General features: G+C 38.4%; 2 protein-coding genes across 9 annotated transcripts in view; both read left to right on the forward strand.

Annotated features, from left to right (window-relative positions):
• LOC134840384 (calcineurin subunit B type 2-like) overlaps positions 1 to 6,966 on the forward strand; it is a 61,421-nt gene extending 54,455 nt beyond the window's left edge. For 5 of the 8 annotated variants that reach the window (XM_063856162.1, XM_063856163.1, XM_063856161.1 and 2 more), the window contains exons 3-7: positions 5,235 to 5,283; positions 5,481 to 5,657; positions 5,894 to 5,953; positions 6,307 to 6,491; positions 6,743 to 6,966. In XM_063856162.1, the coding sequence (XP_063712232.1) occupies positions 5,235 to 5,283; positions 5,481 to 5,657; positions 5,894 to 5,953; positions 6,307 to 6,491; positions 6,743 to 6,790 (519 nt within the window). In that variant the 3' untranslated portion in view covers positions 6,791 to 6,966. The remainder of the gene's footprint in view (positions 1 to 5,234; positions 5,284 to 5,480; positions 5,658 to 5,893; positions 5,954 to 6,306; positions 6,492 to 6,742) is intronic. The other 3 variants (XM_063856157.1, XM_063856156.1, XM_063856158.1) reach the window with 3 other exon arrangements.
• Positions 6,967 to 17,885: 10,919 nt separating this feature from the next.
• Positions 17,886 to 42,527, forward strand: LOC134839218 (WD repeat-containing protein 88-like). The gene is made up of 5 exons (XM_063854695.1): positions 17,886 to 18,145; positions 18,608 to 18,740; positions 29,784 to 29,989; positions 41,363 to 41,494; positions 41,814 to 42,527. The coding sequence occupies exons 1-5, from the start codon at positions 18,059 to 18,061 to the stop codon at positions 42,462 to 42,464; spliced, it is 1,209 nt and encodes a 402-aa protein (XP_063710765.1). The 5' UTR covers positions 17,886 to 18,058; the 3' UTR covers positions 42,465 to 42,527.
• Positions 42,528 to 72,089: the final 29,562 nt, after the last annotated feature.

Genomic DNA, 72,089 nt, shown 5'->3' on the forward strand with positions numbered 1-72,089 from the left:
GCAGTGATCAAAAACAAGCTGCGATAGATAAAGGAAAGAGATTTTTGAAGAAAAACAGTTGCATATCTGGTACAAACTTGTGCAGGCTCTAGATAAGAAATCAGTTTTGTTTTAAGACCCTATAAAGGCAATGGTAGCAAAGCTTGGGATGTTTTACGGAAAAGGTTTAAAATTTTTGAAAGACCCAGGCTGCAAAAACTAATCTCCGAACTTACAAATTTGAAAAAGAATGGCAATGAAACAGTGATAGATTATTTGACTAGAGCAGAAGAGATTCAGTATAACTTAGAACAAGTGAACGAAGCGAAGGAGTGATTGAAAAAAGGTTAATTTCAACTATTTTGAAAAAACTTCCAAAACAATTTGAAACTTTTTCTACTATAGCTGAGTTTAGTAGAGATAAGAAAAGTTTAGATGAGTTGAATAGAGGTTTAGTGAATTTTGATAGCGAGAGACAAGTAATTGAAAAAAAGCATGCTTTTAATAGCGAGAATAGAGTTTGTTTCGAGTGTCATAAAAGAGGACATGTGTCGAAACAGTGCAGAGAAAACTTAAGCAGCAGACAAGATAGTTAAGACAGAGCTCGAAAAAATTAGTGCTATGAGTGCAAGGAGTTTGGACATATTGCAAAATATTGCCAGGCAAAGAAAAGGTTCATTAGTAAGACTAAACGAGAACAGCAGAACCGAATAGCTGAAATAGAGGCTCATTTTAGTTTCCTGAGTGGAGTGTCTCCGGGCAAGGACTAAGTTGTAGACTCTGGAGCTACCAGTAATATGATTAAGGATCGAGACATATTTGTTAGTTTAGATGAGAACTTCAATGGATCGGTTAGCAATGCACATTTCTCCGAATCAAAAATTTCAGGGAAAGGTGAACTAGATTCAGAGTGAAAGATGAGAAAGGCGAGTTTAAGATGATTTTGCTGAAGGATACTTTGTACGTTCCTGAAAACTCAAGAAATTTGCTGAGTGTATCAAAAATAAAGAAAGCAGGAGCAGAAGTTGTTTTTGGTGCGAGCTCGTTTGTTTGCCAGGGAAATGGATCAGTTTACCCATTAAGAGAGGAAAGTGGTCTCTTATTATGGGACACTTTTGTAGGAAAAGACGAGTGTTATCTAGTAAGCACTTTGAAACAGTGGCATTGCAGGATGGGTAATAATAACTACAAAGATTTAAGTCATTTGGAGCAACATGTTGAAGGCATGAAGATAAAAGATTTTAAAATTGAGAATTGTGAAACTTGTGAGTTGAATAAAGCAAAAAAGAAGCCAGTCCCGAAAGATTCTTATACCAGGGCAACCAGGACAATAGATATTGTTCACACAAGTGTTTTAAGTCCTATCGACCCGATAGCAGAGGATGGACATAGATATGCTATAGGTTTTTTGGGCAGTTTTTCTAGATATCTGAAAATTTATTTCATGAAGACGAGAGATGAGGCAACGGAAAAGTTGGAAAGGTTCATAGCAGACATAGGAGTCCCTCAGACTTTAGTTTCAGACGGCGCAGGAGATTACATTGGTCAGGATTTTAGGCGAGTTTGTAGGAAACAAAAAATAAGACTGCAAACATCGGCTCCTTATACCCCTCAAGAGAAAGAAAAGATAGAAATGGTGTGGGGAACAATTACTCCCCTAGCTCGCTGCATAAATTTTGATGCGAATTTATTGAAAACTTATTGGCCTTATGCTCCTAATATGGCTACTAATCTCAAAAATATGTGCTTTCATTCTGCTATAGGCAAAACACCCTACGAGTCTATGTATGGAGAAAAACCCAACCTTAACTTTGTTAAAACTTTTGGGTGTGTAGCGTATAGTTTTTATGGAAAAACAGTTTCTCAAAAAACTAGGCAAAAACTCTAAAAGGGGAATTTTCCTGGGGACATTGAAAAATAGTAATGCTTATTTGATAGGAATTGAGACTGAAGGAAAACTCAAAGTGCAAAAGTCTAGAAACGTTAGTTTTGACGAATCTAAGTTCTACTTTGAGAAAAAGATAGAAAGTGACGTAGGAGAAAAAGTAGGTGATGTAGTGTTTTTTGGAGAAGTTCTCGAAAATATACCGAAAAGTGCTAAAGAAGCTTTAGCAGACCCTGACTGGCAAGAAGCAATGAAAAAAAAGTTTGATTCATTAGAGAAAAACAAAGTTTGGGAACTAGTTAGAAATAGAGGAGAGAAGCCCATAGGCAGCAGATGGCATTTTGCTTTGAAGTATGGACCTAACGGTGAAATTTCCAGGTTCAAGGCTAGGTTTGTTGCTAAAGGTTTTAGCCAAGTTGAGGGAAGAAATTTTCACGAAACGTATTCGCCTACAGCCAAGATGTCGACAATAAGAACAGTCCTGAGCTTAGCAGTTCAAAATAGGTATCAGTTGAGACAGTTAGACATTAAAACTGCATACTTGAATGCCAAAATAAATCAATGAGTTTAACAGACGAAATGAAGTCGATGGAAGATGGAAACCGTTAATTAAAGATACGATTAGAAGAATTGGAAGCTTCAAATGCAAAGCTCGAGGGGTTGCATAGTGAGTTGAAAGTCTGAAACATGAGCTGTTGTTGATACAGAAAAAAAAACAATCAGCTAAAGAAAAGTCTTTATGAACTGAAGCAGTCCGGTAGAAGTTGGCATAGGACTCTAAAAAGCTATCTCGAAGAATTAGGTTTTGAAATTTCAGTTTTTGATGAATGCTTGTTTGTTAGGAGGATTGAGGGAGAGATAGAAGGTTTAATTTGCTTGTGGGTCGATGATATAGTGGTTTGTGGAGCAGACAAAAATTTCTGTAGCTGGTTTGAAAACAATATCTCTGAAAAATTTGAGATAAGCGAGATAAGTGATCTTAAATGGTTCTTAGGAATGAAAATTGATTACTCATGAAACGAAATTAGGATAAACCAGGAGAAATATGGTGAAAAATTGATATTAAGATTTAAGATGACCGAAGCAAAGCCGATAACAACCCCTCTTGGTGAAAACGAAAAACTATCAAAAAAAGATTGTCCTTTAGAAGGTAGCATAGAACAAGAAAATATGAAAAATTGTGACAATCGAGGACTTGTTGGTTGTCTAAATTACCTAGCTTTATCAAATAGACCCGACATTTGCTTTGCAGCAAATCTTTTAAGTTCTTTTGAGGAAAACCCAGGTGAAAAGCATTGGAAAGCCGGAAAAAATTGTTTTACATATCTGCTAGGAACAAAAAGTTTACCTTTAGTATATAGGAGGGATGAGGTCTTGAATCTTGTTAGCTATTCGGATGCGGACTGGGCTGGAAATATAAACAATAGGAGAAGTACATCAGGATATTGTTTTTAACTCAGTGACAACTCAGGTGTGATAAGTTGGTCTAGCAGACTTCAGCGTTGTGTATCAACTTCAACAGCCGAAGCAGAACACAATGCTGTGGTCGAAACAGTAAAAGAAGGAATTCATTTACAGGGCATACTTGGCGACTTAGGCATAATTTGTAATAGGCTTTTGGAAGTTTTCATTGATAACTAAGCTTGTATAGCCCTTAGTAAACACTCAGTAAACCACGGAAAGACGAAGCATTTTGCCATAAAACTACACTTCCTTCGAGAGATAGTTGAACGGAAGAAAGTGACATTAACTTTTTTACCAACTTCAAACATGCCTGCAGACGCATTGACGAATAATTTGCGAAGATGCAAAACAGCATTTTTCCGAGAGATTCTACTAAGAACCACCTAATTTGAAAGGCGGGGTATTGGTGATTTTTCCTAACTGAACTGGAATTGATCTTTCTTATTCGGTTCAAACTGAAATATGACTTCCCGATTTTTGTTAAAATTCGCTGGTGAAACATAGCTTTTAGTCATTGGTTCGAGCAACTTTGTGCGGGTGATTTACCATATATATTTGATCTGAATTGCTACTGGAACTATCACTCAAATCTCATTAATTCACTCCTTATTAATTAACGTTTGTCGCTGCAATAACCTTGATAACCTTGAGTTGCAAAAAAAGTTAAATATTGTTTCAATGACGAGATAAAAATTGTCTACGTTTTTATAATCGAGACTTATTTCGCAAAATAATGTGGTCACTGATTAATTACAGACGTATTAAACCTTAAATTAAGCAAGAAAGATAATCTAAAAAATATCGTTTCGATTACCATGTATAAATTATTTTTGTTTTCAGGTGTAATTTGTCAGCTCAATTTCAGAAACTACAGTCGCGGGACAAAAAAAACTAAAACTTTTTAGTATCGATCGATTAATGAACGAATTTTTAATTCAATTTTTTTAAAAATTTTTGCAGATGTCTGATGAAACTATATAAAATGAACTGTTTGATACAAAAAAAACTGTGGAGTTTGCTTACAATGATTTTTTGGGCTATTCGATTGAAGCTCATCAAAGAGGCTTTCTGGGTGTCCACATTCACTCCTATAAAAGTAAGGGATTTTAATCAAATAAACGAAAAAATTTTACAGTATTTTTCATTTAATTGCAGCTATTCAATATACAATGCTGAAGTTTTGAGCCAAGATTGATGGACCAGTGTAGAATAATCTGGGTGAATAGAGTAGAACAATGTTTTTATTGAAGAATTTGTTTGGTCATTTGATTAAAGCTTGTCAAAAAAACTTTCTGGGTGCCTAAGAAATCCCCACAAAGAGCACATTAATTCTGAGTTTTCGGGTTCAAAACAACTACGCTAGCCTCTTCAGTTTTTAATTGAGCCACATCCTATAGTATATATTAACACTATTTTGCCAAAACAATCAAGATTTGGTGATTTTCACTATAAAACCCAGATTAAACAAAAATCTTTGTGTTAGATGAGGTGACACCAATACGTCCTTTCGGCCAGTTTTTGAACGCCCCAGCTATTTCTTTATTGCCAAAATTTAAACTCTATTATAAATGAAAATTATTCATTTTTGCTTTGAGATGAAGTCAAAAACTTCAAAAGGGAAACAGTCAAAAAATTGTGTCGACTGAAAAAAAATGAAATTATCAACTGATTGGTGTTTGATGATATCATCGTTATGCGTGCACTCCCATGATTGCAATTTTCTGTCTTTATTGATGATTTCTGGGAAAATAAGAAACCAATTTCAAGCTTCTGGTTTGTGCATCTTTGTTTGTTTGAGGTTTCTGCATATTTATAAGATGAAAAACAAAAGCATAATTGAACACGAGAAAACATTAAAACCAGTTTGGAGATTTCAGCAACTAGAAAAAAAGTGTTTTTGCTCTAGGTGAAACCAGAAACTCGAAGGCCTGTGAGGATGGAACTTTGCTCAACTTGTAAGTTTAATATTGATGTTCAGCAAACTTGTTTGAAACCGTTAATTAATGCGAAAAAAAAAACAACTTAGTGTGAAAGATGAGTTTTTCACTCTTACGTTTTCTTCGAGACAATTTTTGAGAATTTTTCTGGTGTTTGAACAGTAAATTGAGTTGTATTGTAGCTTGAAATTTACTCTTTGTTTTTTTCCCACCAGTCGATTCGGAGGAGATTAAGCGCCTTGGCAAGCGGTTCCAGAAGTTGGATCTAGACAACTCCGGCACCCTCTCTCTGGACGAGTTCATGTCTCTGCCTGAGTTGAGGCAGAACCCACTGGTTCAGAGAGTGCTCGACATATTCGACAGTGACGAGAGTGGCGAAATCGACTTCAAAGGTCACTTCTTCACACTCATCTATCTCATCATTTTCGTCTTGTTTGGAACTTTTTTGAAACTCAAAAGCGCGTTTAGTACAAATGGCAAACATTTGTACCGGTTTTACAGAGAGAATATGTTCGTGAAAAACATGTGATATTGCTATTTTGAGCAATTTCCTTTGGCCTTTTCTGGCGATAAACATCACAGATGTTAAGATGAACTTTACACGTCTAAGAAGGTTTCGATGTTTTAGAATTCATCCAAGGCATGTCTCAATTCAGTGTCAAAGGAGACAAGACATCCAAACTTAAATGTAAGAATCAAATGACATTATTTATATGCCTTTAAACGTCAACATGCTTAACTAGTTTTCATGATACTCAGGCAAAAAAAAATACTCCTGAAAATCTTGTAGTTTGAAACATAGCGTTTTGACACTGCAGTTTTTGGTGAAAAAAAAAGGTTTTTTGTTAGAAAATTTAGATGACACCAAATCTTTTTAAAGAGATTCAGTCATGTTTTTTTTTGGTTAATTGTAGATCTATATAGTTTAATTCATTATCATTCGGCCAATTAATGATTCAAAATTACAACACTTGGTTTAGTTGCTGTGTAATAAACACTGAAAGCTTGTGTTTCATTTGTCAGTATTATTCATTGTTTCAGTTGCATTCAAGATCTACGACATAGACAAGGACGGGTTTATCTCCAATGGGGAATTGTTCCAGGTTCTCAAGATAATGGTGGGCAGTAATCTGAATGATGTGCAGCTGCAGCAAATAGTAGACAAAACCATCTTCTTCGCCGACCAGGACGGAGACGGAAAAATCAACTTCGACGAATTCTGCGCTGTAACTACTTAGCTTTTTATAAAAAAAATATATAAAATGCAAAATTTGCCGAGCGAACCAAAATTGGCCGAAAAAACGTTTTGGGGTCACCTCATCTAACACAAAGACTGTTTTTTGAACTGGTTTTCATTGTAGAAATCACTAAACCTTGATTTTTTAAAAATCAGTTCAGATAAATTTTGTCATTTTTCTCAACACCCGCGTTTCTCTAAGAAATTTGATTCATTTGTTAATAAATTTGTTTTTTTTAGGTCGTGGGATCTCTAGACGTTCACAAAAAGATGGTTATTGACGTCTAAATGTCAAAATAATCTACCACCAACTTATATTAGTGAATAAATTATCTATGTAACTTTCTTCAAATTATTATAGATTACTGTAGACTTGTACTTCTTTGTAGTATATATAATGTGTAAATGCAATTTCCAATTAAATATCCTATTTAAACTTAAAATTTAATTACATTAATTTCAATCCGAAGAGTGCAGAGTTGAATTAATTATTTGGAAAAAATTTGAAAGTGGAGACATTTTGAGTGATGAATCGTTTTTTTTTAGTCAGTTCAGCTCAAAATAACAAGACATTTTAGAACAAAAAATTAGAAAAAGAACCAAACAAATTACATTGTTCTGACCATTTTAAGATTGAGTAGTAACTATTGTGCTGGTATTTTTTTAAGAAGCGGTACCTCAAAAAAGTTCAGTTGTCGGAATCTGGTTGATGTTCTAAAACTAAAGCCAGACACGTTCACACAACATTAGAAAAGTTTGTGCGATAAATTAGTTCTGAAAAAAAACAGTTCAAACAGAGTCAATTATTTCAAAAAAATCAGAGAAAAAAAAGCCGTCTGTTGAAACTAAAATTCAGACCACCCGAGCTAAAAAAGTGACGTGACGTTATTTTGCTAATTGACACCTAAAAATGTTTATTTGAACTTATACTCAATTATTGTGGTCATACCATTCTGTCAGATTGTGGCTGGACTATATTGTCAGGTGTTTTTTGCCTGGTTTCAAATTTTTGTTTGGCATTCAAAATAAAAAAATTAATCTCAAATCACGAGACGATTAACAATCATAATAAAAAATCAAAGAGCGAAAAGTCGAACAGAATAGATTGACCACAATCATTTAGATAAGTCAATTCGCAGAATTGAAGAAAAACTTTTGATCAACATTTTTTTGAAATATCAAGAAGCAAAGTCAAGTCACTTATTTAGCTCGAATGGTTATTTTGCTCGCGTGATTGCGGTCCGACTAGTCAAACTGCAAAAAAAATCGAAACGATAAAAAGCGAGCAAAGCGAATGAGCAAAACGAAGTCAATGAGCAAAACCAGTTATTTCAGTTATTTAGTCGCAAGGTTATTCAGCTCGCGTGATTGTGGTTGTTTTTGAATGGATTTACGTGAGTCATTGTTGTTGGACTTTACTGTCGGATTATGATCGATCTATCAATTGTTTAGTGATTTATTCTGCAAACGCGCAATTTTTTTTGTGGCTATGTTTAATTTTCGGAATAGTTTTTGAATGGTTGTGGTTGAACTCTTTTGCCAGATTGTGGTAGAATCATCAATATTTGATTGTTTTTTTTCTGCCAGAGTTCAATTTTTTGTTTGGCAATCAGAGGCAAAAAAAACCTCGAATCACAAGACAAATAATCAAAATTGACAACCATAACAAAAAATCGAAGCACAAAAAATCAAACTGACTAGATTGATCAGAATCATTTCCGTAAATTAATTCGCAAAATGAAAAAAAAATTTTGAATAAAATTTTTGTTATTAAAAAAAAAACGAAATGAGCTAAGCGAGTGAGAAAAAAAAATCAATGTGCGAAGTGAAGTCAGTTATTTAGCTCGCGCGGTTATTCAGCTCGCGTGATTGTATTCGGAGTAGTTGAACCGCAAAAACGTAGAAGTTTTTTCCTCGAGCATCTTTTGTGTTTTTGAAATGATTTTCTTGGGTCGTTCAATTGACTGTTTGGTGATTGTTTTTGCCTGCGAACAAAAGTTTTTTGGCTATCAACCATGAAAATTTAAGGTAGTTGCAAAAGACGCAAAATCAAAAAAGAAAAATTGAAACGCTGAAAAACGAACAAAAAATTTCCAGCGCAATAATTCAAGTGAACTAATTAGATAAGCTAAAAGTATACATTTATTCTTAGAATGAATCATAATTAATAAAAAAATTTCGAAAAATTTACCATTTGAAACAATTCAGCAACAACAAACTAATCAGATGAAAAAATATTTTGAAATTTTTGACGAAAACTATCTGAGCATTACTGCCAACATGTTTTTTGGAACCACTTGTTTTTGAAATCACTTATTAATTTTTCTAATTTGTACTCGGGTTTATTTTACTTTTTTCTTTTATTTGTTTTCCACGCAAATTCAGCTGCAACAAATAATCATTGGAGAGAGTTCAGTGATATATCACAATATAACCCTTGCATTCGTGATTCGAACACTATTTTAAAATTTCTAAAAAAAAAATCGTCACTGCCAAGAAAATCCATAAAACCTTGCTCCAAGCAAGCGAGCAAGCTTAGACTAGCTTATTTTAATTGCTTCAAAGCCTGCAAAAGCTTAATTCAAAACATAAATAAAAAAATTCGTAAACTCCAAAAAACTGCAAACAAATTTGAACTATTTATTTTTTGATTGTTTTTTTTTTGATTTTTCTAGTCATTTTTACAAGAAAATTGTGTATCATTTTGATTTTTTACTTTTACTGTCGAACATGCATAATCAATTTTTTTTCGTTCAGCTCCTTTTATCTTACCACGCCAAAAATTTTACACTATTTTGACAGCTCAGTGAAAACAACGGCTATGCTTGTTTACACTAGTTTTTCGTTTGCTATTGCGTAGTTTAAAAACAAATTTAAAGCTGGTTACGTTTTTGAACCTTTTCGGTAAAAGAAACCCTAAAAATTATATGAGCTGGAGACTTAAGTATACGACAATAACACTCTCTGAATCAGGAGAAAATGATGCTGTTCAAAGCAGCCGTTTTTAAGCAAACTAAATCGATAGATATTTTTCATTTTTCTGGAAATCAGAACTTTAAAAGCCAAAGTAAAGTACAAGGTATGGTATTTAGCGTCTAGCAACGTAATAATGAGCCCAAATAGCGTGTCTCAACACAATTTGGAAAAATGTTTGCTTCGACTTAAATCGTCACTAATGCGTCAATAGCACAAAAATGAAGCGCGATAAATTAAGCACAAAAGCGCGATTCGATTGTCTGAAAGAATTCGAATTACCAATTTTTTAGCCACCACAACATTTCAAAAAAAAAATGATCGAACAAGTAATTTTTTTTGATATTCGTACTATTCACATTACTATTTGATATACAATTTGATATACAAAAATCTCTGTTCAAAGTGGATAGTTAAAGCGATAAGGAATTGTCTGACGAAAAAAAAGACCGCAACTCATTTTGATCAATACAGAGTTGAATTGACACCTTAAAACTTGGAATCTTTCCACCAAACTTCATAAAGAAAAGTTTACATCAAAAATACAGAAAAGGTATGGCTTAGGAGGAGCTAACTGATACCGAAACAGAATTTTAATTACTAAAAAAATATATTACTTCGCTGATTTTCATCCTAAAAGGCGATAATTCTGTTCTGTAATATCTGCCTCAAAAAGTTGTATTCTGCGATTTTTGGGTGAATTACAAAGGTTCCAAATTCCTTTGTAACTTGTAAAAAAAACTTGATGTGACTAATATGTGTAATTTTGTTTTCAATCTGTGCATTTAGCCTTAAAAAAACCAAACGTCCAATGTCCAAAACCAAACGTCCAAAAACCAAAACCAAACCAGACGTTCTTATTCCATACTGTAACACTGTACAAAAATTGAGCGTTGTGGGTTGCTTATAGCAAACATTTTTTGACCGCAAAGTCTAATTTGCAATAAATCAGTGTTAATTAAAAATATGAGCATTGGAACCATGGCATGACAACTGTAAGAAATCTTCTGATTTTTTTTTTGTGCGCAAAACGAGAACATTTGACCATTTCTTCTCAAATAGACATAATATGGTCAGTTTTGACCTTAACTGAACAATATTATTTTACTTAAGAGTTCAAATATGTGAAACCATATCAAAACTAAACTGGATTTATACTGAGACCCAAAAAACTAAATTAGCAAAAATATATTTAAAACACAATTATGTTGCAAGGAAAAAATTACAATTAATTGCACAAAAAAAAAATTTTACAGCAATAATTCCAGAAAGTAACAAGTTCAGCATGTTTTTTCGTGAAAACGAATCTTATGTGTAGGATAAAACTAGCTCATTTAGCTAACATAACAGTTTTGAACGCTTCTGTGTTTCCATGAAAATCTGTCACATGTAAATACTTAGCAAGATAATTAATTGATTTAAATGATAAGTGATGAAAAATCAATTTTAGCAATTTTGCATTTTTTAACTATCTACTTGATCTTTTGTTATATATGACTTTTTATCACAACTAAAACAAAATCCGAGATATTTTGTGTTTTAAGTTAGGAGAGGGGGGGGAGGGTTCTCATGCTTGAAGGACCGAATGCTTGAAAAATTTCAACCAATCAAAATCGCCAAGCGTTCTTATTGGCTAAATGCTTTTCTCACAAAATCGAAGTCAATATTAACAGAAAATGTATTAAATCAGTTAAAAATAATCAAAAATATTACAAATTGAGGGTTACAACCGCAATACTATTCAGATAATAATCAAGATTAATGAGGTAAAAATCATAAGAATTTCTCAGTCTTGAAAACTCATCTGCTTATAATCTAATTGGTCAATATTAACACTAATGGCCTGGATTTATTTTCTTACTTTTAGATTTTCGAGATTTACTTTGAGATTTTGAATACTCAATTTTGATTGGCTGAAAGTAAGCTTAAATTAATTTCAAGCATTCGGTCTTTCAAGCATGAGGGACGCCACCTCTTAAGTTGACCACTAATTCACTTTTTTGTTAGGATTTCAAGGAATTGGTCAAAGAGCCCAAACTTTGAAAAACAAGAATAAAGAATCTGAAAAATAATCGCTCATAATCTAGAATTTAAAAAATTTTAAATTTGCTTTGCGAGTTAAATAAAAAAAATTTATTAGGAATGAATTGTTGGTTTTTTTTTCATAATAATTTTGAAACATCATCTTTGCTTTAACAATTCAATTATTTTTAATTATTTTATCCAGCAAATACAAGTTTAAGTTTAAATCTCTCATAAGTTGGGCCCTTTGTTGGGCTCACCAAATCCTGTCTGACCTAATCATTTAACTTTCAAGCGTTTATCAGCCTTTTCTTGTTAGATTCGATCCGTATTGTAGAAAAACTTGTTGACATTATATTTTGTAACTGTCCCTCAGTGTCTCCGCCAATTGTAAAGCGCTTTTTTATACACTTTATTTCAAGTGCCAAGCTCCAGCTCTAAGATTGTCCAGACTTGGAAATCTGTTCAAAAACAACATCAATAGTTTCAGCATCGTAAAAAAAAAATCTGATTTTTGAGATTGCTTCACCTTCTTTTTTTTACAAAGACTGACCTTTTGGGTGCTTCTCCTTTTGCCCGCACTCCATTTTACTGAATAGTTCAAAGCTTTACTGCAATTTCTATTTAGTTAAATTAGGAACAGCTCATGGCAAAATTATGCCGAGTTAAATAAAAATCGTACCATATATCAAGAAAATGACTGTATTTTCTATGTGGTATAGCACAGAAACAAAGTTTGCTACATTCGTTCAAGTTAGTCGACAAGCTGCAACAAAGCTGATTTGGAGAAAGTTGCAAAAAGTATCTAGTAAAACACGCAAATGACTGTTTTGTGATAAATCCATAAGATATCAAGTAAGGTTTAACCAGAAAGCTGCAACCGCCCAAAGCCTCTGCTCAACATTATAAAACAAATTGTAAAAAGTTCAAAAAACCAAATGAAAATCTGATTTAATAACAATCGTTGGCCGTTTTTTTCATGATCTTGGTAATGTACATATTGGTTATTTCAACAATGCATTGAATCACATGGGTGATCTGAAGTTTTACTTTCAAATAACCGTAGTTTGAACAAAAAAACTTCAATAACCACGATTTGTAGAAATAATTAAAAAGCACCCATCCTCAAAATCAAACAAAAAAATGAACACAACAGCGAGATATCGTTAGACATTATAAAATTATTTAAACCTCAACACCATTTTTGGTCCGACTTTCGATACGAAATTAACGGAAAACTTGTGCTCGGGGTGGGTTTTTATTTTCGTCAGACAAATTTCGACTTTTTAACTAGCCATTTTTGACGGAATTTTTTCTATATCATTGAAAAGATATTGTTGTCCTGAGCTTAAATTTGAAAAAAATAATTCACCTGTGATCATTTTTCTGAGTCAAAGCAATCCGTTGTCGAGGATTTTTGGTTTGAAATTTTCAAATAATTTTCTGTTCGCTTTTTGCATATTGCATAATGGTAAAGAAAAAAAAGAATTTTAAATTCTAGTGTTGGATGCAAATTGAAGCGTCTGAAGCAGCTGTACATTACAAACTACAAAATATTTGAGAGATTTTTCCAAAATTTGACCTACGGTAATTAAATCTGTTGAATCCAAGAACGTTTAGTATTTTTCAATATTTTGCTTTGCAAGGGAAGTGAAATGGTCCATTTGAGAAGGTTATCAAAACAAATCATTTTTGCCGAAGCTGTCACTGGCGTCTCAAATGGATCAGAAGCCACTTAGTCCAATAGAAAAAGAAACAGACTTTTCTTCCATTGACTTCATCTGATTTGTTCATTTGTTTGTGATATAATCACTGATGAGTGTTGTATAGTTAGAAACAAAAATCATTGTAATATTGCCAGTCAATTATTCCAGAAAAAATCAAAAAGAAAGTTTTGCATAGACTATAAAACAAATTGATCATTCAATTTCATCTCGAAACATTTTTGTTCCGACTTTTGATACGAAAGTAACGGAATATTTGTGCTCGGGGTGGGTTTTTTTTTTCTTCAGACAAATTTCGACTTTTTAACTAGCCATTTTTGACGGAAATTTTTTATATCATTCGAAAGCTATTGTTGTCCTGAGCTCAAATTTGAAAAGATATTTCACCTGTGATTATTTTTCGTAAAATTATGAGGGTTTATAGATTGCCATTTTGGCCATTTTGACCAAATTGGGACAATTAACGCGCGATATAATTCGCGCTATTAACGCGTAAGCGGAGATTTAATCCGTCTTATAAATCGTTCCAAATTGGTTGAACGAAGCTTATGTGCCATAATTGATTTGTTACAAGGAACGAAATCTATCTTTTTGTAATTAATATGGCGTGTGGGGGGATGATTTTCTCAAAAAAATTCAACTTTTAGAAAAAAAAATTTTCATTTCATTTTATTTCTTTTAATTTTTTATGTTATTACTGCTGCTCCATAAACCTTAAATGCAGTCAGTCGGATTATTCAGGGCTTCGCCCTGATACGAGCAGTCTTGTTGTACTTTATATGGAGTGTGGGGGGATGTTTTTCTTAAAAAATTTCAAATTTTAGAAAAAAAATTCATTTTAATTTACTTCATTTTATTTTTTTTTATGTTATTACTGCTCCATAAACCTTAAAAGTTAGTCAAAACATTCAGGGCTTCGCCTTGATACGAGCAGTCTTGTTTCTAGTTTATTATCGCAACGGTTTTCAAATGCCGCGGTTGTTTTTTTTTCTCGGTAGAAACCTTCATCCTGTTGAATCAAATACTTGCTTTTTCTGGTAACCCCTCAACATATCGTCTCCAAATTAGGCTAATTGCAAAAAAAAACAAAAAGCACATTAACGCAAATCGGTTGAATATAAATGTCAAGTTTGACAACTGCATTTAAATTACCAGTTTGTTTGTTAACAAATGAAAAATTTTTCTCTTATCAGATTGTCATTTTTTGTTTGTTTTCCATTGAAGTTCTTTTTAATAGAAACCACACTATGTCCATCATCATTCTTAGCTTGCTCTCTTTAAGTTTTTTTCTGTTCTTTCTGAGTTGAAATCCCTCTGAAATCTTTATAACTTTTGTTCTGCTATAGATACATGTTTTTTAATCTTAGATTTATGGCACTCACATGATCAACTTCAAATTGAACGCAGTCAGTTAATCTTCGTTTTCTGAATGGTTTTTTGGTACATCTGGACAAATCAAAACTTTATTTTAGGCGCCTCCGTTTTTTCAACTTTCACAAGTTTGATTGCTCTTAAAGTACATTATTCATCTGGATTTATGAAATTGGTTTTCTAAGTTAGTAAAATTTTTTATCTGGGTTTCTAAAAGTAATTCTGAGAAATTCGTTAGTCAGGTATATCAAACATCTTCCATCAAGTTGCTGATGAAAAAGTTGTACGCTTTTATAGAAGTTAAGTTGGTTGGCTCACGTTAGTTTTTTGTTACTGGTTGGAAGTGTTGAAACATTTTGGAAGAAGTAACAAACAATCTAAAAACTTTTCTAGTCTAAATTCATATTTAATAACAAAATCTTTACACTGATAATGAAATATTTTTGAAGTAAGCAATGACATTGTATAGTTTCAAAGCATTTTCCACAATTTTCTAACATTTTTTTTTTCTTAATTAAATTCTTTGACTTTGAATCCTTTTTTATTTTTGAAAAATTAATTTTTGAGATTGACAATTGTATCAGGTTGTAATATTTGACAATTTTGAGGTGAGAAAATCTTTGATATTGTGAAATTACTTCCTTCAAAAAATTGTCTCGAAAAAACTCGTAAAACTAACAATTTCGCTCAAATTTTTTAGTATTTTGCAAATGTTATTAAACAATAAAATCTTTTATTAATTATATCTTTTTTTATGATAAAAATGGTGCTCTGTGTTTATTTTTTGAGTGAAAAAGTTTTTCTGTTTATGTAAATGAAATGCAGAAGTGATCATGGTTTCTTACTTAAAAGTCTCAAAAATCAATTTCCGATTGCTTTCGATTAAATAGTAATCTAATAGTTGTTGAGCATTCTGTGCTTTCTTGATAGAGCTCGAAGCTTCCTCTTTCGTGGACTGCTTCGAATGATAGTTTCTGACGGTCCATCAATTTTGTTAAATGTGGTGAAGTTTCTAGCAATCCTACCTCCTTTCAACAGAAGAGGGACTCATCGGCTGGCTCCGAAGCTGACTTGAAATAACGAATCTTGGGATAAACCAGCCCGACGGTACCAGCGACTTCAATTTTTATCACCAAGATTCTTTTATAGTTCTCCGTGATAAGGAGACTCAAACAACTGATGTTCATTGATAACTCTCACTCATAAATATAACTTCCTCCTTGGGCCAGACTTAAAGTTAGAGTGGTCAGGGGGTCGAAATCTTGAGAAGAGGCCAAGCCGCGCATCCCCAAAACCACTATTGGTTAACTGAGGTTAAAAAAGGTTTGCAGGTTGAGGGGCAGATTTGCAGACAGAAACCGTTTAAATGAAAATAGGGTATGCTATTCTACCAGCCCCTGCGCTCACCAAATACCAAATCTCCAGTAATTAACATCAACTTTACTTGCTCTCATTGATTTTACGCGGTGGTTTTTGAAACCAAAGCTTGTTTGTGATTAGTTAATTAACTCACTTGTCAATTTTCAGGTCAATAATTGAACAATCTGACAAAAATTGAAGAATAAAAAATTTATAGGTGAGGGGAAACGGCAGAAGATCCAAACTGAGATTGAATCGAGTTGGTCTGTCTCTATTGGGTCTAGTTTTTTAGTTTTTTCGTGATTATTTTTGCAGTACTAAAAATTTGCTCATTAACACCATTTCAAAGTAGAAAGTTTGAACAGAGAACCATTCGAAACTGTTGAGCGTCATCGGTCTATCTTCGTACAGTCACGGGATATAGAAGTTGTAACTTTATGATTTCAAAGAGCAACTGATTAAATTTTTTCTCCATGTTCGGGTCGTTTTATCAGCAAGTATCAATTATTTAGGATATATGGTTCATTGTTTGACATATTTTAGATGAAATTTTTTGGAAAGAATTAGCCGGCTCAAAATTTGAGAAGTTTTTTTTCGAAGGCGTCAATTAGCCAGTGTATCATTACTAGTTTTAGAGGTGTTCATCTTGTGGAAACAACTTCGCAATCAATATAATGAATGCGACCTATTGGGCTCAAATGAGTGCTTTGGGACGCTGATGAGCTTGACTTACTCAATATTCCACGAGCCCCCTAAAAATGAAAAATAGCAGAATAGCCGGTTACTGGGCATGTACCACAGAGTGACCCAACCATAAATTCAAAAACACCAAAAAAATTCCTGGAACTTCGGCATAATCCACAGTAAAAATGGAAAAAAAGTTTTACAAAAACGAACAGAAAAACAAAAAGAATGTACAAAAGATCAAAAAAAGTTTTAAGTTCATTTGCTCAATTTTTTTGCAAAAATTTTTTGAATTTTGAAGAGAAAACTGAAATAATTGTCTCAAAATGGCGCCAGAAAACTCCATTAATTGATTTTAGTCTAACTTTTCACGATTTAAAGTAAGCATAAACAAGCTATTTTAAGCCTTCTCACTCGCTTTATTCGCTCAAAATAGAAACATAAATAAAAATTTTCAAATCAGTTTTTCTCGATGCTGAGGAAACTTTACGAATGAAAGGTTTACGACCTTACGAATGAAAGAAAAAAAACTGAAACCTCCAGGAGTGCAAAGTTTCTCCACATTTTTCAAATGGTCCGAACAAACAGTTACTCAGCCTGCGGTCAAAAAAAAATGTTTAAATTGATGAATATTTCTGCATTGAGGATCAAAATAATTCAACAAAAATTTGTTCAATTTTCTAGTGAAAGCTCTCAAAAACTTTTATTGTAAATGCCGTCAAAACAGATTTGATTTCTTTTCGACACGGGTCTAATAAGTTTTTCAATTCTATTATCTTTCGTTTTTAGGTGGTATACGGTGTAAGTCAAGCTCATCAGCTTCCCAAAGCACTCATTTGAGCCTAATAATTTGCGTTCCTTATATTGTTTGCAAAGTTGTTTCCACAGCAAGAACACCTCTAAAACTATTTATGATATACTGGCTAATTTACGCCTTTGAAACAACTTTTGGCCCGTCTAAGCCCTTTCAATTAATTTCATCCACCTTTTGTCAAAATTTGAAACCTGTATCTTTAATAGTTGCAGAGAAAACGAACAAAACGTGAAGAAGTTTGTTCAATCTTCGTTGAAATCAAAAACTGCAATTTCTATTTCCCGTGACTGTACCATTAAAACAAATGAAGCTAGATGTACATAATGCGTGTGTAGTTTTTATATAAAATCATTATACACTCATAGATGCACGTGCAATGTACACTTTGAGCCGGACTGCAAATCACTGCGTAATAAATTTTTCATTCTATCTAATCGGAATCACACCTGGCATAATAAGCAAAATATCTAAACTGATTGAATATCCAAACTGGTTTTAGATCATAAATTGAAAAATAATTATTTCACATTATTCTATAGTTTGTTTACATTTCGCTGTTTTGATGAAGTTTTAGTTTTTTTCTCATCTAGTTTTTGTTTTCCATCTAAAATGACCATTGAGACTGCAGGTGTGAACAAACGCACTTTGAACGATCAGACAGACGCAGAAAAGGATGCGGAATATGAAAAATTTAAGGTAGGAATCTAAATTTTCAAGACTTTTCGAGGCCTTATCTTTTTTATCTTACCAGGTACTAGACCCTTGAAACTGTTTCACTATTAGTCAGTTTTAAGCCTTCTAGCCATGGAAAATTCAAATTAACCCGATTCCAAAACATTTTTAAACTGAAGAATGATGAGTTGACCATTGCAAAAACTCGATTACTTGCTCAAAACGTTCCAAGCTCCAACAAACGCCTTTCACGCACGTTTTCCCACTTTTTTTAATCAAAAAAGGGTTTCTTTTTGTGCTGGGAGAGCTCGGGAAATCAAATTAACCTACCCTAAACAAAATATTGATAGAGATTTAGAAAGAAATGGCAAAACAAATGTCTACGAATGTTTAATGGTTGAATAAACCTAGTTTTATTACATTCTTTTCGGACTGCTAATTGACAAGAATTTGATGTAACATCCAAAATTTCCTCTTGTTTTGCAGAAAGAGTGGGAAAGTGAGGAATTGGCCCAGGTCAAGGTCAAAGTGCTCCAAGGTCATGAAAAGAGTGTGAACAGATGCGCCTTCTTGGACCAGACAAAGAGCAACCTTCTCTCCTGCTCCAGCGACAAAACATGTGGGCTATTTTCCCCATAGTTACAGTTTAGGAAATTGGTGATTTAAAATATAGAGCGTGCTATAGAAAAGTCTCGGCTTTTTTCCACTTCACTTGCATTGCATAATTTCAGCTGCACGTGCCTTTCACGTAGCAATACGGGTTAAGGTGTTGTTCTTTGATAGAGGGTATAGAAAAAACGCATTTCAATTTGAGTTCCTAGCGGCTCTTTTTAGCTACGAACCTAGCATAAATTTTATGGATTAACGACTTTAAAAGTATTAGTTCTTATAATAGTACGTCTCGGTGTTTAAAAATAAAAAGAATTTCTGATCATTTATATTCCATGAAAGTGGTTTAAGTCAAAATCAACAACCTTTCATTAACAGCATTATTTTTGATGTCATTTAAAAATTTAAAAGTCATAAGTCAATAATGTTTCACTCCTTTCTCGAATATAGCAGTTACCGTTAGAGTCTTTTGATTCTAAAAAACCATGTCTGAAAATTGACCAATCACAGACGAGTATTTCAACACTCCCCCTCAAAAGGTACTTCCAAAGAGTAGCTTGCATATCTGCGCCAAACGAACACGTGAAAGTCCTTTTGTGAGATCATCCGCAACCATAACTGCAGTAGGAAGATATTTTAACGTTATCTTACCAGAGCGAATTTGTTCTCGAACAAAGTGTACTTTAATGTCGATATGTTTGGCTTTCGATCTTGAAGCTGTTTCATGAGCTACACAGATTGCTTCTTGGTTGTCAAAATAGGGACAGTAGTTTTATAGTTAACACTCTCAAATACATGTTTAAGGAACAAAACTTCCTTAGCCAAGGCCGATAGAGCCATATATTCTGACTCGCATATAGATAATGATACCGAACGTTGTTTAGCAGTTCGCCAGAATACCGGTGAGTCTGACTCATTCAATTTAAAAAACCATGCCAGATACAGATTTTCTGGTCTTTACGTCGCTTGCCCAATCGGCATCATTGTACGCAAAAACACTTAGACCATTATCATGTCGTGAATAAGAAAGGAAATAATTCGTGCCCTTTAAATAGCGTAGGACTCTTTTTGCTGCAATAAAATCTAGCACTATTGGACTTTTGCACGCATGAGAGATTGAGTTTACTGCAAAAGCAATATCCGGCCTAGTTGTTACAGCTAAACACAATAACGCCCCCACTATCTGCTGAAAAATGGAACGATCTGTTAGAATTTTATCATCAGTTACATTTTTAGATGTAACCACAGATTCATGAACCGGTTTGCACCTTCGTATATTCCATTTTTTTCGATTAAATTTTTGACGTACCTTTCTTGAGAAAGTATTTTACGTTTTTCACCAACGTGAATTTTTATTCCCAAGAACCTTTCGGGAACGCCCTTATCTTCAAAACGAATCCGCTTACCAAGATTGGCAATCAGCTTTTACACTGAAATTTTGTCATTATCAAAAAACTATCATGTCGTCAACATACAAAGCAATGAAACTCATTTTTTTAGGATGATAAAATGAACAGGTGTCTACAGAGCTTCTTAGGTAAACAAGTTCCCATAAAGTTTTTGTTAGAAACTGATTCCAAGCTCGACTTGCTTGTTTTAAACCGTAAATACATTTATTGAGCTTGCATACATCACGTTCACCAGATTCAAAACCACGAGGTTGCTCAATGAAATTTTCATCCTCTGAGAACTCAAAAAAGCTGCTTTGACATCAAATTGTCGCATTTGTAAACCATTCTGTGCTGCAATGACAAATAAAGAGCGAATAACTGTCATAGTAATAGAAGGTGAAAAAGTATCAGTATATTTTTGTCCATAAAGTTGACTAAATCACTTAGCCACATAACGTGCCTTATATTGTTCAACTGAACCATCGCTTTTACGCTTTATATCAAAAAAGCCATTTGCTTTTCGCTAATGGTTTTCCAGAAGTTAAAGCCACAAGATCCCATGTTTTTTTTCTACAAGACTCTTGAACTCATTTTGCATTGCAGCTTGCCATTTTTCAGCATCAGTTGACAAAGTAGCTTCCTCATAATTAATTCGAACATTTCCATTGACGCTAGCAGCCATTGCAACATTACAGTTTTCATGAGTAGAAAAATCAAAATCGTAGTGCCATGCAGGTCTTCGAATCATCCAACCAGTCCTATTAGATGTAGGAATGTCAAGTCCCAAAGCACTAGAAAGTTCTTCATCACTCACAGATTGTTCTCTTGATTTGGATGATGTAGAACGTTTTGGTAAAAAAAAGGTATCGAACTGTCAGGAGTTGGGGAAGTAATATTTTGCAGGTTGTCTGCAGTTGGAGTGTGAGGAGAAGACTCATTGGCATCAGATATATCAAATTCATCGTGAGTTGTGTAATTTTCACGTGTATCTAAGTAGATTGGAATTTCTTGAATCTCCATTTGCATATTATGAGGACTAGATGCTGAAGATACTCTATGAGAAGAATCAATAGTTGTAGAAGTTGCTCCCCTTGTCGGTGGTAACGGCTGTTCAAGAGCAGGCAATACTTCATTTGCATCAGTTGCACTTGTTTGTGCATTATTGACCCCCACTGAATCTGTGACAGCCCCCACTGGATCATTGACCGGAAAAGGCAAAACAATAGCAGGCCTGGATCCGTTATTGAGGCCTGGGAATTGTTCTTCGTAAAATGTCACACTCCGTGAGCGATAAAACTTCTTTTTCACAAAATCAGAAAAATATATGCAGGAGTTGAACCTCCATAACCAGTAAAAACTGCCTTTTTGCCTTTGAGTAATAACTTGCGCTGGTGGGTTTCAATTTTTGATATACATAAGCAACCAAAAACTATTAAATGATGAAAATCGGGTTGCTTTCCAAAAAAACATTTCGTAGAGTGTTTTATCATCATTAATAGAAGATGTTAGTACACGATTTCTTGTGTATACTACAGTATCAACTGCCCTTATCCAAAAAGATTCTGGTAACTTTGAGGATAATAAACGAGCCCGTGCATTGTCAAAAACCGATGACCAATAGCGCTCGGCTATACCATTTTGATGAAGAGAATAAGGACTTGTGAATTACTGTGCAATCAATGCTGTTATTCTTGCAAAAATTTTTAAATTTGCGTGAAATATATTCCCCACCATTATCTGACCTGAGTGTAAATCCAGTTACATAACATGGTTGGACCACCGGATTAAGAAAAAAGCTGAGTTTTGCTAACGAATCGCCCTTAGAGGCTACAAAATATACTGTTGCATATCTTGAAAAATCGTCAATAAAAGATATTGCATATTTGTTTCCATGCAATGATTCCGGAAGAGGTCCACAAACGTCTCTGTGGACTAGTTGAAATTTTTGCGTTGCCCTAACTTGAGGGGTTTTAGATATGTCAGACGTAGATATCTTACATTCTGAACACGTAGTACACTTATCGATTGCCAATGAACCGGAAACAATCATGCCTTTTACTGCTTGATTTGCAGTTTTCTTCAATGCTTCACAATTTGCATGTGAAAATTTACATGCCATTTGGCATTAGACAATGTCGACATATTCGGCTCTTTTGCACTATGCTTAAACCAAAACAGACCATTTCTTTCGAAAAAGTAAATTTTTTATTGTCCCACACGTATATGCGTATTTTGGTTAAAAATCACTGTGTTTTCTTGCTTAACTAGAAGTGAAATTGATATCAAATGAAATTTGAAGCTCGGCACATATAATGCGCGCTGGAGATTAAACGTGTAATTAGCTTTATTACGATCGTAGAATGGGAGGCAAACTTCTTCAACACCATGTACTCGCTGTTGCGTCCCATCCCCGTTAGTATTAAATATCGCACTTCCGTCCCCGTCCAGCATAGAAAGCGTCTTGAACATTGATTTGTCTGGAATGATATGGTTCGTGCATCCACAGTCGATCACAATATCCATCGACCCATTTGAAGTAGCAGTTAGTGCAAACCCAGAGAAACCGCCTTGACGGTTGCTCAAATTTTAGTTGTCTACATGCTGCTTTGCGTAGCACCTGTCAGCAGTGTGATTTTTATGTGCACACTTTGTACAGTACAAGGTTTGCATGTTTCCTTGTCCAGTTCCTCCATTGTATCGTCCTCGGCCAGTTCTATGAATCGCTGGAGCCGCAATAGACGTAGAACTCTTATCTTGTTTGTTTGAGCTCCCCCCAAGTGATCGTTCAATCAGTCGCTCTTTCAATTGTAGATACGATATCTGCTGGAACTGTATTGCAGCTATGAATGAGTCGTATTCTTGTGGCAATGCTTCAAGAACTATGGCTATTTTCAGGTTGTCGCTGATCTTTTCATCGGCAGATTGTAGTTTGAACACAATATTGTCCATTTTTTAAAGAAAATCTATCATCGATTCACCGTTCTTCTTGAGTTCCAGATACTCTTGCCAAAATACAATGATTTGGCATGTTCAAATCTGCCCAATTTTTTTTGCAAGTTTTTTCATTTTTTGAATCCATTCCTGTCATTCTGAGCAATGATCATCTGCAAAGTAGCATCGTTGAGGTGCATAATGATTTCCTGATACAACTTCCTCTGAACAGAATCTCCGTTGGCTTCGCAATTTTTTTCAGATTCTACATTAAAGTTTTAGTCTTTAATACAAGCTAGGAATCGTTCACACTATACAGAAAAATTTTCGGGTTCTGCATAGAAAATGAGCAGTTTTTTTGTTCGAAGCCCATCAAGATTTTTGGAGCTTGGAAGCTTCAATCGCCCATAACCTCTTATAATTGTACGTCTTAAAAATAAAAAGAATTTCCTATCAATTAATTTGCATGAAAGTCAAAATCAACAACCTTTGATTTACAGCATTATTTTTGATGTCATTTAAAAAGTTAAAAGTCATAAGTCAATATTGTTTGACTCCTTTCTGGAATTTAGCAGTTACAGTTTCGCTTCGAGTCTTTTGGTTCTAAACAGCCATGTCTGAAAACTGAATAATCACAGACAAATATTTCAATATTAGTATGAAGATCAGCTATGTTTGTCATATTCGTATGTCAGTTCTTATATCCATTGAGCCAAAGAGTCAATGAACGCAGGGAAACAGAAAAAAATGTATTGCTTTTTGAAGCTCTACACTGCAATAAAACATGTAAACGTGAACAATTGAACAGATTGATACTAATTTTCTTACATGAAAAATGCAGTCTGAACAATTTTTTTCATCAGTTTCATTTTGTAATTTCACTAGAGGGGTGGGAAACTGGAAAAGATCCAATAATTTTTATTCCGCTGGAGAATCTAAAAACTATTATCGACTTTCTAAACTTCAAATCGATCACTTTTTTGTGAATTTTAAATGTTTGCCGTTCGGTGGCAGAGTTTGCCTTCTTTCTAACAAAGTAATGAACTGAACAGAGAAAAATCAAAATTCATACAACAAAAAAATCGTTTTGAGCGTGAACAAATTTTTAGACCTTTTTGTGAAAAAAATGAAAAAAAACATCATCACGACCTATACAGATGTCTTTACTACGTTCATTGAAGCTTATTTATGCTCCATTTGATCACGGTACCGAAACTCTTGAAACAAAAAAATTGTACCTAAAAATTTTAAAACTGAAAATCAGGTCTTGGAAAACAGATTAGTGCCAAATTTTCTCAAGTTTGTATTCTCTATATGTTTTAGATTGAAACCTAGGATAAGTTTGGAAAAGATTAAGAAAATATAGCAGGAGCAGATGATTTTATTGTATTGTTCTTAAGATTTTAAGCATTTTTTTGGCTAGTTTTTATCTCCTTTTTGGTTCTTATTTCGGAACATCAGTTATATCTTACTTATTATAGTGAGAAAAATCAATTCACATTTTTAGTTGGCTCTCCATGCACAATTCTTTGCTGTTAGGACATCGTTAAAAAACTTTTCAATCACGAAGTTTGAGGTGACGTGAAAAGAGCCAAAATTTATGTTAAATCATAATTCAAGACGATTTTTTGGTTTAAAAAAATCAAAATTGCCACTGCGAGCAAGTGAACTGATATGACCCATTTTTTGTCCATAAATTGATGTGTGAGCATACTTTCGAGGGTTTAACATTGTAACCTCTTAAAAGTTGATCAGATAGCAAAGAGCAAAATTATCATTTTCGCAAACGTATTTTTTGTTAACTAATGAAGGCCCGGAAAATCACCCGTACCCAAGTAAACCTCCAAATCAAGTTGTTTGAAAATTTATATGCGAGAAGGGCTAAAAAACCTGTTCGTTGATCCAATCTTTCGTGCTTTATTAGTTTCAATCATCGAAAGACATTTCAAATAGGCTTTCGTAAATGTTTTTCAGTAAAAAATCAAAAGAAGAAGCTCGAGAGAAGAATTATCGTTTTTCTCCATTTCTCTGCAGTTCAATTTTGTATTTAAACAATTTTTTCGGCACAAACACTTGCACGCTGATCAGAGAAAAAAACATATTTGCTTTTTGTACTTTATTCAATTTGAGGTGTACTTTATTCAATTTGGGGTGTACTTTATTCAATTGTCACAATAGATTCACAATAGCAAAATGAATAGTTCTTTTTCAAGAAAAATGAACAGAAAAAAAAAGAAAAAAAAACAGAAAACAAAAATCAAAAATGGTTTCAAATTTTTTCAAGATTTTTGGCAGAAATTTGAAAACAAAATTGAAAATTTCTTGAATCTCAAAATGGCGCGCAAGCACACTCCATAAACTGACTTTTGTCACAGAAATGTAAGTTTTCACGGCTGAAATTAAACATAAATAAACGAATTTAAGCCTGCTCACTCGCTTTATTTGCTCAAAATTGAAACATTGTAACTGTTCAAATCATGATTTAAAAGGCTTCAAATTGGTATATCATTCGACCTATTGCGATGTTTATTTGTGGTAGCTGATTTTGAGTGTAAAACAAAAAGAAAAAAAATAAAACCTTCCCGAGTACAAAGTTCCTCCACATTTTTCAAATGGTCCGAACAAACAGTTACTCAGCCTGGCGTCAAAAAAATGTTCAAATTAACGAATATTTCTGCGTTGATGATCAAAATAAGTCATTAAAAATCTTTTCAATTTTCTAGTGAAAGCTTCCAATATTTTTTTTGTAAATGCTGTTAAAACAGATTTGATTTTTTTTTCGACACCGGGCCTCATGATTTTTTCAATTCTCTTATCTGTCAATTTTAGGTGGCATACGTTGTAAGTCAAGCTCATCAGCTTCCCAAATAACTAAATTGAGCCCAAAAGTTCGCATTCCTTATATTTTTTGCAAGGTTGATTCCACAGCAAGAACACCTCTAAAAGTAGATATGATATACTGGCTAATTTAAGCATTCATAACAAGGTTTTCTCATTTTATTGCCCGCTTAAGCTCTAAAATCTCATCTAGCATATGTTAAAATTTCAAGCTTTTATTTTAAAAAACTGCAGAAAAACGGCAAAACTTGAAGAAAAAATTCGTTCATTCGCTCGTTGAAATAAAGCAAAATGAATTTTTATGTCCCGTGACTGTATCAACAAGTCCTTGAAAACAAAATCTAAACTTTCTGAGCCAAAGACTTTTGCAAAAAAACACTAAAACTTTCTGATTGTCTATTTTTTCTTGTTTTCTTCAAATTTGGGCCTTATTTAATGAAAAATACACATGTACCATTTCCGAAAAAAACGCTAACAGTCTCAAAAATAGAAAAATGCGCAGCCCTCTCCAATTTAGAATACCTATTTACTGTTTTGCATAAGTAATTTTTTCTGAAGACAATTTTTTGAAGCAAAATTCCAGAGCTTTCTCTTTGGCTATTTTTGCTTTATCTTCATACATATGCGCGAGGACTTTTTGCATTCATTTGCGCAAAACTTCATATGAAATTAGACAATAACCTAACACTTACTATCCATAGTTTGTATTATGAACATTGAAAAGTTTGGCGATCCTTGGTTGATAGGAAAACACTTCGTTATGCGGCTCTAATTGACTGAGCAGTTGCTTGAAATACTTAAGTTGTTCAATTACACAGCCCAAAGTTGCTTTAAATTATTTTGGCTTTATATTTTATATTTTACTACAAAACAGAGAAATTTTATTGAAGTTTTGGCTGGTGTTTGAATGAGACTTTCTTCTTTGATGTTGATAACACTGACTTATTTAACAATAGTGATCTAACTTTTACAAAAACTTTTATAATTCCTGACATTTTTGAAGCTTGGGTTTTGGCGACTTTTGTGGATCAATTGCTTATAGCTAATTTTACGAAAAGAAAAAGTTGTTGTATGTTTAAAAAACGCTTATAAAAAAGTTATTTTCATACTTACTCAAAATTTGAACTATAAACAAAGCTAAACCTGGTAGTTTTTTCTAGTCAATTCAAGTTGTTTTCGGCTAAATACTTTTCTGGGTATTTTTGCCCCTAAAAAGGCATTGTAATGCAAACCCAACATGTTTAGCTGCAACCCAGTGCAACATTTTGGATCATCACTAATTCAAAAAAGAATGTATTACTGGATACAAATTTGCTTTTTTATTATTATTCGAGCGGAGGGTTCAGAATGAATACCGATTTAACTCTTAAACAATACGAGCAAACTTAAAACCTTACAAAACTGGCCCATTGAACGTGCCCGAGTTCACAAAGCAATATCTCAAATCAGACATGGATATCAATAGTCAAAAGAAATCAAAAACCGGATTATTTGTGTCAAAAAGTTTAAAAAGGTGTTTTTAAGAATGAATTACGTCCGAAAAAGCATTACCAAAACGGGAGTTAGGTTTTATTCATTGATGAATTAACTCTTTGCCTAAGGCCAGGAAAATTGTGAAATACATTTCAATTAAAAAAAAACTACCTGGTCGGATTTTTTTTGACCCAGGAGTATGTCCTAAAACCTGGAAAAATTAGTGTTCGGGGATGTTTTGTGGCATTTGGTTTTGAATGCGTGTATTCTAGATTCGAGGTTTTTTATGGAGAGAAGTACGTCGCCGAGTCGAGAAATTTCAAACCCTGGCAAAAACAGTTTTTCAGCAAAACGTCATTTGATTGCTTACATGTCATTTTGCCTCATGAGAAATTTAACCTCAAAACGTCTTGAGAAAATATTACCAGGTTTTCAAAATCATCAAAAAATTGGAGTTTTGATGAAAATCGCGTTTACAAAAAATCAACCAGCTTCCCCCTCTACCAAGAGGTAGGATATCGAACATGTATAAAATGTTTGGTCGTGCGTACGGTGTATCCTGTTTCCATTCAATGGGGAAAAAACATGCTCTAAAATTGCCGAGAAGCAAATGACGCTCGATCGACAGTGGCTTCGATTTGCGTGATATTTTTTCAAAAGGCATAACAATCTATCAAATACTATCATACTGGTTTAAAAAAGTTCTTGAAATTCTTGAACAAAAAAATAGATGGCTTCAGAGCTCTTTAAGTTTTCAGAACAATATGAGATTGACATTTTCATGATGAATTAAACCAATTGAGAAATCTGGATTATTGGAAAAGTTTTTTTTATTTCGCAGGGATTTTTTCTAAAAAAAGGTAAAAAATAATGACGATTTTATAAAAGTCCTTAAAATAAAGACAAGATTAATAATCACAAACCAAAATGCTGTCAAAAACAAAAGTCATCATGAACTCAAGGAACCAAACAAAGACGAAGCTTTTTGTTATTTCAAATATTTAAGAAATTTTTTGAAATCCAAAAACTCCTTCGAATGACGCTATCAGTATGACGTTATCATAATAAACCAAATTCAAGAGGTATATTTTCACTTCTGCCAGGAATTTTCTCAAAAACAACTCACTGCAGAATATAAGTCAAGATTTTTCCATCGTTGTTTGCACCTCATTTTTGGATAACAATTTTTTCACCCAGTGAGCAAAATATTTTCATTTAGTTTGAGCCTTATCTAAATTAAAAGTTTTAACAATTTAGAAATTTATAAAACAAGAATAGCCGATTTTTGTGCAAGTAGCACAAAACAATCCGACCATAGTCTTAGAAAATTTGAAACAAAAAACTAAAAACTTTTTTCAAATCAGTGTCGTTTTTTCTGCGTGGTGTGATAAAAGGATCTGAAAAAGAGTAAGGCATGCGCTTATTCAGCAGTCATAAACAAATAAACAAATTGGACAAAAATTTTAAGAAAAAAATGCTGAAAAAACAATAAAAGTTTAAAAATTAAAATAGTTTCACATTTTTTAGCAGTTTTATCTTCTTTTTTAAAGTTTTAATTCCAAAAAGGTGCTAAAAAACTCAAAACTCTAAGTTAACTTGAGTAAAGCTATGTTTTCACGGCTTAATTTATATTAATTATTAATATAAGCTATCGTTAGCCTCCTCGCTTGCTTTATTCGATCGAACTTAGACTGAAAATTAAAAATTTTAAGCTTGCTTTTCTCGATGATATAAACTACGACTTACAGGGTTTCAGTATGACATATCATTCGGCCAATTGCGATGATTATTTGTGGTACTTGATTTTGCGTGGAAATTTAAAAAAAAAACAGCCGAATACAAAGCTCCTGCCATTTTTTAAATGGTTGGAACAATAATCTAAAAAGAGTCTGAAATGTTTTCTTGTATTAACACTTAACCCCGGAAAGAAAATAAAATTAAAATTTATGTATTTAAATAATGAAGATCTCGCAGGATTTGACAATAAATTGAGAATAGGTAAACGAGCAGCTGAACTCAATCAATAAATGGTCAGAAACAAAAATGAAAAAAAAAAACATTTGTTCCTAATTTGAGTCTCTACCATATTTGACTTTCATCAAATTTGTGATTGAACGGCAGGACCATTAATCACCAAAACAACGATTTTTTTTGAAACACCCTCCGTATTCGTAATCCAACTACAATTGATAGGACAGAAAACTGCATATTTGACTTTCAGCAACAGCCCGATAGCAGAGATAAACAATATAACGGAAATATGGAATAAAACCAAAAACACTAAGCCAAATTAGTGTTTAGTACATAAAAAAATATACGTGTACCATTTCCAAGCGCGAACAGTCTCAAAATTAGAAAAAAGCGCATAGGGCTCCCGCAGTTTCGACTACTTTTTTGATTCGCAAACTATTTTGCACCAGGTAAACTGTGGAAGTTGGATACCATATCTTGTGCTAAGACATACAACTGCCACGACAACATAATCAGCTATATGGATGTACCACGTGATCAGATAGGTGAGAACGAGACAGCCCCGGCCAAGAACTTCCTCACGACAGCCTGGGACAAGCTGCTCTGTTATTGGGACTTGGAAACAGGCCAGAATGTCTGGAGAAACAGACTCAAGGTTATTCTCAAAATTTCCCCGAACTTACGAAACGTGCGAATTGTATGATTCAAATCAATTAGGATTGCTTTATTTTGCCGCTTACATTTCAATAGGAGGAATTTTATCTCGCGTTAATTAACCCAACCCAATTTGACAATTTTTGTACTCTTTTTATTTCACGATAAAAGGTATTTGGTAAAATACCTTTTTACTTCTGAGTTGAGAGCATCAGTAATTTTCTATAAAATTTCAAAATTCTGTCGAAAAAAAAGCTGGTTAAAAACTTGAAACTTGTCCTTAAAAATTGGATCAAAGAAAACTAAAATTTGCACAATTTCAGGAAAAGTTAGTTTTGCATAAAAGCTAGTTTTGCAGTCAATTTTTCAGTCGAGAACCAGCCTGAAATTCAAGTTTGCATGCAATTCTTGTTCATAAGTGGCAAATATTTTTATTTAATCCTGTGTGTTTTCAAATTCATTCATTTGTCAAACTATCAAAGTCATTAGTTAGTTTCAATTTACCTTCGGCTCCTTAATTAAATTTAATGGGAATATATTTAATTTAATTTAGATATAATTTATTGGGAAAAAACGAAAACAGCCAAAAAGATTAAATATTTGGTTCTTCTACTTTTCTCAGGCAATGACAGCATTTTTACGGTGTCATCATTAATTTTACGCGGTTGTATATAAATACAAGAGTTTGTAATAAATTTATTAACTTCCATAACAGTTTTGATGAAAATTCGATCAAAAATTTGAACTAAAAAGCAATGGTATAAATAGAAATTCGCAGAAAATTTTTTGTTGTGATTTGATTTGCACAGATCAGACCCAAAACTTTATTCCAAAAGTGGATATGTTTTGGCTAGGTATATTTAAAAAAGATAGTCATACAATGCAGCTTGACTATATTAGGACTGCTCTGTTTATGATCATATAACAAAATTTTATGATCATATGTGGGAGTTTTATGACTTGCATTCTTCCGTATTGAAATTGTAATGATCACCATGTAAGGAAATGATAAATTTCGTGTATATTGTAGTCCAGATTTAGCTCTGTATATAGATCAGTTTCTTACACACAAAAAAAACAAGACCGCTCGTATCAGGGCGAAGCCCTGATTCTTCCGATTGCCTTTTAAGGTTTATGGAGCAGTAATAACCTTAAGAAAGTTAAATGTAATAAAATGAAATGAATTTTTTTAATTTGATTTTTTTTAAATAAAAGTCATCTCCTCACACGCCATTTAAAGTATAAAAGGATAAATTTCGCTCCTTGTAACAAATCAGTTATGGCAAATAAGCTTCTTTCAACCAATTTGGAACAATTTCTAAGACGGTTTAAATCTCCGCTTACACGATAATAGCGCGAAATATATCGCGGGTTAATTGTCCCAAATTGGCCAAAATGGCAATCTTTAAACCCCATATCTTTACGAAAAATGATCACAGGTGAAATATCTTTTCAATTTTGAGCTCAGGACAACAATACCTTTTGAATGATATTAAAAAATTTCCGTCGAAAATGGCTAGTTAAAAAGTCGAAATTGGTCTGATGAAAAAAAAAACCCACCCCGAGCACAAATATTCCGTTACTTTCGTATCGAAAGTCGGAACAAAAATTTTCTCAATAGAAAAAACCCATGAGTTAAGTGGCAATAGTCTCATTGATAACCTGCATCGAAATAAACGCCATCTAAATTAAATTAAGGAAGATTGAATAAAACTATAACAAAAAAATCTATGGCTAAAAAGCTTCTACTTCAAAAATTCCAGGATCGGAAATCAATGCCTTATTTTTTGCATTTTTACTTAACCCAGTGATTGTGATTCGTGTTGTTCCGACTTTCGATACAAAAGTAACGGAATATTTGTGCTCGGGGTGGTTTTTTTTCTTCAGACAAATTTCGACTTTTTAATTAGCCATTTTTGACGGAATTTTTTATATCATTCAAAAGGTGTTGTTGTCTTGAGCTTGAATTTGAAAAGATATTTCACCTGTGATTATTTTTTTGTAAAGATATGGGGTTTAAAGATTGCCATTTTGGCCAATTTGGGACAATTAACCCGCGATATATTTCGCGCTATTATCGTGTAAGCGGAGATTTAAACCGTCTTAGAAATTGTTCCAAATTGGTTGAAAGAAGCTTATTTGCCATAATTGGTTTGTTACAAGGAGCGAAATCTATCCTTTTGTACTTTATATGTTGTGTGGGGGGATGATTTTCATTAAAAAATTTCAAAATTTAGAATTTTTTTTTTCATTTTGTTTTATTTCAGTGAATTTTTTTATGTTATTACTGCTTCATTGACCTTTAAAAGGCAGTCGGAACATTCAGGGCTTCGCCCTGATACGAGCTATCTCGTTGATTATTGTGTTCCAGGAGAAACGCAAAAGTTTAGAGTAAAACTCAAATTTGATTTATGTAATTAGTCATTTTATTCGCAATTATGACATTCAACTTTTTTATGGAAGAAAGCTAGTCAAATCATTCTCACAAATGGGAGAATTTTTGTCGTAGTTCTTATGCAGTTTTTTAAATGCATGAAATGTATGAGCCATAGGGAAAAAAATTCCATGGGCTACATTTTTTGCCAACCCGGGTTTGATAAAAAAAATGTGGTTAAAAATTTAATGGAAAAACTTCAGGTTCAGCTAATCAAAACAGCTCTTTAAAATTTGTATTCTATTTTGCCTAAATTTGTGTAAACAGAATAGACATTTTTCGCAGTTTTTGATGGCACAGTTTTAACAATTATTGTCTTCATTGTTTTTTTGTCTAATTTTGTCTCAATTTGATAAATACGAGCTTAAAACTTTTCTTGATGTCGGTGAATCAGCATTCAAGGGTGCCAAAACTTGTTGAATAGTGCCAAAACTGTTTTGCTTAGGTTATTATAATAACCTAAGCAAAACAGTTTTGGCACTATTATTTCCAGTTTTGTCGCTATACTAATAATGAAGCGAAATGAAGCTAAATATATTTAGCTTCATTTCGCTTCAGATTTAGTATTGCGACAAAATCTTGAGATAATTTCGCTATAATTGACACGAAGTTTGTCAAAAACTGAAAAAAAAACTCTTTTTTTTTGTTTTCGAATAACATCATTGGCACCTTGCTGCTTTTTTGCCATTGTTGCTGAATTTATTGCTTTGGTTTGCCCTTTTTATAAGGTTGTTTTAAAAACGTTTTTGGCTCTCAGGAACTTTTTTCGCCTCTAGTACTTCGGCGCGTTTGTACTGAACTGAAAAAATTTCAAATTCAATCACAACTTGTAAATTTTAAGAGATAAATTACAAACTAATTGTATAATGTAAAATGAAAAAGCTTGATGAACTTAATTGTGCGACTAGAGTCTACCGTCCTCAATCAAGTACAAAAATTGATTTCATCCAGTTCAGAGTTTCACTTAAAGGTTCAGGAAGGCAACCTTTCTCGGGGAAGTTCAAGAAGTATATTAGAACATCTAGCTCTTAATGAAGACATTTTTCACCACACTCACACAAGCGTCACCCTCGGTCATGTGACACGCAATTTCTCTGGTTAACTGGTTATAATACCATATGTTGATATCTAAACATGGAATTTCAGGTTAATTAGTTCTCGTAACGGTTCATTGGACTTTCTTAAGTAGAAATCTCAGTTTTTTAATCTAATACTAAGTTTTTCACACACCCTAAGATATAATTTTGCCGCTTTTAGGGCTTTTAGGTTTGCTCTGTATTCGATCAGTAGTTTTTCCGTTTTGTGCTATGATGTAATAAGAAAGCCGATGATAAAATATTGACTTTACAAAACAAAAGTGGAAACTATTTTGCATGAACCTTCCTTAACTTAGTCAATTTCTAAGTTTGTTCCAATTTTATTATAAATAACTCCCAGCAACGATACCTGCTGAATACGGGTTCGTGTATCGCAAACAAGTAGCCAAAATACACTTCACTAATGGGCTGAAAGTGTCTTCCAATGGAAACCAATAATCTGATTGGGTAAGTTCAATGCACAGTTTAGTACCAGTGACCCCCACAGTAACATCACAGGACCTGCGTGGATCAAGTTAACACCATAACCCCCCCCCCCCAGTAATGCGGCTTAGGGGAGATATAAGCCAGGCTCTAAGACAAAATTCGGAATTTAATTATTTACACGCAGCTCTAAAACAACTTTTATCCAATTTAAACGGCTCATTGGATCATTAGAATTTATAAATTTTGGGAGAGGGGGGAGATAAGCTGATCCAGTCCTGCTTCTGACGTAATACTCGATGATGTCGAAACCCTGGATGCAAATGCGAACATAATCTCCGGGCATTTTTTTGCACTCGCCGTAGAATTCGTCTCGCATGACCTCTAGATGTTCAGTGCCAGACCCAGCTTTCATTAGCACTGAAAAAAAACGCCAAAAGTAATTTTTATATTTTGAGCTTAGCTAAGCCAAACGTGCAATTAAAACATGCTCCATTCCAGTTTTTTCATATAAAAATTTGTTATAAGAAATAAAAGAAATATCAAATGCAGGGAGGGACAAATGAGAGCCAACAAATTGTTTAAGTACAGCTCAAAACTTACAAAATTGATATATTATCTCAATAAAGTTTCTGTCTAACCAACCTGCTGCTGTGACAATTATTTTCAGGATCAAACTCTTCTTCAAGAAGTTGCTCTTGAACATGTACATTTCTTTCGAAAGAAATTTGAGTTCTATGAATGACTTTTATATTGAAAAAAGATTGGTTTATTGTTGCACGAGAAAAATATTGCACAACACCCGTGTCGGTGTCAGTGCTTTTGTTAATTTTAACCAATGAATCACAAATCAAAAAATAATTTCATATTTTGGCCTTAATCGAAACAACTTTTTCAGCCAAATGTTACTTTGAGGCTTTATTGACTAGTTTTAACTTAACAAAAGACAGAAAAAGCAAATGTTCAAATTCAGGCTGCAGTACAAAAAACAATCGCATCTGCTCCCTAGAAAGCGTCTGAAGTTACATTGATAGTTTGATGCTCATTGAAAAAACTATTAAAAAAAGGTTTTAACCAGTTATCAAAAGTCACCATTTCAGGGATACAAATTCCGGCCGACCGAAAGGTTCCCCCCTTTAAAACTTATTTAAGACATCCATTTTTGGCTGAACGACCCTAAACTATGCTAATTTTTAGGGGGAGCGGACGCAAAAAAGATCGATCTGCAGTTTATTTTTGTATGCATGTTTTTTCGGACTAAACTATGTATATATTATAATTTTTTTTTAATTATCATTTATCAGTGTTCCTAGCGCTGAATTATTTTAATCATAAGCTTTGCAGCATTGCAATAAGAGTGTAAACGTCTCAAATATTACGATTTTGAAGCCAACTTTCATAGTCACTACATAGCAGTCCAAAATTTTCTTCATAATTCTAAGCAGAGTCTGGAAATGGTATAGTCCTAACCTAAGTTTGAACTTGATCAGAAACAAAATCCAGTTATAATCCAGGGAAAACTGTACATCGACACAAAAACTTGAGCACTGACCCAATCGAAGTGTAAACAAAATCCAGGAAAAATCTAAGCATTTTTGCGTGAAAGTCTTCTTCATGATCGCAGAAAAAACTGAGCAGAGTTAAGTGGCATACAATCAATATTTTGCAAGATTTTGTCAAAAACTTGAAAAAAAGCCTTCCCATGTCAACTAACAAAATCTGCTGCTCAAATGCGAGTATGTTATCAGAAAAACGTGCTTATAGTTTTAATAAATGTTTCGGTGAATTTTTTGTATCATTGCTCTTAGAATTGGAAACAATTTTTCAAGGCTTGGTGTTTTTACAATTAAATTCAATAATAATGAATGTGGAACATTTGTTTCAAAAATAGTCCAAACAGAGGCTCAACAGAATCTCAAAACTGTTACCATAAATCCAAACAGAGTCTTTTCATAACCCTAACGTAAACCTAATCAACCATAAACAAAATGTGATTATAATTTCGAGCTCAGTCTGTACATAAACGCTAGTCTGTATATAAAAACGGTCCCAGTCAACAGCTAGAAAAATCCATGAAAACCCAATCAATAATATGTTATTGATTCAATAATTAAAAAAAATGACGAGAAGTGAAGTAAAACAAAATAGTTATAATCAATAGTAACAAAAGTACAACCATTCCAGTATTGCCATTTTTTAAAGAAAATTCAGATCAAATTTGATCAGAAAATTACTGTATGTAAACTGCTGTAGAAAATGTAAGCAATCAAAGAAGTATATTTAACACAGTTGACCAAGTTTTTAGCAGAAAAACCAAGGGGAAGATCAAAAAATGATGGTTTGATGGTTTTTCAGCGATAATCGAAATTGAATTAGAAAAATCAGTTAGCGGAGCAAACAAAAATTGAATCCTTAAATCAGAAGTTTAACAAACAAAGCAACTGTTAAATGTCTGAAAAAAAGAAAGTGTTGTTTTTTGCAGTTTTTGACATCAACGGTCGCAAAAACTCGTAGCTTAAATGAAAAACAGCTTAAAGTGTATCGTAAAAGTCTCTGTTTGTTTCTCAAAACTAATTGATTTCACATTGTGCAATCGTGTCCTATGAAATCAAGGTTTTTTTTCTTTCTACCATGTTAGAAAAAGTCTTTTGCTAGTTTTTGTTTGTTTTTTGATTATAGGTAATTAATGTTTTCTTTAAGGAGATTAAAAACAGATGTCGAGCTCAGTCTGTACATAAACGCTAGTCTGTATATAAAAACGGTCCCAGTCAACAGCTAGAAAAATCCATGAAAACCCAATCAATAATATGTTATTGATTCAATAATTAAAAAAAATGACGAGAAGTGAAGTAAAACAAAATAGTTATAATCAATAGTAACAAAAGTACAACCATTCCAGTATTGCCATTTTTTAAAGAAAATTCAGATCAAATTTGATCAGAAAATTACTGTATGTAAACTGCTGTAGAAAATGTAAACAATCAAAGAAGTATATTTAACACAGTTGACCAAGTTTTTAGCAGAAAAATCAAGGGGAAGATCAAAAAATGATGGTTTGATGGTTTTTCAGCGATAATCGAAATTGAATTAGAAAAATCAGTTAGCGGAGCAAACAAAAATTGAATCCTTAAATCAGAAGTTTAACAAACAAAGCAACTGTTAAATGTCTGAAAAAAAGAAAGTGTTGTTTTTTGCAGTTTTTGACATCAACGGTCGCAAAAACTCGTAGCTTAAATGAAAAACAGCTTAAAGTGTATCGTAAAAGTCTCTGTTTGTTTCTTAAAACTAATTGATTTCACATTGTGCAATCGTGTCCTATGAAATCAAGGTTTTTTTCTTTCTACCATGTTAGAAAAAGTCTTTTGCTAGTTTTTGTTTGTTTTTTGATTATAGGTAATTAATGTTTTCTTTAAGGAGATTAAAAACAGATGTCGAGCTCAGTCTGTACATAAACGCTAGTCTGTATATAAAAACGGTCCCAGTCAACAGCTAGAAAAATCCATGAAAACCCAATCAATAATATGTTATTGATTCAATAATTTAAAAAAATGACGAGAAGTGAAGTAAAACAAAATAGTTATAATCAATGGTAACAAAAGTACAACAATTCCAGTATTGCCATTTTTTAAAGAAAATTCAGATCAAATTTGATCAGAAAATTACTGTATGTAAACTGCTGTAGAAAATGTAAACAATCAAAGAAGTATATTTAACACAGTTGACCAAGTTTTTAGCAGAAAAATCAAGGGGAAGATCAAAAAATGATGGTTTGATGGTTTTTCAGCGATAATCGAAATTGAATTAGAAAAATCAGTTAGCGGAGCAAACAAAAATTGAATCCTTAAATCAGAAGTTTAACAAACAAAGCAACTGTTAAATGTCTGAAAAAAAGAAAGTGTTGTTTTTTGCAGTTTTTGACATCAACGGTCGCAAAAACTCGTAGCTTAAATGAAAAACAGCTTAAAGTGTATCGTAAAAGTCTCTGTTTATTTCTCAAAACTAATTGATTTCTCATTGTGCAATCGTGTCCTATGAAATCAATGTTTTTTTTCTTTCTACCATGTTAGAAAAAGTCTTTTGCTAGTTTTTGTTTGTTTTTTGATTATAGGTAAATAATGTTTTCTTTAAGGAGATTAAAAACAGATAGCAAGAGCTTATAATTTTCTGCAACTTCTTCCAAATGATGTAAACGAGTAAAAATTTTTGTATAGTTTTCCAGAATCAATTGGGGAGCTTACTTTAATAATTTTTTTCTACTTGAAATGCAAGCGTTGTATGAGTACTTAGTCCTAACGTGAAATTTTTATTCGCATGGTCTTCTAAAAAGTGGTGGCATGAGTATGACCAGAACAGTAGGAGAAATGTACTAACATCATTTATTTTGTGAGACAAAAAATCCTTGATCAGCTATTAAACTAGCGGGTTACTGATCGAGAACGCGGGACTAGCGCTGCTAGTTGAAATGTCCATTTTGTTTTAGGGAAGGTATTCATTTATCTAGTTTTCACTCTGAAACTGAATGTTCATTTTAGATCTGTAATATAGACCTGAACTAAATTTTATTATCCAAAGATTGAAAAAGTATAGATTTTCCATAAGGTGTATCCGCTGGTTATCCAAGGGTTGGGATTGAGTTTGTTACGATTTTCTTACAATCGGAGCGTTGTGATTTGGTAATTTTCAGTTCTACTTTTATACTAATTTTTCGAGCTGTAGGCGAATATTTTTCAGCCTTTTAAGATCAGTTAGACTTAGTGCAGTCTTTTTTTTCAGAAAAAGTTTCCAATAGCAAAAATGTTGAGGGCTCAATGTAAGCGCCCAATGAAAGAGAAAATTGCTGAGAGCTTTATTTAAGTTTCCAATTCTAGAATGATCTAGAACAGTACCGCTACAAAATGCAAAGCAACTAAATTGGGAACGCTATGAAATAGATTGAAATGAAGGCAATTATACAGTGGCGCATATGCTTGCTAGAAATCTCTTATACTGTTGATCTTTTTATCAACAAATTAAAAAGTTTAATTTTGTTTTAAGTTTCTAATTCAATCTTGAACAGAAAACATCCAAATTCATTTTTGGAGAATGATAAACCCGAAGAATCCCAGATTAGTGAATATCAATTTTTGCGTAACATTTTTCTTTCAATCAGGCCAGATAATTTTAAACGCTTTGATTTACCTTTAAAAAATTCCAATACGTTTTGAAAAAGGTTATAATAACCAATATACAACATTGGCCAAAAAGTATTAAACAGTTCCAACAAATTTTTGTTTGTTGTGTGTATATGTTTTAGTGTTTTAGAGATTCCTTGTGAGGAGATGATCCATCATTGTTGTTGCATACCTAGAGAAGACTGTTTCCGGGGATGAAATTTGTTTTCGTTTTTCATTCACGGTTATTTATGCGATTAAAGTCCAAGCTCATAGTTCTTCTTCTTCAACATAATTTTTTCATTTTTGCAATTCACGAATTCCATGAAAGTTGCCGTTGTTAGATCTCTGCACAGTCTCAGTATAGTCATCTAATGTAGGTATTTGTAGCTCAATCGTTATACATTTTGAAGCTATTTTGAAATAAGTCTTGAATCTATTAAAGAATGACAATCCTTATCGAAGGTTGGATCTTTATCATTAGAAGTTTTTTTTTCCTCTTCGAAACCCACAACAAAAAATAGTTTTCCGTAAAATATGTTTGGTTGGTCTGATTTTGTTATAAATTGCTAAAAAAAAAAAATCTGCCGTCGAATTGGAGGAAACTATCTATTCTAACACAGCAGGCAACTTGAATTGTACTTTTCGATTGGCAACTAATGACGTCTTATGAAGCAGAGAAATGCTGAGAGCTCAATTTAGAGCTTGCAATTCTAGAATAATTTAGAAAAGAAGCTGTTGCAGAACTGCAAACCAACTAAAATGCCCGTACCCAAAAGGGTTTTCTGTGCAAGATCTGAAATTTTTTAATTTCAATTCTTGATAAGAATTTGAAAAAATTAGATTTCAAATTTGGATCTAAAGTACAAAGTTTCAGATCTGAAATAGTTTGAAAAACAAAATTTTGAAATTAGATCTGAGAAACCCTTTGTTAAATTATAAATTATAAATTTCGAGCAAACAATTGAGTTTTTATTTTTCGTTGTTTCTGCAATTGACAGTTATGTTTAGATTAACTAGTGGTAAAAAAAACTTCCGAACAATCCGAGTAGCTAGCAGAATCTATCAAATTCAAATGCATCAAAATAGCAAACATTGTGTCAGAGTCATTAATTTTTCAGATCTGAAATAACCAAGAAAAACTAAATTTCAGATCCGAATACAGTGCTGATTTAAATTAACCGGATAAAACGCGTTAAACTTGAAATTTAAAACGCATTTTTCTCAAATTGGGTTGAGTTTAGGTAAAAACTTATGAAGACAAAACTTGCTTAAAACTTAAGCAGAATTAAAATGGTGTAATTTATTTTGCGAATTTCGGGCCCGAAATTTTACCCCAAAAATGGGTCATTTTGGTTTTTCTTAGTTAATCAAAAATTACGCCAAAAATACCCAGTCGATCACAGACATAATTTTATCAAAGTGAGCCCCTTACGTAGCTCAACAAATTTTAAGAAGGGTATTTTCTCCAAAAAAAATTTGCAAATTGTTTAAAAATTGTTTTTAAATAAAAAGTTGGTATTTTATATAGTAAAAACGACCTTTTTTGTCTATCAAACAAAAATAAATTAACTTATACAATATTTTGGAGAATCTACCCTTCTTAAAGTTTGTTGGGCTACGTAAGAGGCTCACATTAATATAATTATGTCTGTGATCGACTAGGTATTTTTGGCGTAATTTTTGATTAACTAAGAAAAACCAAAATGACCCATTTTTGGGGTAAAATTTCGGGCCCGAAATTCGCAAAATAAATTACACCATTTTAATTCTGCTAAAGTTTTAAGCAAGTTTTGTCTTCATAAGTTTTTACCTAAACTCAACCCAATTTGAGAAAAATTCGTTGTAAATTTCAAGTTTAACGCGTTTTATCCGGTTAATTTAAATCAGCACTTTATACATCTGAATTATATTTTTTCAGATCTGAAATAATCAATTAAAACAAAATTTCAGCTCTGAAATTAGATCTGAAATAACCCATTTGTAAAGTATCCAAGTGTTATTTTAAAATTTCACAACCCATTTCAGATCTGAAATTTAGATCTGAAAAAGATTATTTCAGATCTGAATTAGAACATTTCCTAGGTACGGGTGCGAACGCAATGAAAGAGAATGAACTGAAGTGCATATGCTTGTTCAAATGCTCTCGCACTGTTGATTTTTTATCAACAAAAAAGTTTTAATTTTGTTCTAAGATTCTAGTTCAATTTTGAACATAGAACACTGCAATCTGAGTTAAAAGTCATACCAATAATATCTACTTTGCCTAGGCTATCTCGAACTCATGTGCCATTTCTCCTGACTCCAAGTGTGCGGCGTCTATGAGTGATGTTGAATACATTCTCCAACTATGGGATGTCAATTCGGGCAAATGCATCAAAAACATCAAAGCATTCCACAAGGTAACAAATTTGAAGTATGAAAATTTAATTGCGTATTAATTAGTTTTTGCCAGTCGTCAAATATTCAATTTTTTATTTTCCATATTTGAGAAACTCGCATCAGTGGAAAAAAGATGCTTAAATTCGGATAGATTAACAGCTTAATTTATGAACAATTTATATCAATTTGATGGCGTTTATACTTTACTTATTTTTATGATTTAATAAATAAAAACAAACATTTAGCTAAACTCGATCAAAATAAACAAATATTACAAAATTTCACAATTTTTGTATCCCGTCGATAGTCTACTGGTCCAATCAATAACTTGTTTTTCAGAGCTATGCCACCCATCTATCCTTCGACAAGACTGGAACCCGAGTCATGACTTCAAGTGTGGACGGGCAAATCAAAATTTTTGACGTCAGATCTTTCGCCACAACTTTGAAACTCCTGGACGGACATCAAGGAGTCGTATCACATGCTCAGTTTTCAGCCGACAATCGCAAAGTCGTATCGTGTGGTTGGGACAAACGAATCTGTGTGTGGGATATTGCCACTGGTCTTTTCAGACATGAAGGCGCCAAAGTTTACGAAAACGGTCACGAAGGTTCAATCAGTTCATGTCTTCTAGATGGCAACATGCTGGTATCCTGTAGTTACGACCAGACAATTTCAGTCTGGGATTGCGTCAACGGAACTGTCAAACTGTCGCTTAAAGGTCACGAAGGCTGGATCAACGATGTTGTTTTATCGGATGACCGAAAATGGCTGGCATCTGCGTCTAAAGACTCGACAGTTCGACTTTGGAACATTGAAGATTCGGATCGTTTGAAGTATATTGCAAAAACTACATCTGTTGGTCTGCGGGTTCTGACCTGCGAAAACTGTAAAAAGCCTTTTTCGCTCAGTATGCAAGAGCACGATGAGATTTCGGAGGAGTTTAAGAAGTTTTGCTTCTTTTGTCGTATTCACTATGAATCAAAATAACAAAAAAACTCTAATCCTTTTTGTTTACGCTAATTTTTGGTGCTAGATTTTAGGGCCCTTTATAGCTCTTAAACTTCGCTTCATTTTCTAATTTTTCAAAAATCTTTGCATCATTTGAACTTTGAGTTCATGTTTGAAAATAAGTCGAACGTGGTAACTTCAAATACGCCCAACTGCAGAGCTTGCAAATTAGTTTTTTGAATTATCGGTATAAGTGCAAAAAAATCTAACGCAGGTGAATATTTAAAGGGTTTTTGGATTTTTACGGAAATTCTGCGATACCATCTGAAAATATTTTTCTACTTGTTTGGCACTCGCTTTCATTCAAGGAGGACAAAAATGCAATGGGGCTATCTTGTCAAAGAAGAGGCACCAAACGTTTATGAATAAACCTGGCAGTTATCAAAGTAACAATCCACTTGGTTACTGGGAGAGAAATTTCATTGCCGTCTGTCTATCAGCTGGTTTTCAGTTTTTTTTTGCATGAGGCGTTCAGCTATTAGGAACATGTCACGGTTTTCTACGATTCTGACTTGTTTTCAGTTTCTTTTCTTAGTTCGTTCCTTTTTCATGAGCACAAAACTGTGATAATTGGCATCAATAAAGCAGGCATGCGTGTCGCGCAGTTGGAGACAATTAAGCTTGTAGCGTATTAATTGCTAACCATGTTTTGCGAGAATTTTATGCAATACCAGAATTTTATTTTTGAGCATTGATTATCAATTGAGAGAGCTCAATGCTATCTATAACGATTGAGAAGTCTTTTTCGAATCTATTTATCTAAGTTGTTGAGGAAGGAACATTCTGTGATACTTGCGAAGCAACCACACAACACACATCAGTCTTTTGTTTTAGATTGAAACACTTTGATTCAAACACAGATAAAAAACCAATCGCCCAAAATTGTGAGGTGACCTGACTACTGGTCAAAAGTGACAATTGGTCGATGGCAACCGTTCGCATTTTTTCGAGAAAAAAAAACAAAAACTCGTCGAAAGCGACAATTCGCTTTTTTTCGCAAAAGTGACAAATCGCACCAGCGCCAATTAGTAGGTAGCAAGCAAATGGTACAACTAAGCTGAGAATGTTTTCTAGCTGGTGCCGCGAGGAGCACAATTTGTCCTGGGAAAACAGCTTGTGCGCTCAATAATCTCTGTAACTAGGAACAATGGTTAGACAATTAAGATTTATTCGTTTTTCGGCAATACAAACCACTCATGTCGATATAATCAGTAAATAATCCAAAATCCAGAAAACTCACATAAATCATGTTCAAAATTTCAACAATAATCAGCTCCAATTATAGTTTTTTTTCGGCGCAAGCTAGCCAGAAGAAACCGTAATGTCCTTGAGACAAAATGCTCTTTTTGACGGTCAGCCTTAATCAAGGCTGAACTGAACTAGAACCGAAAAACAAAAGAAAACGGTCAAATGGGGCTCTAGCCCCTCGGGTGTACATGTTTTAATGTCTGCGTATGGGAACCCGCGCCAACTGGCAAGTCTGTATAAAGTACATTTGGTCAGCCAACTGTGCTTGTTTTATATGCATTTATACTCTTGTTACATTTGCATTGCAACATATTCCGCCCCTGAAAAAGTACGAACAGGTGGGAGCTTAACGGTCGGCCGAGTGAGTTCACGCGTTGCGGTCTTAACAAGGGCGGATCGTGCGCAACCGTCCAGTCCATAACGTAGCTTAACATTTCGGGCGAGAGGGTAGTACCCACGCGGACTATCGGGCTCAATCACCCATGCGAGATCGCCTGTCTTAGTAAGTTCAGAATGAGTGTGCCACTTGACGCGCTTATTCAGGGAGGCAACATATTCTCAAAGCCAACGAGACCAAATGGCGTTAGCATACGAATGCGCTCGAGCGTAACTTTTCTTGTGGTCGAAGTGCTCCCCAGGTAAGAGCGAAGGAAAACTTGTGGCATGTTGCTCAAGCGAAAAGTATTTGGGGTCAACGCTTGTATTTCACGTGAATCTGTACTAACGGGAGTGATTGGCAGGAATTCAAAGCCTGCTCAACTCAGCAGAGTGTTGTTGCTAACACCTCTTCAGTAACTCGCCTACTGCCTAGTATATCGTAAAGCACGCACTTTACGCTTTGGACGAGGCGTCCGAGGAGCTGCCATGATGGGGTAAGCCTAGCGGGTTAATTTTTCAAGCAACACCTTTGTGTGCAAAAATGCTCGGATCCATGCTGTTCCAGCTTTTGATGCCGGCAAGCAATTCTTTTTCCGCGACAACGAAGTTTGTGCCGGTATCCGACCAGATCGTGCTTGGTGTACCACGACACGCAATGAACCGTTCAATGCCCATGACACAAGAACCAGTGTCAGAGACGGAACAATCTTAGAGTGTACAGCTTTAGTGGTGAGGCAAGTAAAAAGAAATCCTCATCTTTTTTCAGTGCTTCTGAGAACCGGAACGTAAAGCGGACCAAAGTAATCAAGACCCGTATGATTAATGGGTGGACGCTTATCTCCGAGACGTTCGACAGGTAAACCCGAAATTTTTTGCTGGATGCTACTTGCTTTGCGTTTACTGCATGTTACACATTGATTTTCGAGAGACCGAAGTAGTCGATGCAACCAAAGTATTGCATGTTTCATAAACTGAAACGGAGCGCATGTAATCTGAACCTTGATGAAAAAGCTTATGGTGGACGCTCCGGGCCAACAAACGACCCAGGGTATGTCGGGCGTCAAGCATTATTGGGTGCATAGTGTCAAACTCGGTATTCATTAAGCGAACGATCCGGCCGGTGGAACGAATGATACCAGCGGGACCGATAAAAGGAGAGTATGTGGCATTTTTATTACTATTCCTTATAGGTTTGCCAGTAGAGAGTGTTTTCAATTCAACGGGAAAGGATGTCATCTGAGCAAAATGAATTAGTTTGTTTTCTGCAATATCAAATTCAGTGGGGTCGTTGATCCGTAAGTCATTACCGCGAAAATGCTTATGAGAAGGCAGCATCCTCAGATAAAGGCGACAACTCTGTTATATCTCGTAAAGGACCTAAACCTTTCCCAATTGAACCCGTGTTCGGTATGTTTGATGGATGTGACATCGGTGACGAAGAAAGATGATGCTCCAAGCAAATATTGACATCTCAAGAAGGACCCTTCAAACGAATTTTAATGATCACACGTTGGTCGGGTATAAACGGCCAATCAGTAATCCCAAGATCGCTCGGACCAATAACCCAGCTGCTACTTTTGAGGGCTTCCGAAGAAATCCCCCGCGTACCGCTATCAGTTGGATTATCGCGGCTCAGAATTTGGTGCCACTCATCAATAGCGGTTGATTCGAGAATTTAGCCGACACGGTTAGCGACAAATACCGGTAATTTGTCACTGGAGTTTAGCCAAAGCAAAACTGTAGTACTATCTGTCGACATGTAGACATGGTTAATGTTAATGGTAAGTGCTGTCACTATATCATCTTTCAGTCGTGTGGGGAGCAGAGCAGCTTGAAGCTCTAGCTTCGTTATAGATAGCGCTTTCATGGGCGCAACGCGAGTTTTACCAAAGATGAAAGATATTTGAGTTTTATGCGAACTCGAGTGTCGCGCACGCAAAAATCCAACCGCACAGAAAACGTCCTGCCAGCTATCACCGAATATGTGGAGCTCAGTTTGATCCACAGGTTCTGTGAGGTAACAACGGAAAATAGTCAATTGCCCTATAAGAGGGAGACCGGAGTGCCACTCGGGAAAATTATTGCCAATGTCTTCAGGCAATTAGTCGTCTCAACTTTGACCACTAATTTTTTCTAAATATCTTTAAGCAAAATACGGGCCCTAATTGTGTATGGAGTTACTAACCCAACGTGGTCAATCACAGAAGAGACGAAATTGAAGACGGTTTGTTGAGTTATTGTCTTATCGACAGGACAATCCACGCCTCTATTAACAACCAATGTGTCTTTCAAATGGTCATACTTAAGACCTAAGACGTGTGATGATAATTTGGCACCGTTACAGATCTTTTTGATGGATAAAAACGAGGTTTCGCATTTCCCGGGGTTCATTGCAAATGTAATTTCATCGGCATTACTGACAAATTTAGTCCGATTATGTCCTACCAACTCAAGTAACGAAACCAAATCACTGCTAATTTTAAATGCATGGGTAACCTTCTCGAATGAATCCAAATAATCGTCCATGTAAAATGTTTCGTTTACAACTGATGCGGCCTCAGGGTATGTGGACATATTATCAGTTGCTGTTTTTCTCGACGCAAATTTGTCGCATATAGGCGATTAGCGTGCGCCGAGTATATGGCGAGTTTACTGGTGAACTACCACATCGGAAGTGGTATCATCTTGCCACAAAAAACGGCTCGAAAACTGATCCCGGGCGAGGACTCCTACCTGGACGAACATGCCCTCTATATCCGCGGACATGGCGTACTTGTGTTGACGGAAGCGTAGAATTTTTTTTTTTGGATTAGGTCCGGACCCACCATTAGGGACTTATTTAAGGATGTGCCATGAAACTTAGAGGCCCCATTAAAGACTCGACGCACCACTCCCGGCTTGTTCGGATTTAAGACGGGATTTTGCGGAAGATACCACTCGCTATCGGAACGCTAACGTTGATCATGCGGTTCGACAGTAACGACATAGCCTTTCCTAATGTCCTCTCTAATCGACTCTGCGTATCTTTCGCGCAGTTCAGAGTCTTTACATAACCTTCTCCCCAATGTTTTATATTGGGCGAGTGATGAGTAATAAGTGTTTGGTAGACTGACATTACTATCAATCCAAAGCATAGGCACAATGTATCTTTCGCCGTTATGAACGGTTTCAGAATTGAGGAAGGATAAAGCCTGTTTATCCGATGCGGAACGGGCATCGACTTGTTTGGAAGCACCATAATTTTCCAACTTGTACCAGGATTTCATCTGGTCAATCAAAGAGAAATCTTAAATAACACACTTGAAGCACGAAGAAGTAGAAGCAATGGACGGCGGCAACGGAGCACTTACGAACCAACCGATTGGTAGGCGAGCGGAAAACGGTGATTATTATCATCTCCCAAGATGAACTCAATTGGTCTAACAGCGTGGTAGTAGTCTTGGCCTATAGTAACTTCAACATCCGCATAGGTATTTTGAGTGGGCTTAATAGGTGTTAATTGAGGATATTTATTCTGCAAAACAGCAATATTGCTTAATTCTGAACTAATACGAAATGTGCCTTTAAATAACACACAGAATGAACACGAAATCACTATTATTTGGCTCGGAGGAAACTAAATGTGACCCTCTGAGTCTCAACAACGGTGGTTTAATTGAAACGATTAATTGACAAATTAACAGGCTCCTCTACTAAGCTGAGACGGTTAAGGAGTGACGAAGACATCCAAGAGTGTGTCGATGCACTATCACAAAGAACCAACCTCAGGCGACTGGTAAGATCCGAGGACAGACCAAGTGTTGCAACTGGCAACAACCCTTTAGACGTTTCCATCTCATGGACATCACTAACAGCCGTGTGGGTGGAAGTCTTTGTAATTTCCTTGGAGTTATGTGCTGCTCCACGCTTATTTGGGACATTCGAATTTTCTTCCCGGAAAGTACTTTCTCGGCTCCACGGAGCAAGACATTATGTGTAATCTCCCACTGTGGCTTCGGGCATTTTTTTTAAAGCTCTAGAACCTTGCTGGAAACTATGATTGACATTGAGGCAAGCGAAGCAAAGTTTCTGAAATTCGCTCCCTTTTAGCATTTTTTCCTTGACAACAGCACAGTTCCACAATGCTTGACTATCCTTGCACAAAACGCAAGGCAAAAATTTAGACACTTCCTGTATTTTACTAGATACCTTGGTATTTGCTGCAAACACTTTGGTTGTTTTTGCCTTAACTGATTTCTCACATTTTGCTTAAGAGTTAAGTGCACGTAATCTCTCACCCCTCGGCCTTTTCTTTCAGCCAGTTATTGAAATCTAAGAGTGTGGGCGCTGCCAATAATGCTTAATAGTATGCATGGACCAAGCTTCCTTGAGGTTAGGCGGAAGTTTACTAACAGCTTGGCTTAACAGCTTAAGACTTTTTAGATCATCGTTGGCTGACAAGGATTTGAAAAATGCTACGATGCCAGATATGGCAGAGCAGAAACTCATGACATTTTGCAAATTTTGCATCTTAAGTGGGGAAAAAGTACTCAGTTTATCAAGATGCGCGCCAACAATAGCGTGTGGTTGCGCAAAGTTCCGTTGCAAGGTGGTCAGTGCATCTTTGTACATAACGCCACTATAATTAAACTCCGCAATTGCGGTTTTTGCTTTGCCTGTGACGAGTGTTCTTAAGTATGACAATCTCTTATCATCTCTGAGAACAGCGGAATCAACGGTGGACTTAAACTGACCAAATCATTCGTGCCAGTTTAACGGGTTGCCGTCAAACTGGGCTAACTTCCCTTGGGGAAGATGATCTTTGCGGCTGTGCATTAAAAATTCCGCTTTTTCACGAGCGGAGAGAGGTCGATCCGATGAACAACCTTGGTTTGGATTAGCAGGAGACGGTGCGTAGTCTTCGTTGACCGGCTGATAACCAGTATTAGTATTATTGACACAATGCGGAACATATTGAGGATTAAATGGTGGAGCATCAAAATACACAGTCCCAACACTATTATACGGGACGACTGTGTTACACGCTGGGACAACGTTTGTCTCATTGGAAACCTTGAACGGGCGTGATTATTGGAGTTGTAGCAGCCAACCGCCATAAGTTTGCATCACTTCTAAAGTAATTTTTGATATTAGGTGACGTGGTATGCGGTACAAAGGGAATATTATGTTGAGTCTGGACTGACGCTGCATGGCAATGAAGTGCGGGGAGGAAAACCGGCGGTGGGTTTATTTCAGAAGATGAGAAGTCACCACCAGCAAATGCAGGTGACAAGAAACAAATACCCGGTTGTGCCGGTAACAATGGGACAGCCAATGATTCCAGTTGCCCGTTGACAAAACTTCAATTTGTTTTATTTGAACTCATGGTCTGCAAAGGAACAGCATGTACACTAGAATGCATTTTGTTAGCTGGGAATGAAACAGGCGGAACAGAAGCTAGTAATGGCAAAAGGCTTTCACAGCAAAATTGAGGCATAGCCCGATGTACATGACTATAATTTCCAGGGTAACTTAATGCTGGGTGCCCATGGTTATGACCAATAATGTTGTTAGTTGCATGAACGAGACTGGCGGATGTCGTCGGTTCTGACAAAATTGGTACAGGAGTGAAGGCCAGCAAACCTATTGCACTAGCATTGTCAGGAAGGGCCTGTGAACTAACAGAGTCTACCCGTGCATTAGTTCGATCGGTTGCAACTTTCGAAATGGGCCGACTGACTTTTGTCGATTTACTTTCCGCTACCTTCTCGCTAACCTCAGAAGAATTATCCTCAAGTTCAAACGCTTTCATTTCCATTTCAGTTATTTGCTTTGTATGATTTTCAGCCAATTGCTGCAGTTCCAACTGATTTGGTTCGAACTTAAGACGGTTCTCTTGCATTTAAAATTATAGATACTTGATACTGCCCTTACAGCTCCTCGTGGCGTCGTTTTACCAAAACTTAATCATACCGTTTCTCAATTGATGACATAGTGTGAACAGTCGATTATGATGAGTGGAAGCAGATTAGGCAGACTTATGTGACTCATGTTTTCTACTTTTCTCAGACTTATTAGAGACCTTAGACCTGTTTTCAGATACTCGTGCTTCTGAATCTCTTGTTTTGTGCGAGCGTGAGAATGTCTCAGACCTAGTTTCTTGTAGAGACCCCCTGCTCCAGTAATGCCGGGTGTTGGGAGTGACGAAGGTTCAAGGCGCATCTTAAAACTCTGAGCTTCATGAATTACTTCATTGTTCATTTCGGTTACTCTCTTAGGCCAAAGGTCTTACTGAGCAAATTTTTTTTCAGGATTTTCCGTTTTTCCCGCTAACTTAATTAAATGCTCATTTACGTCAACAGATGTTTCCAAAGCAATTTTACAATGAATAATAGTATCATCACTTTTTGCGGTGCGACTACTATTCTCAATGTACTCAAATTTTAATGAGTGATCTTTAAGCAGCTCATTTTCTAGATTTAGATGGTTTTCAAAAAACATTCTTATCTTTTTTTGAATTTTTTTGTCCCTGGTTTCACTAGTTGACATTATTTTACGGATGCTCATTGAAAAGGAAATAATTAATAAAATATGATACTGTTTTGATACATAATTAAATCAATTTTTTTATATCAATATTATTGATGCCTCAAAGTATCTACCTGAAGCCTATTTCTTATAGTTTTTCCAGTTTAAAGTGGTAAGCGGTTACGCTTCCTACGCGTTTTAAGGATCTTATGATTAGCGCTATAAGGACTTAGAAGGAGGAAAGTCTTTAACTCAAGGGAAGGAGGCTGTTGAAGCTTTTTGTACTTCTCATGTAGTACCTAGTCCATAGCCTTACGCTTAGAGATAAAAATTTTGACGACGTTCAGAACGAGAATACCTGTTGAAACTTTTCTTTATATCCTCAGTTCCTTTCCGTATACAGTTTACGATTGCACAAATGTTTGTCCTATACCTTAATAACCAGCTGACAAGTTGCTCACTACTCAACTTGCGGTTGTTGTTGGTGCGTTGCCTACTTATTGAGTTGTTAATGGCGTCGTGCCAAATTACAAGGTTGTTGCGGTGAGTCAAGTTGTGATGAAGGTACTACTGTTTTGTTTTAGCGTTAAACCTGGTTTTGTAAAGCAAGTACCTTTGACGAGCTTCTGGGACGGAGCGGGAAGTTTTCTAAGCGCATGATCCAAGGAACTAGCTCCTAGAAAGACTACCAAACACTTAAGGAACCTGTGCGACATCTACGCTTAAGTACTGAGGGGGTTGGAAAATTAAGTAGGTCGATTGAACTCCAACAACACACACGGAGTAAACCTGAGAATGAAAGAATTTAACTTAACCCACTTAATATCACCGTACCTGGCCACTTAACATTACTGTCACGCAACGAAGTCAGTAATCGGACGGGAGTAAACGGCTTTGATACACTTGAAGCGAACTAGCTATGACTTTGACCAAAGCTGGGTGGGAGATCAGGCAAATTGGTTAAGTTCCAACAACACACGCGGAAGAAACCTGAGGATGAAAAAACTCAATTTAACTTGCTTGATATCTCACTACCAGACCACTTAAGATGAGGTTGGTGTCATCTCACAGCACAGTTTTGCAAAAATCTGGGGACATTTTGAGAATTTTTTGACGATTTTCCAATTTGTTCACGAAGTTTTTCGGAAAATTTTGACCAGCGGTTTCGAGTCATTAATCAATCCATAAAACTAGTCATGTACCTCTTGTCTATGTTCCGATATTCCGTTCACAATTATGCAAAATTTTTGGTATCGAGTAAACATGTTAAGTATATTGTCTAAGTACCGATTGTAAGATATTTCAGTTCAACGGAACTGCCCAAAAACTTTGAGCATTAACAAAAATTACCAGGTGTTAGTTCGCGAAAAAGTTTTACCATTTAGGACATTGTACATAAATTTATAGCTCAAATAAACTGTTTTGAAATAAGTCGAATCTTACAGTTTTGGAGATTGGGCGGTCACCGGTAGAGAACAGGCCTTCTGAGTTTTTTTCTTTTTCTAAAACTCTCTCTTTAACTTTCAGGGCTGTACTCGTTGACTTGTCGGCTGAAACTTTTCCTAAAAGCTGTGTTGGAGCTGGCGCTAAATAAAATCGTTAACTGACTGACCCTCTGCTGTGGGTCTCAAACACCACGACGGGAAGTACACCTTGTCGGGGCCTTGGCCTAATGTGGGAACACACCTTGTTTATGAATACACCTCGTCCGGGAAGACACCTTGTCAGGTAAGAAACCTTTGCCTGGGAATAAACCTTTGCCTGAGAATACACGTAGCCTAATAAACGTGGTCTGCAAATTCACGTCGTCTGAAAACAAACGTCGTCTGAGAATCCACTTTGGATAGCATTACATTCTCTTCTGGGTAGATGTGCCAGTCGGTCATATTTGGAAGTTTGACCTTGAGAAGAGCAGAAAATACTTGATTTTGAAGTGAAATTTAATTTTTCAAAATTTCGAAAGGAACATGTCATGCACGATTTTCTCGCGATAACTGAAAATCAGAAAAAGAAATCAGAGCAATTTTAGAACAATTGCGGGGAAGTTGTCAATTAAAAACGAGTGGGAAATTGCTATTCGCAATTTCCATCATAGTGAACGAGAGTAGAGCTGTCCTACTTGAAATAGAAGACAGAGTATCCCCGAGAGAGCGATTACTAAAGTTGGACCAGAGTGAACCTTCAGCGGAAAGGCGGACAACTGGAGTGTCCCAACGGTCCAAGAGAACTCAAATTCTAGAGCATGAACTTATCCTTGCTGTCCAAACTATAAAACATTAAACTTCTCTTAGTTATTTATTTCTTGAGTTAGTTACTGACTGGATTATTTTCCCAACTCTTGAGAGCGCTGATATGTGAGTACGAATTTAAATTCTAGAGTGTGTTTTATGATTGTTATGTTGAGGTAAGGCGAGTTTTAGGTTGATCCATCTGAAATGGATCAAAGTCACACTGTCTAATAAAAAGTAACCTAACGGATTGTTCCAACCCGGTTTTTAACGGCGTTCATGTATTTTGGGTATCTAGAGACCTAAGTATGGGGACGTTTCTAATTCTAGAGTGGGGGGATATTTTAGTAGTAGCCTTTAAGCTGTAACGGGTCGTAGTCTCATGTCACAAGCGAACCGAACTGGCTCCGACCGTTCTTGAGGTGGGAAAACACAAGAGATAGTGTCCCTGACCCTTGAGCCAGTGGTTATAGGGCCTATTTTTCTTAAGCCTCATGTGTGACTGCAGTAGACGAATGTTACATAGTGTTTTTATGGCGCTCCTGGGTGTTTACGACATCAAGACTACGGAGTCGAACCCACTTGAGACAGCTTCGGGCTGAATGCCCATTCTAGAGTACCGGCGGTACGGTTCGACAGGAACGTGCAAACCTTCCGGTTGTACCGTGATAGCTTTTTAAGAAAACTCGAGAAAATTTCCTGGTGCGCTCTCCGAACGAGGCTTAGCTAACCGAGTATAAGGGGGCAACTAGGGGGACAAAAACACGAGCAAAAAGACAAAAAGCAAAACAAAAACCAAAAAAAGAATAGAAAAAGGAACAAAAACCATAAAACGAAAAAAGACAGTGACTTTGACACCAGATTAGTTGGATCAAACCTTTATATTAATTAAATAGTATACCCATACTGTTTTACAAGTTCGATCGTTTCGATCAACCTAGCAATTTAAACCAGTAAACTGAATAAAGTGCCCAAAGTGGGGCGTTGTCAAGGGTTTTCAGATAGCTTGGAACTTAGCTGGACCAATAGGAGACTTGACTGGAAGAGGTGACCAGCCGAGTGGGAAAGTGGTTCAGGGACACTTGAGCTGAACCAATAGGAGACTTGACTGGAAGAGGTGACCAGCCGAGTGGGAAAGTGGTTCAGGGACACTGAGCTGAACCAATAGGAGACTTGACTGGAAGAGGTGACCAGCCGAGTGGGAGAGTGGTTCAGGGACACTTGGCTGAACCAATAGGAGACTGGACTGGAACAGGTGACCAGTCGAGTGGGAAAGCAGCCAAGAAGGATTTGGCAATTCTCGAGTTCTCAAGTTGGGCAGAACGGGTATCGTTAGAATCCACATTACATTATAGGAGATAAGTGTAAAATTGGATAAGCGAAATCCCCCAGTTTTGAGGAACGTTTTTACTTGAGCAGGCCTGGAAACAGGTCTACGGTTTTCTCTTGAGAGGTTTAGCACCCGGCGCTTAAAGTAATTTTTAGGCTTAAGAAGGGGGGCTAGAAAGGGGGGAGGTTAGAAGGGGGGCTGGTTAAGTTAGAGGTTGGCGGTTGTAAATTGTAAAAAGGGGGAAATTAGAGTAACTAATTAGTCGACATCGTTGACTTAGTTACATTAGAAATTAACACGCGTTGGTAATATTAGGTGGAGATCCAGAATTCAACTCGAGTTAAGACTGGTACGCTGGTTGGTTTGGTAGGGGGGACCGGATATAGACAGCTTTTGTGATACCCCATAAGATCACTAGTGGGGGGAGGAAAGCGCGTGGCAATTAGGTACCAGACATTTTTTTTTGGACGAAAGGTAGACATTGGTCACCTTTGAATTTCAGGTGGGCTCATTTTTCTGTTTTTATTATTTTTCTTACTTAGATTTTTGTTGCATTTTAGTGAGGATTTGTGTTTGGTTTTATACGAACAGGTGATCACAAGATACCTGCGCACCTACATTGAAATAGAAACAACCAAAAAGAAGAGGGGGTCAGCATTTGGCTTTTAAGAGAGGGTTTTTGGGAAAATTTTACTAGAGCTCGAGTGGTGGTACAAGGTACGGTGGTTCAAGAAGACCCTACAACGAGGAAGACACTCCGTGACGAGTATTGGGACAAGACCGAAGAAGTCTTAAAACAGAGCAGTCTTGGGATAGTGGTCTTGGGACAGGGTCTTGGGACAGTGGTCTTGGGACAGGGTCTTGGGACAGTGGTCTTGGGACAGGGTCTTGGGACAGTGGTCTTGGGACAGTGGTCTTGGGACAGGGTCTTGGGACAGTGGTCTTGGGACAGTGGTCTTGGGACAGGGTCTTGGGACAGGGTCTTGGGACAGTGGTCTTGGGACAGGGTCTTGGGACAGTGGTCTTGGGACAGTGGTCTTGGGACAGGGTCTTGGGACAGGGTCTTGGGACAGGGTCTTGGGACAGTGGTCTTGGGACAGTGGTCTTGGGACAGGGTCTTGGGACAGTGGTCCTGGGACAGTCTTGGGACAGTGGTCTTGGGACACTAGTCTTGGGACACTAGTCTTGGGACACCAGCCTTGGGACACTGGTCTTGGGACACTACCCTTGGGACACTAGTCTTGGGATACCAGCCTTGGGACAGTAGTCTTGGGACACTAGCCTTGGGACACTAGTCTTGGGACAGTAGTCTTGGGACACTGGTCTTGGGACACTACCCTTGGGACAGTAGTCTTGGGACACTAGCCTTGGGACACTAGCCTTGGGACAGTAGTCTTGGGACACTAGCCTTGGGACACTGGTCTTGGGACAGTAGTCTTGGGACACTAGTCTTGGAACAGTGGTCTTGGTACAAGGGTCTTAGGACACTAGCGGAGAGTACTGTGATAGTGACGAATAGTCTTGGGACGGTATAGAAATTGAAGTCAAATTACAACAAGTGCGTTTTAAGACAGAATAAGACAAATCGAAATAGGTAGGGTTAAGACCAAATTAAGGAAAATTTTTCGGAGGTTTTAGAAAGAGAATTGGATAAGGTTTTTAACACGTTGTACAGAGTTTGTTACCACAAAAAATATTTTTTTTTACCCTTAGAATAGAATCGTGTATATAATAAAATTGTAAATAGAAGCAGTTGTAAATAGAAATAATGAGGCGGAGTAGGGTACCGGTGCTCGAAAAAAGGTCAAGTGGATCAAACACGAAGTATAATTCATCGCTGCGCGGAACGACATCAACGGGCCCAAAGATAACGAAGACGAATTTTTCAGTTAACATGGTCAGCACAAGGAGTACAGCGGAGAACAGGGCGAAAGAGGGCACGGAAGGGGAGCGAGTAGAACCCACCATCGAGATTGATCTAGAGACACCAGATCAAAGTGTGGATGAAACAAGGAAGATGGCGACAGAGTCAACTCCAATGCCCAATGCAGGGGAACCGAACCAGAAACCCATAGAGTTCTCACCGATAGATGACGCGGAAGATGCAATAGGCAACACCGAAGAAACGGTGAAAGAAGACTCTCAAGTAAAGAGGACATCTTTTACGGAAAAATTGGGAATAATGTTCGGAATAAAAACGAAAGAAAACGTGACTGAAGAACCGAAAGCAGAAAGAGCACGAACATTTGGTACAGTGAGCACGAAAACGACAGAAACCGGCCAGAATGAGGAACAAGCTAAAGCAGAGGCTAAGGCCGAAGAGAAACTCACGGCTGACCATGAAGAGACTACCATTGAGCTGGGCGACTTGTTGGCGAAATTAAATCAGATCGACAAAAGACTTAAGAACAGTGAAGAAGACAGAGAGGTGATAAAAAAGGAGATAAGATACAACAAGCACGAGTATCTAGACAGTTATTTTAACCTGGCTAAGGCAACAGAGGAGAGACTCAAGGAGATGTCAGACAAGGTAGAAGCCACCAATGAAGAACGAGAAAAGAACATCAAAACAGACATGCAACAGTTGAAGAACCGATATGATGATGTCAACAGCCAATTAGGGAGCCTGGAAAGGAGAATGGACACAATGAGCAAGAGTCAAGCCGAGAGTTCGTGTGCAATACAGGCGAAGTTGGATGCAATCTTGAGAGGTTCTACTCCACAAGAAAGACCGGCAGCGGATCGTACGCAAAGCACCAGAGTTGACTTTGTAGAACCACAAAGGAACAAACGGCAATCGACACCGTTGCCCTTAACCAGGGATGCGATAAGCATAGCACCAACAACTGCAAAAACAATAATGAAGAATGGAACGTCGAATACAACGGCTGCTCCGGGAGATTCAACAGCTAACAGCAACACAGGACCAGATGCTATGACATGGGCCAGCACTTGGGAGATGATGAACAGGACTCTAGAGGCCTTCGCCACGAGGAACACTGACTCGAGCGACAGGAGAGAGGGAAAATCAAGAAAGACATTCAAGAAGCCAAAAGAATTCAAGGACGACTCCGATGGATGCATTGACACTTGGGTGGAAGTGATGAGATTACATCTAGAGCAAGACAACTTGAGTGACGAAAGGCAAGCATGTACAGCCATACTGAGCAACTTGGAAGGAACGGCATTAAAATGCGTGGTCGCAAAGAAGGAGGAAGAACGCGACACCGCGGACAAGATCTTCGAGATATTGCTGAATCGATTCGGGTCAGGCATGAAGGGTCACCAAGCGATGATGCGATTTGAAAAGAGAAGGCAGAGGGACGACGAGTCAATAGATCGGTTCCTAGATGACCTCGAGAGCTTGAGAAGGAGGAGTGACCCAGAGGAGTCGACAAATAGACGGAACTTTAGCATTGCCTCGAAGTTCATCGATGGGGTGAAAAGTGATGACTTAAGGACAATGTTAGCAACATACTACACATTGTCGAAGGACAGCGCACCCACCCCAGAAGAAATGAGACAGAAATCAAGAGAATACATGCTGATGAAACCTAAGAAGTACTCATATTCCGAAAACAGGAACACGCAAGGGGGAAGCCAACCCCAGAGGTCATCATGGTACAAACCTAGAGATGATATGGACAAGCGTAGATCATGCGCGAACTGCGGGTCAGCGGATCATCATGTGGCTGACTGCACAACGTACAAACAAGGCATGAAGAGCCTAGGTTATGCACCGGATGAGGAGGATATGAGCCAGATGGAGGAACACGAGTACTATAATGGCTTGATCATCAAGATAGGCGCCAGATGCTTCTTCTGTAATCAGGAGGGGCACTTCAGAATGGATTGTCCCTTGTTCTGGGAAGCGGTCAAGGACCAGAATCACCCCAAACATAAGTTGGCATTAGCGGCGGTGCAGAATCAGCGGAACAGGCAAAACGAGTTTGAATCTAGGAACTTGGGGGCACCAAACACCGAATTGCCGACGAAGACAGTGAAAGCTGTTACACATGTTAGCGGTGCGTTAGAGTCCGCGGCCGGAAGCTCTCTAGAGATAAATTATGAGAAAGCGGCGACGGAAGCAATTGCCAAAGTGAAACAAGATCTGGCTGCGAAAGAAATAGAGCAACGACTAAAGTTGGAGATCGAAAGACAGAATTTTAACGAAGCATTAACCGGATCGAACTCAATACCAGAGGCTAGAACGGGCTCAATGAAGACCGGGAATTGTAACACCGTTAAAATGGTGACAGGTAAACCTTTTGGGATATCGAAAATCGGAGCAAGAATAATGTCGATAATCACAGTGGGCGGACACGAGGTAACCAGAAACTTGAGCGAGCCGAGCGACCAGACGATAATGCACATTGACGTGTATGCAGACTACTTGAGTGGAATAAGTCCACAAACGACTTCTAGAGCGCTCAGGGCACTACTCACGAGAGGGGGCAGCAAATCGGTACGTGTTGATAATAGGTACACTGAAGCTTATGGTCCACACGAGGTCATGCTGAATATAGATGGAATCAACATCTACACAAAGACGATGATAACATGCGACGAAGACCTAATTGGACAAATCTATGTAGGGAAAGAAGAATTGAAAGTAAGATCGATTGGACACTGCGCTATGCTCGAAGAAGATGCAATGCACATCGGGACGGAAGCAGACGTGACAGGGCACGTGCTAGACATAAATGGCAAAAAGACTCAGTTACGTGGATTACTCGACACGGGAGCAGTCTTGAGCGTCATACCAATCGAAACATGGGAAAAAATGGGCTTTGACAAAGGTGACTTGATAGACTCTAGAATACGGCTGTCAGCTGCAAACAAAGGGGCCCTTCGGGTGTTGGGCAGGACGCCGATAATAGCTCTCAATTTGGGGGAACGTAACCTGTGGATGAGCTTCATCGTGGTAGAAAACCTAGATGAATCTGACCAATTCATCTTGGGCAGAGACTTCATCAGGAACTTCGACGTAACGATTGATCTAAATAATGCAATGTTCAGGATACGGAACCCGGATAGGAGGTACGCAATCAAACCGGTAAATTTAATAATGGCAAATGAAAACAAAGCACCGGTATTCTTGAGTAGGAGAGTGAGGTTAAAAGCTAATGAAGCGGCAATCGTAAGCTTGAGGATGAAAAATTATAATGAACTAAGTGACAACAAGCAAGTGTGTATAGTTCCAAATCCTAATAGTCAAAGCGCTGCTGTTTTAGGAAGATCATTTTCGATAACGAAGAGCGGCCTCTGCGTCAGTGTCTTGTTGAATACCCTTGATATACCGATCACGATACAGAGAGGGAGGAAGCTGGGATATGCTTTACCGGTTAAAACTCGATATGAAACAATTGAAAACTCAAAACAAAATGAAGTTGTTGATTGTCCCAACCACAGGGACAAAATTTGTATCTTGAGACGATTGCAGAGAATAAAAGATTCTTCAGGTCTTATCAAATCACTTAAGTCAGAAACGGACGATGGGCTTTCGAGCTGTTCGAACTTTCCAGAGAGACCCACACTAGATGAAATGCAAATTGATAAACCGGTTCTGCCGGAGATTGAACATTTAAGGGGCAAACTGAAAGATGAACAGCTCGAAGCTATCAAGGACGTACTAGAGCGAAACGAGGAGGTCTTTTCAAGGCATAAGGCGGATATCGGGTGTTGTAATTTTGTTGAACATGAAATTGAACTTGAGGAAAACGCGGTACCACACAGGGAGGGGGCGAGGCGCATGACCCCACACAAATCGGACGCGTGTAGAAAAGAAATCGAAACGTTACTAGAGTATGACATGATAGAACCATCCAAGTCACCGTGGGCGTGTGGAGTAGTGATGGCAAAAAAGAAAGGCGACCAGTTAAGGTTTTGTTGTGACTTTCGATACCTGAACTCCGTCACGGTGAAGGATGCCTATCCCATACCTAGAATTGATGAGAGCCTCTCGAAGTTAGGTGATGCAAAATTTTTTACGACTCTTGATTTAGGCTCGGCTTTTTGGCAGGTACCATTAAGGAAGCAAGACAGGGACAAGACAGGGTTCGCCTGCGAGTTGGGTCTGTTTCAATGGAAACGGATGCCGTTTGGACTCTGCAATGCAACAGCCACGTTTCAGCGGCTGATGGCACACGCGTTGATAGGCGTGACGAAGAAGTACGGCAACCTGGTAATGTGCTACGTGGACGACGTGGTAATAGCGACGCCGACACTAGAAGACCACATCGAGAGGCTTGACGAGGTGTTCGCGTGCATGAAGAGATCGGGGCTGAAGTGTAAACCATCAAAGTGCGAGATACTCAAGGACTCGATTAAATACTTGGGAAGGATGGTAGATAAGCACGGCATTAGACCTGATCCAGACGCCGTGGAAGCAGTCCTAACCTGGAAATCACCGAAGACGGAGCACCAGCTGATGAGCTTCCTGGGTTTCGCCAACTATTATAGAGAATTCATCAAGGGCTATGCGGACAAGGTATACCCGATGCAACAACTAATGAGACATAAGGGCAAGAAGTTCACGTGGAACAACGCGGCAGAAGAGTCATTCCAGAGAATAAAGAAAGAGCTATGTGAGGCACCAGTACTGGGTATGCCGACAGAGAAGGGGATGTACGTGCTAGACACGGACGCGTCAGTAGTCGCCATTTCTGGGATTCTCCATCAAGAACAAGAATGGAATGGGAAGACAGTCTTGAGACCAATAGCATACGGGAGCAAGGTCCTAAGTGACACAGAAATGAAGTACGGAGCACCGAAAGCAGAGATGTTCGCGGTGGTCACCTTTGTCGAAAAATACAGAGCATACCTAGGCAGTGAGCCCTTCAAGCTGCGAGTCGACAACCGAGCACTAAGCTGGCTGAAAACGTACTCAATGGACCAGAGCTATATTGGGAGGTGGATAGTTCGCTTGGATGGATACAACATGATAATTGAGCACAGAACACGAGATAAACATCAAAATGCTGACAGCTTGAGTAAGAAGACGGAGTTCTACGAGAGGCAAGAACAAAGAGAGGCGGACACACCTGAGATCAAAGACGGCTTCTCCTTTATGGACAAAGAAACGTACGACAGTCTTCCACTCACGAGATGGCTGGACAAATCAGGCAAACCGATAGAAGATCATCCCGAATTGCCGAAAGAGCCTCTTGAAAAGACCATCTTGAAGAAAAATAGAGGGATTCCGATAGGAATAATGCTCAAGTCCAAGATCGTGAGGGAGACACTCAAGGCAAAAGGTTATGATCTCACCCAGGTAGAGGAGGGAACGGTCCGAATAGATGAAGACTTAATGAGGTTGCTTGAGAAACTATCAGATGACAAGCCCGTGATCCAAGGGAAAGGTCAGGAGGCACCGGAACTAACCATACTTCGGAGAGAAGAAACAGTGAACAATACTGACGTCTCAAAAGGAAGCATCACTGATAGCAAGGAAGTTGTGCGATCACTAGTTGAAAAAATCCCCGACAAAATTCTGGAGCAGACAAAAGTCAGGGATAAGAAAGTAACATTCAGAGAAGAAGTTGAACACCTGGGACTAGATCAAGAGTCCGGGGAGTGGTCCAGATTCATGGAAGAAGACGAAACCGGAGAAGGGAAATTGTCCGGGGAGCGTGAAGAATGGGATGAAGACTCGGATGAGAGCAGCGAAGACCAAGACAGTCTATGCATGATACTGGCGGAAGAGAAGATAAGACAGCACGACAGGGAATTACAGACGGATCCATCTTCAGGGACGTACAATCTGGAAACACAAGAGGTACGAGGTGGTGAAGAGCTCGAGAAAATAGCAGTTTCAAGAAAACCACTAAGGGAACTATCGTGCAACTCAAACGTCAGAACGAATCTGGTACCAGAAGACGACATGAAAATCGTGAAAAGGATGATATGTGTGAAGCTGAGTGATGACACCCACAACCCTGGTGAAATGAATGGACAGATCATGGCGCTAAAGGAGCACGTTAAGGCGAGATACAGGCTGTCTGACCTAATAAGGGCCCAGAAGAATGACAAAATGACAAGTAACCTCTCCAAATGGATCCATTCGGGAGTCAAGGAGAAGGGGGAACTTGAGGAAGACAGCTACAAGATCTTGAGCCAGTTCTACAAGGAAAAGAGAGATTTACTTTATCACACAGCTGAAGGGGTGGTAGCGTGCAAGAGAAGAGATGAGGAAAAAATATTACACAAACACAACCTCATCATACTACCACAATTGTACCAAACGGAGGTGCTTTTCAGATCACACGACCAGATGGGCCACCAGGGGATAGATAAAGTACAACAAAGGATACTTCACAGGTTTGATTGGCCGGGAATGAGAAAAGCTTGCGAGAGATGGGTGAATGCCTGCCTAGCATGCCTTCAAGTAAAAGACCCAAGGAAGATGAAGTTTCCCCTCAAGTCTGTCGAGAGTTCGGAATTCAATGAAGTGGTGCAGATAGACCATCAGAAAATCTGCATGACGGAGTCGGGTTATAACCAAATACTAGTTATAATAGATCACTTCACCAAGTTGGCGGAAGCGGTTCCGTGCCAGACAGCCTCGGCAGAGGAGACATGTGATCACCTGATAACGCATTGGATATCGCGATATGGTTGTCCAATGACTTTCCAGTCAGACAACGGCAAGGCTTTTGTGGGGGACTTGACAAAAGAATTGATGAAGAGATCACACATTGCTCAAGCGCACTCGACGACCTATCATCCACAGACCAATGGGTTGGTAGAGAGACAGAACAGGACACTGGTCAACATGCTCAGGGTGTACTGCTCGAGATACATGACGGACTGGGACAAATACCTGCCACAGGTAGTAGGAGCCTATAATAGTACTCAGCACTCAACGACGGGTATCAGTCCTTTCATGATGTTGACAGGCAGGGAAAGGGCAATGCCTATAACATTCTTTTACCCGGAGTACGAGGGGAAGAGGACGTCACCTCAAGCATACGTGAAGGAAGCGATCAAAAGACAACAAGAGCTAAACGAGCTATGTCGGAGAAACACGGCGCAAGCGCAAATGAGGCAACGCAAGAAATATGACGAAAAGATACTAAGAGCAAAGCCATACGAAGTGGGCCAATACGTGTGGGTCTTCCAAAATGTCATACCGCCCAAGGGAACAAAGAAACTACTCAAGAAATGGAGAGGACCGTTCATGATTACGGAAGTACATCAACAAGGACGGTTCTATCGCTTGAGTACAGGGCGAGCAGCACATTACGAAAATCTGAAGCCTCATGTCCCGTCCCCGGAGGACTGGTGCCTACCAAGAGACATGGAAGGTCTTGAGTACCTGGTGGTGGAACCAGCGTGCGAAGTGAATGAGAAAGGCACTAGAGAGAAAAATGATGGTAATGAGAACTTGAGTTTGGACGACAACGAAAAGATAGAAGTGGAGTCGGATGCAGGTTCATTTGTAGAAGAAGACTGGAACGACCCAGAGCAAAACGAGGTACCGAAGTGGATGGAGCCGGATCGACCAACACCACCGGAAACCAGGACTGGCAATCGTAAACGCACAGGCATGAGGTACAATAGGTACGGGGATGACTTCTTGATCGATAAGATACAGCCAGACAAGTTGGGCGATGAACTACTAAGCGCAGGCGAACTGGAAGCCGGAGAGGAATGGCAGGTCATTGACGATGGTGGACATTATCCGCAGGATGATTACTCGACGCCAGAATTGGAGACGGATCTCGAGCAGAGTGAAATAGAAAGGAGGGAGAACACGAACTTGAGGATTCTAGAGTGGATGCGTGATGTCAAGGACGAGAGCCACGAAGGACAAAGCATTCAGCAAGTCGATATATCAGCAGCAAATTACATGAGGACAGAGGACCCTCTTTTCGGATGGACAGCAACAGACAGGCCACTGGACATCCCTAAGGACAATTCAGACCCGACTACATCGACGGGGACGTCGATAAATATTTTTGTCCGGGGAGTGGGGGTAGGACTTACCCACACCGAAAATTTGATGATAAAGAAGCTCAAGGAAGTGAGGGAAACAAGCGGATTGGAACTGGAGGAAGAAGAACCAGAGCCTACCATAGGAAGGAATTTCAAAACGAAATTCGAAATACCCAATGAATACTCAGAGAACATCATGATAACAGATAGCGACTTCATCCTGTCAAACAGGACCAGCGCGATCTGCATCACGGCGGATATGAGTTTCAAATCAAGATTGGAGGCTGACTTCAAAAGAGAGTACCAGAACGTAGAGTTTCTGTTCAGACAGAGGCCAGGACTGGGAGGCATAGCAGCGCTTCCACCGTCAGTGGCACAAGTCCCGGGCAAATACCTCTGCTTCCTAGTAACGAGAGTCAACGACAGAAACACAATTGATCCCGAACACGTGATATTGGCACTGACAAGACTACGTGACTTCATGATTGAAAGAGGAATAGTGGAGGTCTCGATGCCGGTGTACGACCCAAACAGGGGCAAACTGAGCTCGAGGGAATTGTACGCTATCCTACATGTGGTCTTTGCAGAAACAGAGATAATGGTGCATCTTCACAAGAAGTACTACTTGAGCATCGCCTGAGTCGGGTACATGGAAGTACCAGGTCGGGTGTGAGGGAGGAGTCTTGAGTCAGGTACTGGGGTGCGGCGCAGGTAAAGGGATCTTAAGATGTGATTGGCATGACAATTGAATTTTAAAAGAAAGAATTGATGGTGCTAAAACATAAAATGAATCTGCATGTTCTTAAGGGAGATCCAATCAAATTGTTTTAAGTGATATGTGAATGATAAGATTTTAATCATATGGGTAGAAGGGGGGTCTCTAGGTTAGGAACGTGACATACTAAGTTTTAATGAGCTTTATGTTTTCAGATCAAGTTTGAAAACAAAGTTGAATATCCAACTACACTCAAGCGAGAAACAGAAAAAGAGAATCTTGATTGAACACGCGACAATCCGGATCTACAGCAAGTGCTTGCAAGAGAAGATTTCTAGAGATTTCTTGAATTGGGTAATACTTGAGTTGGTAAGGTAATTCTTGAGTTGGTAAGGTAATTCTTGAGCTGGTTGACATCTATCTACACACATCCCGAAGTTATAAAGAATGGCAGACCGATTCTGGAACTCTATGCCCACGGCTCTGCAGAGGCCCACTCTTGACGAGCTGTACAGACGCTTGAGGGACCTGGACCACACCCAGATCGACGAGAGAATGGCGGTGATGCTGAATGCGATCCTCCAGTTGGAGGACCAGGGCGAGTGCAGGGAGTCTGCGACGGAGGCTGTCTTGATAGTCGGCTACACCACTGAGGGCATATCAAATCGAGCACAGACCAGATGGTTGTCTTGGAATGCGGATGGAGGAGTAAGGGGCTTTGACTTGGCAAGAAATCCTGGCCTGAGTAACAACACCGAACACGGCGCAGGAGAGTTCCCGCTACCGACGAGGCCAACAGCGAGATCCACGGGCCAGAGCTCGAGTAAGGTGCCGTCGATGTCGCGGGCGCAACAGACGACCGAGGCATATCCGGAGCTGGGAGTCCTAAGGAAAGAGCTTGAGAAGGCGCTGAAGGAAAGGAATAAAGCGAACCTCGATCGGGATCAGGCGAAGTTGGATAGGGAGAGGCTTCAGCTGGAGAGAGACCAGGCAGTCGACGAGCGGGATCAGACGTTGAAATTACTTGAGATGCTAAGGGCGGAACATCAGCAGGAGCTAAAGGTGCGGGAGAACGCCGCGAATCGTGATCAACTAAAGTCGGAGTTGGAAAGGATAGAACAACGACAACGCGAGCTGGACGCACAAAAGGGAGCCAGGTCAAACGAACGAGTGGTGACAAGCTCAAGGCCAGAGTCGCGCATGGAGGTGGATGAAGCTCCCAGGGCTAGAGGACGGTTCAACCTTGACCGCGAGGCCAGGGAACACATGAGTGAAGGGTTGGAGGTCTGGATACCGAATGACGCGACGCCCTCCTTGCGCAATCTAGAGACCCAACCTGTACGTCCTCTGATGGATGTGGTGTTACCAGGATATACACCAACCTCGACCTCGAGCGGTAGTCAGGTGAGTGGCGCCTCATCGCGCCTGAAGGAGCTGGGCGAGAAATTGCAGCAGCAGAGTCGTGAAAGAGCGACAAGGCCAGAGCTTCCCCCAACTTGGAGGGAACAGCCGGTCAGAAACGTCGTGATCGCGAGCTACAAGAAGAACACAGAGGGGAACTACCACAAGCATAGTCGGCTGGACTGGAATGCGGAACAGCAAGCCAGGAGGGACTGCTTCCACGACGCAGCCTGGGTGCAGTATCTAGCGCCACCTCGTGTGCCAGAGGGTGCGGTTCACCTGATTATAGGAGACAGCCTGGTGCGGGTGTTGACCCAGATCCGGTCACATTGGCAGACGGGAGTCTTGAGTTTCGCTGGAGCTGCTACGCCACAGATGTTGGCAACTCTGGACATGCTAGGAATGACCAAAGTTTACACAGTCACCTTGATGGTTGGGACCAACGACGTGTCGAGAGGAGAAGCAAGGAAAGTGACGAGGCTATGCGACAAGATGAGTTGCCTTCTTGAGGAGCTGAGGATCCAAATGGATCCCATCCTGCTGACGATATGCACGGTCCCCTATAACATGATGTTTGATCAACACTCCCTAGAGATGAACCAGAGGGTGCGGAGCCTGAACAAGGCGATCCGAGAAATACACCGAAACAGTGTGCTTCCTCTCAGGCTGTTAGACGTTGCAGAACGCATGGAGAACAAGGGATTCCCTGAAGACACCTCGAAAGATGGAATCCATTTCGATAGGCCGAGGGGAGCTGAGTGGCTGAACGACGTCTTCCAGGAACACATAAACACGCTAGAAACGGACCTGCTGGAGACAGCCCAATTCACTTTAGGGCCACCTCCCAACCCACCATTCCTTGCCTCGAGGGCCTTGGCTGGTCGATTGGGAGCGAGAGTTGATACTAGAGATAGCTCGAGGAGCAGTCAGACCCGATTGCAGAGTGCCACACCAATGGAGTCAGAGGAGGTAGAGTCATCAACACCTCCGACCTCGGCGATGTCCTCCGTGGTGGTGGCAGATGGCAGGAGAGAAAAGAAGTCTAGGGAGACTACCCGCTTGAGATATCCTGAGAAGGTGAAGGAACCGGATCTAGAGACTTTGGAATGCAGACGAGAGTTGGCGGAAACCCTGGGGATCGAACGAGTGTCGCATGAGGACTTGAATAGACATCATTGCGTAGACTGGTTGAAAGCACACGAGGCGCATTTCTCGAGAACGAAGTTAATGGAGACTACAGACCTGACTGGAATTCCCACAAAAACGATCATGGGACCCATTAACTACAGGCCTCTTAAGCAGCTAGGGAGTCCTGGACTTATAGCAGAACCTCCCAAGCACCGAACTGGCATCGCCAGGATCAGGTTGGCAACCCCGGCGCAATTGAAGGTAGTAGACAAGCTACTCAACCCGGGGGGAATGGAGTTGCCTGACGCTGCTTACGAAGGTCCAAGGTTGGCAGAGGATCCCAGGTACGGGAAGCCCTGTGGCGGCACCCAATTGGCCAAGACTCTGGCAGTTTATGATAGAGCAGATCCAGCTGCTGCAAGAGTGATCATTGTGGCGGGATCAGACTTCGAAGGAACGTCTCCCAAGTTGTTCTGGCCGGAGACTCTGGTATACTCTTTGCCAGGAGCCGAATTGAACCAGATGTTGACCCTAGTGGTGGCAATAAAGTCGGAGATGCCCTGTGAACCTGAGCTGCTATTGTTTGCAGGAATGAATGACCACCTGCACGCGATGGGACTTCTTGAGCAACTGAAGGGCAAGGAGATTCCGACATCAAAGAAGATATGGGAGGCTATTCAGGCGTTATTTGCGGCGATGAATGAGGTACAAGAGAACGTAGCCTCGAGATTTGGGTCCAAGACAAAGGTGGTGTTTACCACATCCCCAGGATACGCCAGCATGCCACCCGCCCTACAATTCGTGTATGCGGTCTTAATCTTGATAGCGGAAGGGAGTGAATGGCGGATTCTGATGGCAGCCCCCAATCGAGAGCTGGAGCCAGTAAACTTGAGACTTTACAGATCAGAATTACCAGCGGCATGGGCTGACATATCTCATGCGCTGAGGGGCTTTTACGGACTAGCCGATGTCTTGATTGTATTGGATGAGGTACTCTTGCTAGAGATATCGAACTTTGCTAGACAACTCAAGTTCAGCCCAGTCATCGGGGACGACCACCCGGCGATAAACCAGTTGACGGCCAGCCTGTGGTTCCGGAGTATGGATGTGAAAGTCGCAAATTCCACCAGCAGGACTAGAGGTCCCGGCAACGAGAGAAGAAATGTGGTCGAGACGGAGAAACAGTTAGAATCGATGAAATATCGCTTGACCCAAGAGAATGGCTGGTGGCCATTCCAGACACCAAGGCTGGAGAACGCCACGAATAAAACGAGGGAGGAAGCACCACTCCTCGTGAAACAAATCTGGAGTTTTCTAGAGAAGCAACTGGAGCTAGCTGAAAGGAGAGACATGACGGTGGTTAGATTTGTCTCGGCCGCCAATGAAGTGACGATTGGAGGATTTTGGAGAGAGCACGCCAACGGCGAATTGAAGACTAGGAGAGATTACGAGATTCTCAAGTTCTTGAGTCCTTGCTGGGAGAGAGAATTCTTGGCAGGAGTGTTCGGCACCACGGCGACTATCTTCGGAGCCTTCGTGCAGGAGATACTGGGCATGCCCATCAGCCTGCTCTTGGCCCTGTATTTGGTCTACCCCAGATACTTGTTCAATATGGGTCCAGCATATATGTTTAGTCGGGGAGTGGAGACACTTCGAGTTGATGGGTACCTGGCACTAGTGCTCTTGACCCATGGGGAATTGGTGTCGTTTCATCGGTTAATGGAATATGGAGAACCTCTGTCTATGGGGAGAGTCCACACGAGCATTGAAACCAGCTCCTACAAGTGCGCCGCAGGGTTGAAGACACTGCTGGTGCAATACCTCATGATGCAGAATCGATACATGACGGGTGAAGATGAGAACCCAACCTCGAGAGAAGAATGGGAGAAGGCGAACAGAGGGATGCCTCTGTTGACGGACCTGTGTCTGGCAATGAGGTCGGACCCAATGGGGATAATCCGAGGTCTGGAGGAGGTGGTGACCTGCATCTATGGTCCAGCAGTGACGTACGCGTTTCCAGATCCCCTGGTGATAACGTATCATCACTCGGTGACGCACTTGAGTCTCATCAGCGTACTGGATGGTGCAGCGCTGAATTGGTGTCAGCAGGAAGTGCTCAGGGCGCGTATGAGCAACACGGTACTCTTCGGAAAAGTGAAAGATGCTGAGATGATGGTGTGCAATTTCAGGGGACAAATGCAATGCAGAATGGGAGGCAAGCGAGAGGGCCCTATTGAAATGTATCCCAAATTCTGGAACTTGAACCCATTGACGGCGGACGGACGAGAAATCTTGAGAATTCCTGCCTGGAAGGAGTGCTTCGCACTGGTGAAGAGGGAGCTAGAGACCATAATGGAGAAAGAAATCCTCCCGGCAACCATGCCTGAGTTCCCAATAGTCAGGAGGATGACCTTAGGAATGAATAGTCCCTTGGTAGTTCCCTCCATAATGGCGAGGATGAGAGCGGAGGAAATGCAGAAGGATTTCACTGATGGCTGGGACCCCCTGTTCATTGGCTACACGGCGGCGGTCTACTTCCATACCAGCGAGATGAAGGTAAATTCGTGGACGACGCAAGCAAAAAAGAGTAGAGGTTCGCAGCCCCCTGGATATGAGGTGCGGAAAGTCTTGAGGACTCTTGAGAAGGAAGGACTTGAGAATATGCTACCCATATGGGATGATGGCAGGATGATCGTGATGGAGGGACACGTCGCACTGGTGGACGACATGAAATTTGCCACGAGAAAATATAAGGCGCCCTATGGCTTGGAACAGGTGGAAATAAGACAGGAAGGAACAGAACTAGATGCAGCAGGTCAACTGCACGTAGCACTGACGGAATACAAAAAGCTGGATCCCGCGACACCATCACCACTGTCCGTGGACACACCTGGAGACAAGAGGAGCGGACCCGTCGAGGACCGATTTAAGAAAATTCTCGAGAGAAGGAGACATGAGTCAGAAGAAGAGAGTATGGATGAAACTCTCAGTGAAGCTGGTGAAGACATGGAAGTGGGAAATACGCCTGAACCAGGGCCATCAGGGGAGGAGCTCACCACTCAAGAGCTGTTGAAAGATTTGAGCGAGGAGAATTGGGCAGATACTGCCACACCACCCCTGATTCCGTCTCCACGGAAGAACCTAGAGTTGCCATTGGCAGGTGAAACCTTCAATATGGGGATGTTACTCTTGAGCTCGGAGGAAAGGGAGAAGAACACGTTCGAAGGGAATAGGGACATATTCTTGGGATCTCTCGAGGATGACGCTTGGCAGGAGTTCCTGGAGGAATTCAATCGAGAAGTGGGCAGCGAGACGACGCTGGACAAGTTCAAGAAGGAACTGTGGGACGCAGTAGTGAGATTCGGGGAACCGCTCCTGATAGGAACGGGCCTGGATGAGAAAGCAAGAAAAGAGCTGCTGAACAAGCTAGTGGAGCTGAGGAACGCACGATCGAAGACTAGAAAAGAGAAATGTGAGGACAGCTCTACTCTGAAACGAAAAACTGTGGATAAAATGGTTGATGATATAAAAAGGGATAAGGTTGGGACTAGTAATATGATTAAAAGTACTAATATCCTTAAGGCTCGAGCAGGGGGGAGGCAAGAGTTGGAAGGAGTGGATGGAGAGGTAGAATCAATGATGATAGCCACCACACCCTCGAGCAGAGACGTGAAGACTCGCAAGAGGAAGAGAGAAGTGGAAGGATGGGGTAGTCCTTCAGTGGATGCTGTTTCGGAAGGAAACTTGAGAGAGACGGCGCCCATCGTTTTGGCCCGATGCAAGACGGCGGCATACAAGAACAGCTCGGAACTCAGGAAACCACTTGAAGTAGAAAAGGAAATAGAGGTTTCCACCAGTTCTACGTCAGAAGAAGACTTCAAGCCTCAGAAGGTAAACGTGAAGAGAGGTTCAATGAACGGACAGGTAGGGGAAGTGGAGATCGGCAAAGAATGGATCTCGAAGGCACATCAGGACATGAGCAAACAAGTGACGAGTGATCCATTGGAGAGGAACAAGACGAGGAACACTTCCCGGACGTGGTGGGTGGCCCTCGAAACATTGAAGGAAATGGAGGACTGCTTGAAGAAGTTGGATAGTGGAATAGCTCGCAGGCGACGCAATTGGGCCACCCAGCAGAAAGCCGAGGTTAATAAGATAGAGATGGCAAGTCATCTGAAGAGGTCCTGGCAGAGTTTGTTGAAGGATCATTTTGAAGAGGCGATGAGAACATCCTCATCAGCACCGCCACTAATGGCGAATCCCTTCGTTAGAACTGCGGGACAATTAATGTTCACCTGGAGTCTGGTGGGAATAGAGTTGGAGACATTGACCTCGTATGACAGGCTGAAGCTGGGAAGCAAGAAGCTAGAGGTGTATCAGGCACTGATGCAACACGTGGCCAGGGACAATTCAGGCTTGAGCCTGGCTAGGAGAAAAGATGCCACATGTTTCTTGAGATGGACAATGTCAATGATGTCTGATAGCACCATCCTGGCATGCCACCAGAGAGCAAGTGGAAGTAAAACCATGGAGAGAAGGGTCTCAACGATCATCTTGAATGTATATCAAAGTACAGGAATAGAGAAAGAAGATGGTTCCAGACTATCCTTAGAGAGCCACCGAAAGCTGGACGAGGTACGGAGGTTCTCTAATAAGAAGTTCGAGGAAGAACATGATGTTCACCGTAACCTGGCCTCGTCAGAACAGTACTCGAGACTCAGTGAGAAGGGGGA

This window comes from Symsagittifera roscoffensis, chromosome 2 (assembly GCF_963678635.1).
Source record: "Symsagittifera roscoffensis chromosome 2, txSymRosc1.1, whole genome shotgun sequence".
Classification (NCBI taxonomy): Eukaryota; Metazoa; Xenacoelomorpha; order Acoela; family Convolutidae; genus Symsagittifera; species Symsagittifera roscoffensis.

Coding starts and splice junctions, on each gene's coding strand:
- LOC134839218 (XM_063854695.1), top strand. CDS start 18,059: ATGACCATTGAGACTGCAGGTGTGAACAAACGCACTTTGAACGATCAG. Junction 18,146..18,607: donor CGGAATATGAAAAATTTAAG/GTAGGAATCTAA, acceptor CTTGTTTTGCAG/AAAGAGTGGGAAAGTGAGGA. Junction 41,495..41,813: donor ACATCAAAGCATTCCACAAG/GTAACAAATTTG, acceptor CTTGTTTTTCAG/AGCTATGCCACCCATCTATC.